General features: G+C 40.2%; 1 protein-coding gene across 1 annotated transcript; it reads right to left on the minus strand.

Annotated features, from left to right (window-relative positions):
- Positions 1-15104: 15104 nt before the first annotated feature.
- ADCYAP1 (adenylate cyclase activating polypeptide 1) lies at positions 15105-24962 on the minus strand. The gene is made up of 5 exons (XM_026670279.2): positions 24833-24962; positions 24314-24436; positions 19958-20092; positions 19215-19310; positions 15105-17277 (listed from the first exon to the last, which is right to left on the minus strand). Exons 2-5 carry the CDS (start codon positions 24427-24429, stop codon positions 17094-17096), a joined length of 531 nt encoding a protein of 176 aa, XP_026526064.1. The 5' UTR covers positions 24430-24436; positions 24833-24962; the 3' UTR covers positions 15105-17093.
- Between the last annotated feature and the right edge of the window lie 44727 nt (positions 24963-69689).

Genomic DNA, 69689 nt, shown 5'->3' on the forward strand with positions numbered 1-69689 from the left:
TACATAAGAATTGCTCCTTGGCAATGGATTGGGAAATGCACAGCAATTCTTTATTCCTTTGCGATAAATAGTGTTTATGGCGAGAGATACTGAGTAAAACATACCCAACTAATTTAAGCACTACCATATGCCAGAGAAAGAGAAAAGAGGGAACCAGAGAACTTTGCACAGAAAAATAATTTCTTCATTTCCAGACAGGAGCAACTAGTGACATTTGCTTTTCAAGTAGGTGTCATCCAGATGCCAGCACATGGTCATTCGAAATGGGAATTACAAGAGTTATATTGGAATCCAATATATCTGGAGGGTTTTGCATAAATGAGATTTTAAATAGATAAAGGAACTAATAGCAATATTTATTTACTGAACGTGAGAAACATTCCATACGTTCAACAGATATGACGCTACAAACGTTCTCCTCCATGCTGCATCAAGAGCCCAGGATGGGTTGACTCCTTCCTATGACGTCATTTAGCTGAGTCTGTACTAAGATATAAAAGCCAGCCCCCGGGAGAGACACCAGCTTTTGACTCAGCTCCTTTCAGTCAGTAGCTGTGTCTCTGAAAGCGTTTTTGTTAGATAGCACTCACCAGCGATCTTCGGTACTTTTTTCCTCTCTTCAAGCAGCTCCCAGGAGAGCAGGGCTCTCTCTCTCTCTCTCTCCTCTCTCCTGCAACATTGGAAGCAGCTTTACCAGAGCTCTGTGCAGGCAAGCTGGGCAGCGTCTGCAGACCTCCCCCATGCCTGCAGTTTGGAGTGATCGTAAACACGATCGGCAAACTGATAAGAGCTCAAGCCAGCTGATCATGTAGCTGGTTGCTGTGTTTTTCCCTTGATGACTTCGCTCGGGGCTCTGTATAGCCTAAGGAGCGATTCTTCAATCTTGGAGTCTGTTTTCCTGTAGTCAGCGGCCATCTTGAATTCAAGCCTTCCACCACGAGGTGAGTGGCCATTTTGTAAGCCCGGGGGCCATTTATACCCTAAGGGGCTTAATAGAAAAATTTCTAAACAGCTTCTTTCCAACGCAAGAGCCTTTATTCTACAAATGGAGCAAGATAAGGCTCAGGCAGAGCTTTCCCCCCCGCCCAGTGGAACAGTCTCTTAAGCCCAATAAGAGAAAAAGATGTAGGCAACACACCCAATCAGTCCAGAGGGAGGTGGCTGCTAAAATCAAAGCTAAGGCTCTAGCCCCTAAGAAGGCAACTCAGGCTGAATTGAGGGCAGAGAAGCGCAGACATGCAGCTCTAGAGAGGCAGTTCAACAGAACTATTCAACAGAGGAGAGTGCAACTACAGCATGTTTCAGGTGATACTCGTGGGCCCCAACCAAGCCCTCCCAGGGAGGAGAAGTTATCTATGAGCCTTTCCATCCTCCATCCTGGTCTCCTGAGGCTCTTGCTGTACAGTCAGATCCTCAGGATCTAAGCAGATCTGGGCCTTATTTCCAACAGGCTTCTGTGCCCTATGCTCCTCCCCCTCCCTCCAGGCCTCGAACCTCTCCTCAATCTAGGCCTGAAGCCACCTTCACTCCCACAGCAGTGGGCCTTCAGCCTTCTGCCTCTACCTTTGAGCATAGACCAAGGGATATCCAAGATGTAGTCTCATCAGCCATTAGGCAGGGATTGGCTGAAGGCTTCAAGCAAATTCTTCAACCTCTGTAAAGGGTTCAGGCCCTTCTCCCTTCTCAATCTATAAGTTCCTTGCCTGATTTACACAGGCCTCAGGGCCTCGGGGTCCATTCTTCTCTACCAGAATGGGAGGAGGTTGATGAGGAAGGAAGGCCTTCACCATCTGAACACAGTTACTCTTCTCATTCAGAGTGTGAAGAGGGTGAGATTTTTGACCAAAATCTTTCAGAGGAAGCGGATTCTCGCCCAGAGCAGTCATCCTCTGCATTGGTCTTCAAACCTACTCTCTTCAGACCATTACTCAGCAAGGCCTTGGTCACTGCCAAGCTGTCGCCAGAGGAAGTGGCTCCCGAGCCACAAGGAAATCCCTCTAGCCAAGGGGATTCGCTCTTCTCCAAGCCTGTAGTGCATGCAGAGGTTTTGCCTTCTCCCATTTTGTTCCTGGACATGGTCAAGGAACAGCGCGCTTCTCCTTTGGCAGGTCCTCACCCATCTTCTCTGGATAAGCATTTCTACAATGTCAGCGTAGCTCTGGACAATGCCCTGGCAGTGCCTTCTGTTGACATTCCGGTTCTGGCCTCGTTCTCATCTTCTGGCACTCCCACGGAGCCAGAAGATATCCTGAAACCGGATGATAAATGCTCCGAACAGACCCTCAAGCCCAATCACCAGGCCGCTGCTTGGGCTGTTCGGGCTTCAACAGCAGCATCCTTCTTCACCAGGGCATCCATACGGTGGCTGCGCCAACTCCAGAATAGATTGCCTGCTTCTGACCTTCGGTCTCACCAAGACCTTAATAAGATTATTGCAGCGGTGGAATTCATTGCGGATGCCACTCTCAATTCCGCCAAATTTGCATCCAAGGCCATGGCATCTTCTGTAGCAGCAAGAAGACTTTTATGGCTCCAAAATTGGCAGGCGGAGTCACGTCGAAAATGGAAGCTGCCTTCAGTTCCATTCACAGGCAATAAGCTTTTTGGCGATGCTCTGGAACCTTATCTTATCGAAACCAGAGATAAACGTAAAATTCTCTCTTCCTCTGGGAAGAAAGCCGACTATCGCCCTGCTCCTTATCACCCTCCTGCCTTCCGAGCGGAGACCTCATCTCGCTTCCCCCGGTCTCACAGACTGTACTCCCAACGCCAAGACCAACGGGCAGAAGCATCTGGCAGGCAACAACCTTCTACTGGTAAATGGTCCTTTCAGGGGGAGGGGGTAGTTCCTTCCATCGCTCTAAGTAATCCCTCGTTCTCCCCACCCTTCGGAGGTCACCTAGCCTTCTTTGCCTCCAAATGGGAGGAGTCAACGACGGACGCTTGGGTGCTCAGCACTATTAGGTCAGGGTTACAATTGGACTTCCTAACGCCACCCCCCCCAAAAAAAAACATTTGATCTGTCCTGTCTCTTGGGACATTAACAGGTGAGCCCTCATGAATCAGGCCATTCAGCACCTTCTTGAAATCAGGGCTATTCAACCTGTTCCCCCCTCTCAACAGGGACGTGGGCTTTATTCTCACCTTTTCATCGTTCCCAAAGCCTGAGGGGGGTGGCAAGCCATCCTTGATCTAAAATTTCTCAACCAATTTGTAAAATACAGGCGATTTAAAATGCAGACTCTGCATTCTATTTTAGAGGGAGGGCGACCTCCTCTCTTCCATTGATCTCACTGAGGCTTACCTCCACATCCCAATTTGGCCTCATCATCGCCAGTTTCTCCGTTATCAGAATACCCATTACCAGTATTGAGCACTTCCCTTCGGCCTCTCATCGGCTCCAAGGGTCTTCACAAAGGTTCTGGCAGCATTGATGGCATCTCTGTACTCTATTCCAGTGAGGATCCAATGCTACTTGGACGACATTTTGATTCTATCCTCTTCCATCCATGCGGCCCATCGGGATCTGCAAATTACCCTGTCATGTCTCCAGAGCCACGGATTTTCCATCAACACCAAAAAGAGCCAGCTCTCTCCCACAACCAAGTTGCTACACTTGGGAGCAGTCATCGAGACGATGTTGTGCCAGGTTTTCCTGTCCCCAGCTCGTGGCAAGAGCCTTGAAGACATCATCAGCCAGATCCAGCAACATCAACTTGTCCCCCTGTCGCTGCTGTCCAAACTTCTGGGGAAGATGGTCTCCTGTATTGACATCGTCCCATGGGCTCGGCTCCACTCCCGACCCCTCCAATGGTTCCTGCTTTCCTACCAACGAGCAGGAACCAGCCACTCCTCCATCAAGGTCCCACTCCCGCCACAAATCTGGAGATCTCTCAATTGGTGGCATTCCCCGTCAATCTGGAAGGGACTCCTGTTCAGAGACCCAGACAGGCTAGTGATAACCACCAATGCCAGCTTCCTGGGTTGGGGTTCCCATATGCAGGGCCAGATAGCTCAGGGCATTTGGTCCAGATCAGAGCAGACCCTTCCCATAAATTGGCTAGACCTCAGAGCCATTTTTCTGGCTCTCAAGCATTTCAGGCAATCAGTGACCGACTCTCATGTTCTAGTCCTTACGAACAACAAAGCCGCAAAGGCTCATGTCAACCAGCAAGGGGGGACAAGGTCCAAAGCCCTCATGAGAGAGGCTCTACGGTTGGGGTTATGACAACACCTGTTGTCGATCTCGGCGGACCACATCTCCGGGGTCGACAACTCCCAGGCCGACTGGCTCAGCAGGAGCCTAGTCGACCAGGCAGAATGGTCCATTCCTCCATCTCTATTCAGGGATCTTTCCCTCAGATTCGGAACACCGGAGGTGGATCTCTTCTCCACTCCTCAAAATGCCCAAGTCACCAGATTCTTCACCAGATTTCCTTGCCAGGGAGCGGAGGGGACCAATGCGGTGCAGATGGCCCAAGGGTCTCCTCTACACCTTTCCACCACTTCCCATCATTCTGGCAGTAATTCGGAAGATATTGGAGGAACGTGCGGAGCTCCTCCTCCTGGCACTCTATTGGCCAAGGAGGCCCTGGTTTGCGGACCTGGTCAACCTATCGGTGGCTTCTCCTTGGAGGATTCCAACCCATCTAATCTCCCTTCACCAGGGGGCCCTGCTCCACCCAGAGCCCCAGTGGTTCAAGCTGACCATGTGGCACTTGAGCGGCAGTAGCTAGAGGAGGCTGATCTTCCAGAAAGGGTCATCCTCACTATCCTGGCATCTCACAAACCTTCTACAAGGCGCATCTATGATGCCACCTGGAAAGCTTTTTCCCGATGGTGCCTCGGGGAGGGTCTTTCTCCTGCTTCAGCCCAGTTGGCAGAAGTTCTTAGCTTCCTTCAGCATGGGCTGGAGAAAGGTTTGGCCCCCAACACCTTACGCAGGCAGGTTGCGGCCCTCTCCTTGGTCCTTTCATGGGGTTCGCTTCCTTCCTTATCCCATCACACTTCAGTCAGGAGGTTTTTGAAAGGGGCTTCCAACCTGCACCCGCCGGTGGTTCACAGCTATCGTTCTTGGGACCTTCATATGGTCCTTAATGCCCTTACAAAGCCTCCCTTTGAACCCCTTAGAACAGTGTCTCTCCGTTTCCTGACTCTGAAGGTAGTGTTCCTTGTTCTCATCACTTCTGCCAGGAGGGTTTCTGAGCTTGCTGCGCTTTCCATCAGACAGGACCTTTGTTCCTTTCACGATGATAAGGTTGTTCTTCGTCTGGACCCCTCATTTATTCCGAAGGTTAACACCTGGTTTCACAGGTCCCAGGACATTGTTTTGCTTGACTTCTGTCCTCTCCCGCACCATGACTTAGAGCGGCAGTGGCACACGCTAGATGTAAGAAGGGCTCTTAGAATATACGTTAAGCGCACTTCCTCCTTCAGGAAGTCGGAAGCCATGCTTGTTTCCTTTTTCCCTTCTCACTTGGGGCACAAGGCCTCTTCTCCTACTATTAGCAGGTAGGTCAGGTCTTGCATTGAGCAGGCCTACAAAGCTGCGGTCCTTCTGGTTCCCCGAGGTCTGACGGCGCACTCTACCAGAAGCGCAGCCACTTCTGCTGCCTGGGCGACCCAAGCATCCTTGGAGATTTGTCGTGCGGCCACGTGGACATCCCCATCTCCTTTCATCAGACACTACCGTCTGGATGCCTTTGCCTTGGCGACTGCAGCCTTCGGCAGACGGGTGCTTCAACAAGTGGTTCCACAGTCGGTGTGATGAGCCGGACAAAAACCCACCTGTGGACATGCAAGCTTTGGTATGTTCCATCCTGGGCTCTCAATGCAGCATGGAGGAGAATGGGCGTTGGTAGAAGTTATCATGAACACCCTTTCTATCTATGCTGCAAGAGAGCCCAGCCCCTCCCTTGATTCATCCGGAGAGGGTAAGACATATTTCTGTATTTATTTTGGGCTTTCAGACACACCTTTCAGTCTGTCAAGTATCTTCGCCAAAGCTGGGGTCTCTCCCGGGGGCTGGCTTTTATATTTTAGTGCAGATTCAGCTAAATGACATCATAGGAAGGAGTCAACCCATCCTGGGCTCTCTCGCAGCATAGATAGAAAGGGTGTTCGCGGTAACTTCTACCAACGCCCATTCAAATTCTTCCTGACTTTTCAGACTTTACATCTGGCAGAACCTATCAGTCACCGTTATTTTATTTTATTTTGTATTTATTTTATTTTGTCAAGCGATTATAACAGGTATAAGTGTAAACATAGTTATGAATACATGAAATTGATACATATAAGAAAAAAAGAAGAAACAATGGGACAGGGATGGTAGGTACCTTGGTGTACTTATGCACGCCCCCTACAGATCTCTTAGGAAAGGGGTGAGGTCAATAGTAGACAGTCTAAGGTTAAAGTTTTTGGGGTTTGAGGAAGAAACCACAGAGTCAGGTAGAGAATTCCAGACATTGACCACTCTGTTGCTGAAGTTCTTATATTCTTTATATTAAGTTCTTATATTCAGAACACTTCCTCTATGCCAGGGATCCCCAACCTTTTTGACGCCGCGGCCCGGTACCGGCATCAGCTGGGCGCCGCAGCCCGGTACCGGCATCAACTGGGCGCCGCCATCTTTTGACGAAAAAGTGCTTCCGGTGACCTCACCGGAAGCACTTTTCGTCAAAAGATGGCGGCGCATGCGCTTCGGTGAGCTTTTGGGTAGAAATGGCTTTCTACCGGAAAAGCTCACGAGCTTATAAGCCCATCATTTTTGATGAAAAAGTGCTTCCGGTGAGCTTTCTACCCGGAAAAGCTCTCCGGAAGCACTTTTTACAAAAGATGGCGGCGCCAGCAACCAGCGGCCCGGTAAGAGTTGTTCCGCGGACCGGTATCGGTCCGCGGACCGGCGGTTGGGGACCCCTGCTCTATGCAGAAAAGAACAAAAGGAAGAGAAACTCTATTGGTAGCTCATGTGAAGATTTTTTTTACACTAGCCAATAATTCCAAATATTTTAATGAGAGCAATAACAAAATTATATTCTACTTCACAGAAATCCTCTAGAAATATACTGTTATTTTGGGGTGATGGGGGACTTAGAAGCATCAAGAAATGGTTTTTCTATTCAAGTTATGTTGACTTGAGTTGTTTCCAATTTTCAGAAATCCCTTGAATTTCATCTCTACATGTCTCCTACACTGGGGACACCCCCCCTTGAGTCCACTAAAAAGCAAATTAAATTTTACAAACCTGATGTTTATCCACATGTTTCTGCATTAGCAAAAGATGACAGTTCCAGATCTTACTACTGTATCAGCCATTTCTATCTAGAAATTTAGTTCAAAAGTTGCTTGAAGCACAACAGGCTTAATTTATATAATTGTGAAAAGTTTTTAAAAATCATTTTGGAAAGGTGAAATTTGGAAACAGGAGGCACAGATGCTTAACTTCCATTTCTAAACAACTCATCTCCCTGCTGGAAATCTAAGTATTTGCTCCAAATACTCTAGAAAAGCAAGTTAAATTAGACATCGGTGTTTGTCTTACGGTCATCACTAGGACTGTCTATAATTTGATGTTGCTGAATGGAAGCAAATTTTTAGAAGCAAAGAGTACATAATCCATCAGTTTAATAATTATCTCAATACAAATACCTGCACAAATTATTTTTTCAGGACATGTAACCTGCTTCTGATTTGTGCATTTGTTGGGTAGAAAGTCACTATGTAAAATTCATCTAGCACATAACCTCATTAATGGTTAAAAAATCATCCATCCCCACTGCAAGTTTCTCAATGTTTGTCTATAATGCTGGCATAACTTGTCTATTTAATTTCATCATACTGATCCAAGATCAGTACAAAGCTTTTATTGTTGATGAAGTGAGTTCTATGATGCATGCCAGCCAACATTAATTAAAGTTAATCTGCCAAAGAAACCCCCCATACAATCAGTAAGCCACGCTTGAGCAGAAATTGGCCACTATTGTTCACTTTGCTTTAATTATGAATTTATTTATTGTTTGTTAGATTTATATCTGAACTTTTCTCTTTTGAACCAAGGCAGCAACCATAGTGATACCTCCTTCAATGTTTTCATGTTGACCTAAGAAAAAAAAAATCACTGACCTAAAGTCAATTAGTGAACTTCCATGGCTGAGAATGGACTTGAATCTAGATCTCTCTAACCTAAGATTTTTTATCACTAGATCAGTGTTGGTGAACCTTTTTGGCACCAAGTGCCAAAAGGGGAGCACGTGTAGACACACGGGGGAACACCAGAAACCGGAAGAACAGCTCTCCAGCACACGCATGTGGGACTGTAAGAAACTGGAAGAACAGTTCCATGGCACACATGCACACGCTGGGAAGCTGATCTTCCAGTTTCCACTGTGCGCATGCGCACCAGCCACCTGAACTTCCGGTTTCTGGCGCGCATGCACACGTGAAGACCAGCTGGCCAACACGCATATGCGTACTGGAAACCGGAAGATCAGTTTCCCGGCAGGCGCACCGGGACCGGGGAGCTGCTCTTCCAGTTTCCAGCTCTCCCAAAGACCAGCTGGCCAGTGCGCATGTGCACACAGAACCCGGAAGAACAACAGGAGACAGCTGGCGTGCCATCAGATAGCTTTGCGTGCCACTTCCGGTATGCCATCACGGCACTAGATCATATTAGATCAATGCAACAAGAAATAAGCTTCTCTATACCTATTTATATGGTACATAGTGATGTTCAATGCATTTCAGGTGAGTATCCAGGACTTTCTGATGTTAACATATGTCAAGTTTCATGGTATGATCCTGTACAAGATGGTTCTTCAACTTCAGTATTCTATCTATAGTATGAGAGTCACAGGGACTTATATTGCCCTCTAGATCTATATGAAATGATCCGCTTTAGAAATCCAAGAGTCTTCTACTAAAAACTTAGCACTGTCTTCAGGGCTTTAAGGAAGGAAGGGGAGAAATTTCACTGCACAAGCAAAAACCTATTTGTACAATGAAGAAAAGATGCCATAAGATGCCATACTTTAATCAATAAATTGTGTTACATTTTTATAATTTCTCCCAAAGTCTTATGGCTCTTTCTGAGTTAGGAGTTGTAACCTGAGACACAGCACTTCTTTCTCTGAAGAGAAAAGGGTGTGTGTGTGAATTTGCTCCTTCCAGCATCCAAACAGGTTTTTTAAAGTTTACGTTGGAGAGAAAGAGAGAGAGAGAGAGAGAAAGAGAGAGAGAGAATGAGAATGAGAATGAGAATTCAGGTAATCTGATTAGCTATATCTCTGTTTTGGTGGCTCAGATTAGCATTGCATATTCACTCCTGGCTTCAACATTACTTTGCTTTATCGCAAAATTCAAATTTTACTTTTGGGAGTCCAAATTAATCTTGTTTTTACTGCCTCCTGGTATCAAAATCAAACAATGTCATTTTGCTGGGACTCCAGATGCTTCTTCTTCCAGGAATCAAGATTAATATCTTCCTACTATTCTGCCTGTCCTGTACAAATAGTCTACAAAAGCAGATAGATCAACTCCACAAAGCATCCACACAAAGTCTTTTTTATTGGTTCATCAGGCATCCTGTCAACTCACATTTATGACAAGGTTCTTCTTAATGTCCAATCCTTCGCATATCCAAATTGTGGTGTAGGAAGATAATAAAGTCTCAACCCCATGATGATTGAAGAAGCCGCATGGTACGGTGGCTTCAGCCAAGAGTGAGGGAGCCTCCCCGAACCCAACAAGGGTCAATTTATTGACCAATCAGGATTACAGATGTGACCACATGACATGGACTAAATTTCCCAGGATACCTTAACTACATTTACCATGATGCATTCCCTTAAGGGGACAGCTCACAAATCCTAACTAACTATCCCAAATCCCATTAACTCTAAACTGTCTGGACAGCACACTACTACAAATGTTAATTATCATTCTGAAAAGTATATTTAAGAATGTTAATTATTATGTTGTTTTCCTATTATTTTTTAAAGGTAATTTCATTTTCATTTGTATTTACTACTTGTTGAGTGCAATGTTGTAGAGCAGTTGTGTTAATGTATAGCAACAAAAATCAGGAGGAATCTGATAATATTTTTCCCAGCTAACATATTTTCATGAATGAACATTTATGTCTTTTAATAAAATTTGTTAATCAGAAAAGGTGCTATCTGATGTCTGATTTGTTTATCTCCTTTGAAAAATCTTTCATCTTTTTTCCACATAAAATAAAATGGTCATTTCACTATAATCCTCCTGATATTTATGGTACAAGAATATATAAAACTGAAATGTTTGACTTCGGAACATAGCAACTGAAAACCTAGGACCAATATGTCCATCAAACTTCATCTCAAGTTCTATGCAAAAAAAAAAAAAGAGCAGCTGATTTTTTTATCTGTTACTGGATCTTATCCCAGTACTGCCTTCTTATAATATAAGCATGTCATTCTTAAAATAGTGTGTTACAAAAATAATCTAGCAAACTGGGAATATTTTCCTAAATAGAAAACTACTTATGATAGCACATGTGAACCAAAGTTTTGTTCTTGATAGGACTTTTGTGTGTATATAAAGAGCCCAGTGCAATAGGGATAGAATATTGTGTGGATATTTTTAAAGGAGAACAAATAAAGATAGTTGATTAATATCCTTAAGATACCAATGTTTGTCTTTTTCAGCTGAAAGTACAGTTTATAGGTATTGTGGAATTTCCCTTAGGATGTAAATTGCTAATAATTTCAGATTGTAGGTATCCTCCCAGCTATAATTCCATAATCTTGTCTCCAAAATACTTCATTACACATACCCAGTGCCCTATTCTTTCCAAAATTAGAGATTAGTCCATACAATCAAAATTATGTACATACTTAAATTCATTGTTATGGGTTAACTGCTTTTTAACTGTAGAATAAGGAAGATGACCTTGATGGAAATATGCAGAAGCTATTACCTATGCAAAAAGGACTGATGCATTTTTTAAGTCCAGAACACAGTCAAATAACATTCAGGAGTGCTGAGACAGACACAGATCTAATTCACTGAATTGTAAGGAGTAGGTGGCACATAGCACATCAGTCTTGCAAGATTCTGTTATTATAGCCAACTTCAGTAAAAGTAATTGTACCTTTCCCATGGAGTTGATGGTTATGATCTGGTGCACCTTGCTGGGCTGACATTAATAATCCACTTTGGCTCCTGTTTAGTAACCCATGGGATTGAATGAATTTAATTCCTCAAGTCAATTAATCTAAAATTGACACTGGACTTTCTTCCAAGTATTCAGCATCATAGTGTCAATTCACCATCTCTATGCATAGGTTCAATAATGAATTTGCCTATAACAGGATAAGGTTGTGGTCCCGTTACCTATTTTTCTCTCCAAGCTTCTTAGTGTGCAGTTCTTGGGTGGCTTGATTACTCGTTGTCTTGAATATTTAATACAACAGTAGTCTTCTAAGGAGAAGAATGGCACAGCCGTCTATTCGCTTTTTAATAAAAAGTTGGAGGGACTTTAAGAGACTAGTTCAATACAGCTCTTAATCTACTTTAGGAATAGCAATCATAGCCATAATGGGGAACTGGAACGTTTCCAATTATACCTGAAACATTTAACTGAAATTTCCCTTTAGAATACTCTGCTATGAATTCTTATGCTGTCAAATCAACAGGCAGTCACATTTTCCTAAGGAAATCCTTTAACTTTTTGCACGCTGATGGCGCTGAAGAGTCACACTGAAAATTTGAGGAGATCCAGTGACAAACTAAAAGGCTTTACAGTATAGTCATTGTTTTGTGACGAGATAAAATAATCAGGTCTAATTTAAAAGTATTTAAAACATGTTAAATTGGTATGTCAGAGGCCACAGAATCAAGTGTATCCTTTTTATTACAAAAAGGATTGTGGTTCAGTGGTTTTTATTGAGCAAAGCTTGTTTAAAGCTATTATGTTCCATTATAGCAACCTTAATTGTGATTATTGTGAAGCAAGGATTGCGAGGCTAAAGAAGTCTGAAGAAGAAGGTGAAGTCTGGCTAAACACCTCAGGGATATCTCTGAAATGACTCCAGAAAGAAAAGAGCACGTTTTACTCTGGAAGCAACCCACTGATTTCCATTTGTTTTGCTCCAGAATAAGTATGAGCTCATTAGCATGTAATCCATAAAAAGGTCATGCTTAATTCCAGGAGAAGTGTAGGATATTGTTCCTCAGTGCAGTAGTAAGATCATTTAAAATTCTTAATTTAACCATTTAACAAGGTGACCATTCCCACTCTTCTCTTCTCTGCTGTTTGGACAGTGATGTACGTGACTTCATTCATGGGATAAACACCTCTACTGCCTTAGCTCCTGCATTCAACCCATGTTTCTATCTTGAAGGCATCAGTAATCTGGTTTATTCAGAATAAAATCCCCATGAAAGTTATTTTGTTTTAGTGAACTTACTTAGGATAAACTAATGCCTCAAACAGCTTTCTCAGACTTGGTAGGTCGATCTAACCGCAGTTTCCACAATTTTAAGCCAGATGATTCCAGCCTGTAAATGGTGAAAGCAATCATCCATCTTTTCTATCACTATTTAAATATAAATTAATATTTTTAAAAATGCATGATAAAATAATGGATTGATCAATAAATATTAATATGTATTTAGATAAATTTAAATTGGTTGGCTTTAAAAGCAGACAGGTGAACGTTTATGTCTTTTTTTCAAGATAGCTGCAATTAAATCTTTGGACATACTTTCATCTTTATTAGAAACCACAGTTTGGGGAGGAATTTTTAAATGATTTTTCTGATACCCACATACTGCAGTGGAACTAAAAGAGGGACAAGAAAAGCAGGCTTTTTCCATAACTGCAAAGGACTTGACATGTAAACTCAAAGGCAAGACTTTCTTAAATGGCTCTTTTGCACAGCCTCCCCCAAACAGTAGACAAAATTGCATTGTTTACAAAAATTTATTAATACAAACTTTACACACTTTAAAATAACATTGCTCAAAGTCCCAGCGGAGACCATGAGTGCTTATAATCGTATTTTTTTTTATTCTTGCCGCAGTGCTTTTGTGATACTCAAGCTGCTACACAGAAAAAGGAGAGGAAAAAAATAGATATATAGATATAGATATAAATATTTCCAAAAGACTGACATCTAACCTCAGTGATCACTGGATTTCCAAAAGGGGATCCACTGGATTTAAGGCTCTTGGCGGTAGCTATTTTACAAACAGGCGATCACTGGCCGGATAGAAAAACGTACCCCGGCGGACTGGCTGCAACCAATTTGCTCTCTGACCGCCGGGGCGAAGCTGATCGCCACAAGCAAGTCAAAGGCAGAGCCCGCGAGGTCGCCCTCTCCGCACCAAGCACGTGACGCGCGCGCGCACACAACAACACTTACACACAACCATACATTTTTTTAAAGGGCGAGGGGGGCGGGGGACAAGTTCTGCTCGCTGTTTTTTTTTCTTCAGCGAAGCGGCTCAAGAAATTCAACCCAAAAGGGAAAATGGGGTCGGAGGGGGGGTAGAAAAGAAAAAAAATGAAAGAAAGAAAGGCAAGCGGATATCTTGCAGCATTGTAGGGCCACTAAATAGCCATCTGTGATCTCGTGGCGATTTTAAAAGGCGAAGGGAAGGCACGGAAAGTTGCGTCCTACAGCACATGGCCTGAACGGCAGGCGAAACTCCCAGGGAAGTTGCGCTTCTCCACTCCGCCCCGCCCCACCGCTGTTCCGTCCTCGGGTCGAAGGCCCGCGGGCTGCAGACGGGCCCTTTGGAGCCCCAAGGAAAGCTGTCCAGGCTGAAATACTCCGGGCCCCGGCTAGGCAGAGGGCAATTCCTTACTCTAACGGGAAAGGGGGAGGGTTTCAAACGCAAGCCTAGACCGGGTTTAAACTCTGTCCTATTTTTCCAAGCCGTGGCACTTACTCCAGTCCCTTCCCAACGGGTGCCCCAGGAGGGTCGATCGCGTTGATGGGACAAGGATCAGGGCACAAAGTTCCCAAATTGTCAGCCCATGTCCCCCGCCGACTGAGTAAGGCAGCTGGCGATTCCTATGGGAGGGGTTATTGAGGTAAAATCAAACGGAGCGGTGATTTCAGACTACAGTTCTACTGATCGTTGAAGATCACCTTTGGAAGGAGAATATTTTTTAAAAAAAAATTACATGCATCTTAAAATAATTTGTTGTGGTCGCTCGTTTATGCCTTATAACTAGAAGGAAAACAGGGGAAGCCATTAACACTTTGTAAACAAGGAAGTGATCTCTTGGACTGGAGGAGCCTAAAAATATTAAGCTGTTTGAATTCATTGTCACTTGTAATATACAAATACTGAGGAAATCAGTGGCTGGATATACAGCCAGTCTTTATCAAGTGTGCAGAGTGGGGAATGGAGTATATCTTGCCACTAATTTCCCCCTTAACCACTCCTGTTTTGGAAATGAAATAGGAATAGGTCTAAATAGGATTTTTTTTTTCATTGAAATGGCAGAAATTCTCCTGAGAACGTCTGAAGGTTTTCCAGAGAGAAGGCTGTGTAAATCTATCATTTGAAACTACCAAAGGTCTCGTGACACCTTAAACACTAAGGAATGTTGTCGTTGGTGTTGAAGGTGCCACAACCTTTGTTTATGCTGAAGATCGTGCTGGTGTTTAAAAAACCAAGTGCCCTTGATTTCAGTGGAAACCAAATGATTGGTTTACTGCTCGTTTTCCTACCTAGTTATTTGGATGACTTCGGTTTATTCATATCTGTGAGAGGCATTGTGATCGGGCCCACCATAGTCTAGATAGGTGAATGAACAGGAGTTTAGCTTAGTCCCAATACTTTAAGCTTTTTGATTGCAGCACTTTTATTGGATTAAATCCAAATTCTGCCAACTGAATCGGGAGATACATATAGCTGTTCATTCTCCGGATGAGGGAAGGGGAGGAAATAAGTACCTTCTTAGTCCATTTCTAAACCATTCCAGTCCACCCCCACCCCTCACCCACCTCCCCATCACATTTTCAAATCCCCGTCCATACAGAAAGATGATTGATAAATATCAGAAACTGAAGCGCAGATGGACACTACACATTCTAGTATGACAAAAGTTGATTGTATGAAATAAATTTTACTAAGCGGTTAAAGCCATGATGTAGAAAAATACATTTTAAACCTCCAAACTCAATAAATCAACAAGGAACCAAAAGAATTAAAATATATATTTTTAAAAGAACCTTTTCTGTAATAGTGCGTTAAGTATTTAGTAGTAGATATAGAGATATATAGTCGCTACAACAAGGGGAGGGGGCCTGAAACGGTCTTACAATCAGAGCTCGGGTCATAACAAAACTCAAAAATGCCTGAGGCGTTCACAATATAATTTGTTCGTTGTTGTTTTCAAGCCAAAACAAACTGAAATGACCTGGATGGAAAACACAACATTGCGAGAGAGGCCAAGAGGGAAGGGATGCATAAAATCTACGGGCAACACCGAAGGCAGAAAACGTGGCTCCCCCTGGCCAGGCCCGGAGGGGCGATTCCAAAGAGAAAAGGCCGGCCAATAGAGCAAAATGCGAGGGCGCCTGGGCAGCACTGGAGAGGTGCACGGGATCCTTTGTAGCGCGGTGGCCCTAAATCTCTGGGGCGGGCTCGAAGATAATTTTGGGGTGTCCCCTCGGGTTATTTCATGCCTTACTAGAAAACGAGTCCAGCAAGGCGAAGGGCCCCGTCTGGACAGCACCATCTCCCTGATGAACTGGTTTTCTAGCGGCAGAGCATTTCTTTCTGCTCCTCCCAGCTCTAGTTGAAGTGGTGCCATCCGCTATATCGCGCCCACTGCGCGGAAGCGAGAGAACCAATTTATTTGACTTGGAGCCAGGATTGCATCAATCTAAACTCAAAAGGGCTGAGGAAGAGATACTTCTCCCGTTCCTTAAGGGGAGCTTTCTAACTCCTGTAGTTATTTCTAGAAACAGGAAGTATGAATAGGTGCGTATGTGCACACGCACTTAGAAACCAACCTACTCTTCGGGTTTGGAGGAAGGGCTTCCCCCACCGTATCCTTCCCTGAAAAATGCACATTGGTACATTTTCACTTACTCACTGAATGGGAGCAGCTACAGTACTGAGCCCTAAATCTTTAAGGGGGTCCGAAATGGGCTAGTTCTCTCATAGTTTCTCTCTCATAATAGCAGGAAGATCTGCTGAATGGGAGAAGGAGGGTCAAAAAAAAAACCCAAACTAGAGGGCAACAGGCTGGTTGATGCTGCATATTGTGCAGCCCAGAGTAAGCTCACTCTTCATGGGGGTGGGGGTGATTCTTAGGAAGTAAGGCAAAGCCTTCTCTAGCCTGAGATGGGAATAGGGGGTAATGGCCAAGGGCTTTTCGGGAAAGACTCCCAGGGGCCAGAAATGCTCTCTGTTCGAGAGCATCCTAAAACCCCGTGGGAAAGAGTATTTTTTGTGAATACATTTTCAAGTGGAAAACAGTTATTCTTTCAGCCCTGTCATAAATAAAAAATACTCTCCTTTATTTTCCATTACAAAAATAGCAATGATTGTCTCCCTCTTTCTATCTCTTCTATTTTATACAAAAACATAAGCTTAGAGGAATGCCCTCAGTTTTTTTGTGCAAAGCTAACCACTAAAGGACTATTAGTCTGGTCTGTTCACTACCCCAGAGTTTTACCCAAACCGCTACCTTTCCAAACAGTAAGGTAGGTGCCTGGGGATGATAGGAGTTGTAATCAAGCAGGGAATCTGGTTGGGGAAAGCTCTATCACTAATGCATTCTTATCCAAGACTTATTTATTATTTTATATCTATTTATTTAAAGGGTTGGTCCACAAAGTAGATCTGTGCGTTTCTCTAGTGCTTACTCTTAATTTAATTTTTTTTGTACAAAAGAAAAACAATATTATTATCAAAATAGTCATTTAATGGCTTTACTTCATACATAAATACATGTTTAGATAACATAGGAGAGTGGTGATTGATCAGTCAGTTTGGAAATGACTGGGGGAAGGGTGGTCCTCTCTCAGATTTTTTTTTTCCCCAGGGGGACTCTTGTGTACACAGGAGTGGTTGGGAGCTCATCGCTACAAATAAGCTACTCGCCGTCCTTTGTTTTTAACTCTTTGTTTATACCTTTTACCCAGAACTGCTGCCAAGTATTTCTTGACAGCCATTTGTTTTCGGTAGCGGCTGTAACTGTCTGTGAATATGCCATCCGAGTGCCTTTTGGAAAGGGGTTCTGAGTCATCCTCCAGGATGCTGGCCCCGCTGCAAGGCAAAGAAAGAAAAGCAAACCATGGTTGGTGCAACATTGGGATCAACAGACAGCACCAATAGAAGCAGAAGCGAAATCTCTGGGGAGGGCAAGGAAGAAGAAGAAGAAACGTGTATAGAATGGGAACATCCCACAGTCAGCTTTCAATGAAAATGGCAGTGACTAAGATCCCAACAGCTGGGTCCTGGAGAGGTATTTTTCACACCTGTGTGGATTGTTTAAGCAATTTCTTGAACTCTGTATCTTTTATTAACAAGATCCTTTTAACCTTTGATGAGCCTGCTTACTTTGCATTTTAGGTTGCAATGTGAGGATCAGCACTCCCTCTCTTTCTTCCAGGCCAAATGTCCAAACCTCCTCCCAGAAGCTTTGCCTGCCTTGATCACCCCCGTTCCCTTTTTTATTTCATTTTAATAACCTAAGGATTTTTTCCCCCAATCATTATTTGTCTTCACTCAAACATATCCCAAAGAATTTTTGGCTGGGTGGGAACTGGAGTGTTGTTTTTGTTCTTCTTTATGTGGTTGCTTGGTGAACGGCTAAAGCAACACGTAGACTGTGGGGTAGAAGCAAAAGGAATCAGTGGTAGAGGCTCTTCCTTGAGAAGGAGACAAAGGATTTTTCTCAAACATGCTGCGGAAGTTGATCACAATGCAAGCTGACAGTCGGGAGACCAGCTCGTCACATTCTGCATTATTCATGAATAAATTGTGTAATCCATTCCCCCCTTCATTAAAATGTTGCCTTCTGCTGATAGGTACAGTGACACATATGAGCGTGTTGGGCTCATATCGGCCTGGGAGAATTGATTTCAAGCCACTAAGACTGAGAGGTTCTATTCCCAAGTCCTTCTCTTGTCCTACCCATTTAATTTTCAAGCCACAACATTCTTGATAACTCTATACCTGGATCAATGGAAATGTGATCTTTTCTTCCTCTGAGACAGAGACCTTTAGCACTGATTCATCACAGAGCAGGTTGGGGCAGCAGGGGCAGCATCCATAAAGGACTGGAGTGTACAGCAACTGAGGCTGTTTTATCAGCTGAGCTTTTCGTGCAGTCAGTCTGAAGAGGTGGTGCCAGTGGTATCATATTAAACAGCATTTAGGAATAATAGTGGCACAATTCAGAGATGCAACTCAGAGAACTTAGTCCAACCGATTTTAATGACCCCTCCAAAACACACCAACAATAGATTGCATGCCAAGGATTATCAGATTGGTATCCCAAGTGTAACAATAAAAGGTAATGGCATCTGTGTGGGGGGAGGTGTGTTAAATATTGTTCTGAATTTTACATCCAGACTTTGTAGAGGATAAAAATAGCAAGGAGATTATTGGCCAAGGAAGCAATATTTTACGAAGGACCTGACTTTTGCATTCAAATCAATACTCCTGTCAAATTTGTCCAGAAAGAAATTCCACTGAGTCCAAATGAGGGAAATCTTATTTCCATAAAAAATACATTTTGGATTACAACCCTACAGCCCAAGCCTTATACATGGCACAATAGCATCTAGAATGAATTAAGCTATTGGACCACAGGCGAGCAAGGAAGCTGGCAACTCAAATCAAAAATTCATTTGTATGAATGAAGGAATGTGTGTAGTGCATAGATTAAGTACTCTGGTGCAAAATGCATTTTTTTCATTTCTTCCATCAAAGACATGGGACTGCAAGAGATTCAAAGCACATGCCCAGTGGAAAGAAAGTCCATTTTTCTTAAAGCACACATCTTCAGGAGGAAGAGAGAAGGAGAGAGAGAGAGAGAGACTGCTGAGCATCTAATAGTATGTTAGTGGTGTTTAATACATTTAGCAGTCCTGAGGGTGGGGTTGTCATTAAGCCTTGTTTCTTTAAAAGCTGATTGTTTTGCCCTCTAACACAAGCACAAGCAAACAAGAATCTGCAGACAAGAGATAGCATCTTACCCCACCCGCTTGGCCATCAGGGAATGCAGGTACTTCCTTGCAGATAACTGGCCCAGTACTTTTCTATAGGCTTTGTTAAGTATCCCACCTGTGTGCCTAAAAGGGAGAAGTGGAAAGAGCACAGATTAATAAGCAACAAGGGGTGCTGATTACCCCAATTCCCATAGACACCATGGACATCTTCTTTCCGCCCATCCAACCTCCATCCCTGCAAGCCGATAAGCCACCAAAGAGCAGGGAAAGACCCCTGGGAGGGCGCAGGCATCATCAGTCTGGCCCCTACTTCTCCTTGGGAAGGGAGACCAGGCCGCACCTATCTTGGCAGCCCGGCGTCTGGCTCTCAAGACCAGCTGCTTCACCACCACCCTTCCCCCCCCCCTCCGTCGACTTCAAAGGCTGGACGAAGTAAGCCGATGGCTGCAGACTCCCGATTCTCCTTTTTCCAAGGTGGAGGAGAAGCGGCGAGTCTGGTTTCGTCCGCCTTTACTGTGTCGAGCACCCCTTTCCCCTTGCTTGCTTGCTTGTTCTCCCGGGCTGCCTCTGGGGAAGGCCAGTTGATTCAGCTCTCTCTCTCTCTCTCCCCCCTCCTCCTCCTCCCCGCCTTCAAGACAAAGCTCGGAAGCGCAAGGGAAATCCGGCCGCCACACCCACAGATGCGGGCTGAGATGCGAGTGCCACCAGCAGCCCCGGACGACCGATCCTGGGCGCGCCATTCACAAGATACCAATGCAACACCGAATCACCTTTTTTCCGGCGGGTAATACAAAGTGTACATGTCGTCCAGCATGGAGGAAGGGTCGGCTATACTGAGGGGTTCGCTGTCAAAGGCATAGTCCGAAAGAGTGTTGCCCTCTTCGTCGTACATTTCATCTTCCAGCCTAATGAAGGAGAGAACAGACGCACAAGCGCCGCCTTAATTTTTTTTATTATTATTATGGGGGGGGGGGATGTAGCGGAGGGGCAATTTGGCAAGGGGGCGGATGAGAGTCGGCAAGCTCCCACCCGCCCCCTCTGACCGGTTAAGAGGGGCATTCCCGGGGAAAGAGAACGGCACCCCCAACCCCTATCACACACCTGCTGGCGGCTGCAGAAGCCCCGCTGCCTATCCTGACACAACCTCCGAGTGAGAGAAACGCCAGTTCCCTGCCCTAACTGGGCATTTGAAACCGGTTGCCCAGTTGACTCTGGGACGATTGCCCACCTTTTGGGAAGAAGGGCCTGGGTAAGAAAGAGGACTAGCCTGACTCCCTTAGCCTAGCGCTTTGTATCGCCCTTCCCCGCTCAGTCTGCCAAAAGACCCCCTTCTGCCCAGGGACAAAGGCGGATCTGAGAGACCAACGCACTTTTGGGGGTAGGGACTGGGTTTTTTTTTCCCCTCGGGTCCAAAGACACTCCGATGCCATTGACCCACGCTGCTTTGGCTTAATCTGCGGGTGTATTTTCTTAGCCCTCCAGGACAATGGAAACCCCAAAAGGAAGAAACGGGGAAGAGGGGGGAGCCTTGGGCGCCAACCCTGGAACTGAAAGGGCAACGGAGGAGACAGGGGCTCCGTCGGGTTGTCCTGGAGCACCGAAGCCTGCCGCGGAACAAAGACATGCGGGCAGCGAGGCTGCTCCCCGGCGGACTTGCACTTTCTGGGAAACCCGAAGGTCGCTCCCTTTCGCCCACCGGCCTCCCACGGCAACGCAACTCTCTCGGCCGCCTCTGCGCGTTTCTTGGCGAGGCGGACAGACACAGGATCCCAACACCGATATCATTGCCTGGGGGACACAAGTCAGCCGGCTTCGCTGCTCCCATTGTACAGCTTCTTCCCTTCCTACCTGAGTGCATCCACACATACCGCCTTCCCACACACAGAGGCCCCTTCCGTCCTCCTCCTCAGTTCGCCTCCTTGTAGCCTTCCCTTCCTCCCCCTACACACACACACACACACAGCCTCCGGTTCCCTGCTTTTAGGTCAATGTGAGTCTCCGGCAGTTATATTGTCGTCGGCGGAGCTCTGGCAGGGAGAGCGATCAATAATAGATGCCCCTCAAGTGTTTCGCAGCTGCTCATTCGGGCGTTTGAAAGCTGCCCTCTGAGCCAAGAAGGGAAGGGGTGTCTCTCACCCGGTTCAGGCCTCTGCTTTCCAACGCCCCCTCCCCACGCCACCTCCCCTCCCCCACTCCATCCCATACAGGTGGGATTCGGGCAGAGGGGAGAGGAGAAACGCGGATAACCGTCCCGAGAACCGGGTGGGTGTGGACAAAGCTGGTTCGTTTCAGGACAACCTCGGAGTCTGCGCAGCAACGCATTTTGCGCTGTTCGGCCGCTCTTTCTGCTATTGCCGAGAGTGCGCCGCAGTCCCCCTTTCCCATGGGAGGGAAAGCCTGTTTTTCTCCCCAGGATTGGTGGAGAGGGAGAAAAAAAAAACCCAACTCCCCCTTCCTCCCTTCTCTCCCCACGCAGAGGCACCTCCCAATTCGTCTGGACTAGAATCCAGCAATGCCTTGAACTTCTTAAAGCTTCTCTCAAGGGCTTCGCAGCGCTCTCCGTGTGGGGAGGAAGCAGAGCGTGGGGCGTTTTCCCCTCCAGAAGCAACGCTTAGGACGGCTTTCCTCGACAAAAGCTGGTTTCCCTCAAGTAGCTTTGGAGATTTTCCGAAATGTTCCAATTAGGTCCGCTTTCTGTCCCTTGCCAAGCCTTAATTTGATTCATTTGGGCTTTAGCTGGCAATTAATGTAGACTGCCCCTGAATAAGGAGGCGTTATTCAGTCAAATAGCGATTTCTTTTTATTTTGGACAAGAAATCTGTATAAATCTTGTTAGATCTCCTCTGGTCTCTATTTTTTCAGTCACATACTACCTTGGTTCTCTCTTAGGCTTGGAAGTCACCAAATCTTTGATATTAAGAAGTGCAAGGGGAGTGCACAATAATCGTCCTTAATTGACTTCCACTGTGGATTGTGAAATAAATCTTGTGGCACATAACAATAACTAGATTCCCATATTAAATCCTTCTGTACATCTTTGGGACCAGTCTGGCAAACCAGCCAGAGTTTGAAATTAATGGTATTAAATCTTCAAAGTAATGTGGGTTTTTTTTTTTTAATTCAATAGACTATTGTAAATTTATTTTAGATTTGGAATTTATTGCTAAACAATTACATTTACATTTTGGGCAGAAATTTTGGGAAGCAAAATTTCACCTTAGGGAGATAGAAGATATTATAAGAGAATCGTGTCCTTCTAAGGCATGTTGGTGTAAACCTTTTGGGGTTTTTCCTAGGAATTCCAGAAACAAATTACATTGGGAAAAAGAATAACTGGCATGCAAAAATAACTGGGAAGGAGGAGTCCAACAGTCTTCCGACATTTCCTTACAATGACAGGAAATGAGGTAAGAAATCAACTGTCTACTGAACTGAAAATCATTGGGGATCAGATAACTCCATTCTCAGAATCTGTGTTAGCCAATCTTTCAAATCTTAAAAGAAAGTCAGCAGACAGCATCAGCCAACCAATGCTGCCGTTTGGAAAAGATTTGGTCCTATATCATCTACTGCTTGACTTCAGTTTGCATTACACTTCAGTTAAGTTAAATTTCACAGAATTAAAAATGGTGCCTGCTACAAAATTAAGACACCAATGAATCTATCTCAGGTTCCTCAGTTTTATTACTAGTTACAGAAATGTTTTGCCACTGCTTTCTTCCAAGACAGGTTTCCAGTTTCCCGTGCTAACCTACAGCCCTGGGATGACCGGGATCAATCCTCTTTCAAATTAGCCAATATTTCAGTACGTATCTACTGAAATAAACAGGCATTAATCAAGTAAATCAGATGGTTTGACAATTTTCTGCAAAGCTAACATGTACAAAAGGAATCATTTCACTGTGTATTAGATATGATATCCAACCTTGATTCAGACTACCAGCAATGTAACAGATGATGCAGTGTTTTAACCGCAGCCAAATACCTTCCTCTAGTATCTTCTTTCATGCTTACCAGACAAGATAATAAGCTATGGGTAACCAAATTCCAGATCAGAAATAAATAGAGTTCTATGTGTGTAAGTATGTCCTGGAATCTACATAGATATTTACATAGTTTTATTGTAAGGCTGCTAAGTAACACACTGATCTAAGAGTAATATTTATTAAATATTTTAGCCTAACTTCTGGGAAATTATGTACGCACCCATACTTAGAAATAAATTCCATTGGTATAACTGGCACTTATTTCTGAGTAAGCATGGCCATCATCAATGCCTAGCATTAATAAGAATTTCTACATTTTTTTCTTCATGCTGGAGAATAAGCTCAAAGATATGTAAATAATACTTAGAAAGGCGTTTTATCCATTGTGATCCTAAACAGGCACCTAGAGAGGACTATTCTAGGATTATTTAGGACACTAACCTGAGAAGGGGAAGCCACTGACTTCGTGTTTCAGTCAGGGATTCCCAAGAGACTGTGATAGAACAGCCTAGTCCGAAGGAACTGCCCCCACCCCGCTTCCCCAAATCAAAATTATTGCTCTGGAGGAAGACCAGAGGGAGAATAAATCTTGCCAATTTGGGGCAAGATGTAAGGGAAGGAAGTTTCCACTGAGCAATTAATTAAGCAAAACGCACGCACACACATGCATAAGCACTCCAGCACGCACGCGCGTTTTCTTCTTCCCTCTCTCTCTCTCTCACACACACACACACACACAAACACGCCTATGTACACACCCAGGTCACAATACTGTAACCTCGCACGTTTTCCTGGCCGTTCCGTTCCCCTAGGCGCCTAAGAACTGCGGCCTGTCTTGAATCCAAGAGTCCCCGTGGACTTCCACCCCAGGCAGGACATACAAGTGGAGGAACCGGGCAATGGCCCCTCTGCCCGCCTCAGTTCTTCCAGCGTGTCTTAGCAGAAGTTGCCCTCCCCTTTTGCCAGATGTGGCGAAGTCGCCTTGGACAGGGGACTAACATTCGCGAGCCTTAACCTGGACAGGTCCGAGCGAGACGGCTGAATCGCGAAGGAGCAGACGAGCAAGGAGCGCCGGGCGGCGACGGCAGCCGAGGCTGGATTCTGGCTTAGGGGGCGGGGAAGGGAGAATAGGGCACTTACCTCAGCGCGGGGTACTGAAGTCCAGCGGCGGCGGCGGCAGCAGCAGGTGAGCAGTAGACGCTGCAGTGCATAATCAGCCCATAAAGCAGCAGGGCGAGAAACGCTTTGCTGCACATCGCCACTCTGGGAAGGAAAGAAGGAAGGAAGGAAGGAAGGAAGGAAGGAAGGAAGGAAGGAAGGAAGGAAGGAAGGAAGGAAGGAAGGAAGGAAGGAAGGAAGGAAGGAAGGAAAGAGGCTGTCACAGTTGGGCTCTTCTGGGGCCCCTGGTCCCCGCTAAGAAAGAGGCTCCGTAAGATTGGCCCATCAGGAGCAGAGAAAGCTGCCTTTGGGATTGCGCCTTTCCCCTCCCCCTTTCCCTCCCCCGTTCCTTCCCCCTTCCTTCCTGATTTACGAGCCATTCATCCTGCTTAGCTGTCCCCAACCTGGCGCCCTCCAGAGCTGTCTGCACTACAACTCCCTTACTCTTCGGCTGGCAGGATGACAAGGATCGTCCAGCGCACCTGATTTCGGGTAACTTACCATTCAACTCGAGAGAGTGAGAACGAGACTGAGTCTGGAGCCCAAAGGCTTTCCTCTGAAGTTTCGGCGGCTAGAGTTAATCCGCTTGAAGCATCGCTGCCTCTCTCTACTTCGCTGCCTTCCGTCCTCTGATGGGCAAAAGGGAAACCGCAGAAAGGGAGGGGGCGTGTGGGAAAGACAGCAGAGCGACTGGTTGTCTGCCTAACTTATAAGGGGAGTGGGGAGAGGAAATCCGCTCAAATTACAAAAACAAAAACAAAAAGTTTGCAGAAAGTAGAGCCTGCCAGGGAGTGTAGAGACACAGAGAGCAAGGGAAATAGAAGAAGAGCGAGCTCTTTAGGTGGGAAGAGCCCAGCCGATCAGAGTAGCAGCAGGTGAGAGCTAGCTGTGTTCTTCCGAGGTTTCAGAGCTTCTATCTTCGCCGTGCTGCTTCTGACGTTCGTTGATATTTTCACCGCTCTTCTTTTCTGTGTCTTCCAAGTTGAGGAGCCTTCCGCTGTTTGCCGCTGACATCCACCCGCCTTCTCAGCTATCAGGTCTTTTGCACACTTGGCTTTCTGATCGACAGCTCTCGGTTGCACACAGGAACCTCTCTGTCTCTGTCTGCCTCTGTCTCTGTCTCTGTCTCTCTCTCTCTCTCTCTCTCTCTCGTGTTGTCTTGCCGAGTGTCTAGCTTATTTTCCTTCGCTGTTGATGTGGCATTCGGATTTTTATCTGCCGATGACTTTTCATTTTTGTTGTTGCAGTCACGTAATAATCGGTATCAGAAAAGACGTCACCACTCCAATTCCCCAAGGGACATAACAACTCTATGTCCACGATGATGCCAACGGGAGTCATAAGCTTCTCATAAGTACTTGCTTTAAGTTACACTTCCTCCACCACCACCCCGACCCCTTCCGTAGCCTTTTCAAATTAAAGTTTCAGTGAAATGCCTTTTTCAAATTTTACTTTTCTTCTGAATTTCATTACTTTGAATTATATATTAAAATTTTTATTTATTTTTAGACTGTGTTTTTACTGCCTGTAAGCCACCTAGAGTCGCTGAGAACGAGAGGGCGGCCCTATAAATTTTCTAAATAAAATAAATATTTTTTAAAGAAATTCTCTTGCTCCCAAACTTCTTATTTCAAATAAAATTTCGAAAACATATCCTCCCAGCTTTTTTCCCCTTTTAAACTGAAGACCTGCCCCAATTCCTAAATACTGTATTCTTGATTACAGAATCAAAACATCTTGGAAACTGTTTGATGGTTCAGTTAAATACTGTAAAAAGGATTATTGCCCTTGTCATTACTATACTCAATACTATTAGTTTGCAGAAAACTGTTTGAAGCTGTAGATTCTTAGGAAATTTCTAATTAGGAATGGCAATGGACAGTTTCGAGCCAGAAGGTGCATTTATGAATACACAAGATAGGAGAACAATTTCTTCCCTGGTGGAACTGTCCAAGCACAGTGGTGCTGAACTGGCTTTGGCAAACAAACAAGTTCGTCGGGGAAAGAATGCCTTACCCGAGCTCCAATATTGGCAGGCAAAGCAAGGTAAAAAATTCATAACCTAGTCTGTTAAGTTCATAAACCCAGTCCGGCTTATTGAAGTTATATTTATTTCAAATTCTTCAAAGTGTTTTGAAAAAATATTTTTAAAAATATATTCCACATGACACTCCAGACTCAAAATAGATTTCATCCTTTTAGATGGGAGGAAAATTGCACCAGATTTTACGCTTCTTTTAAGACTCCATCATAACACATAATGTAATTATTTCTATGTTTGAAATAATAATGTCAAAAATATGGAAATATGAACAAGAAGAGAATTATTAGAATGATATGGATGCTAGTTTTCAAAAATCTATCCTATTTTCTACACAAAAGCAGTTTGGCAATTTGAATACTTTCCAGATCAGTACACAGATTTTTCTTAAATTGTCAAATCCAGGGAAATTGTTCAGGAAACCCTTCAAGACTTCATGATCTATTGCTTGGTCACCATCCCTCAACACCAACCATGAGCAAACATCTTTTTAAATATAATATTCAAATAATTTCTTATTGTTAATTTGCTTCCCTTTCAAGTATACGTCCAGATTTATTTTAAACTTTAGGAAAGTGGGGAAATGAAGTTTGATCGTTTTAAGATGATGAAAACCAAGAATGAAATTAGCCATCAGGCTTTTACTTTCTGATTCAATCGTTTGGTTTACAGGGGCAAATAGGAGCCTCTTGGACTTCAAACACAATTTTTTGTTTTCCAGTAGTGAAAGAAATATAACAATAGTAATAGTAATAACAGCAGAGATCAACCAAAACAATCCTCTAATTTGTGTTCAATATTTTTTTGTTTCAAAAGATTATAAACTTTTTTCTTAAGGGTTTACCGAGATGTTTATGCAAATCTGAAGTTTTTCTGATAAGAATCAGTGGAATTCTTGTACCATTGCTCTAGCTTTCTTCTCAAAGAACTGTATAGATTTTCAGAATCATGGAACATTTCACTTCCAAAAGTTCTCATAAGCTGCCTCTGCCACCTTGTGGGAAATTTAAAACCTGCATGGTTGAATACTGTGCTTCAAAATCTGTTATCCCCATCATCACCAAGGTCTTGAAGTTGCTTAAGTCCATGTCAATTCTGTTTGTGCTTTCTTACCAATCTTGTTCATAGTTAATAATAATTGCATCAGTTTTGTACTACTTTTGTACTGGATATCTGGAATAAAATTGTGGGATAAATCAGAAGTTCAAAAATCAAATACAGAGGGTTTTATTTTTCCTGAGCTTGCTCCAGTAAACTTTCCTGTTTGGACTATACAATTATTGTATTGTTCAAATGTATATTCATTTATATTGTTTATATTTTTATGATTGCCTATCAAATTTTCATAGGTTTTTTTTTTTACTTTTAACTTGAAAAGTTGAATTCCTGAGGTTTATGTCTTATTATTTTTGGTACAATTACCTGAGTATGATTTATAAAAAGTGAAAACTAATAAAATTACTAACATAAAATATTCACAAATATTTACTATAAAAAGACAAATTTAAAATCAAGATCAGTCTCTTATATAAAACAATACAATTGAAAATAACAATGATGAAAAAAAGATCACAATCCTAAATGTGCTCTTTTATGAGCAGGTCTCACTGAATACAGTACGAGTTACCATTTAGGAAACAAACATAAAGCTATAGGTATTCAAGTTATTTTTAAATAAGCTTTGCTTCATATGCATAGAAAAAGATTTTAAGCCTGGAAGAAAAAAGTCAAAACAGAATAAGGATTGCTTTTAAGAAGGCACAAATTTATATTTCATTAAAAAGACATAATCATTTGATACACATAATCACTCATAATCATATGTTTAATTGGGCACATATGTGGTGTCATTAGACATTCATGGTTGTTCAGAAATTTGAATGAAGATGTAGTTTGAAATCACTTCCATGTCTTTCTGATTGTAAACTATCAATTGAAGCAATATCTCTTCAGTGCAAATACTTTGTTTCATTTTTGTACATGCCTTTTAGAAAACTGAAAACAAAAAAGGGTTTAGACAGACATAAAGAATGAAGTAGAACCTTTATGATTTTTGTACTGCAGTATTCATATATGAAAAGAAGTAGTAAACCTGGCCCCTCAAACAGATTCCATGAGCCTCCGTTTAGTAAGACAAATCATAAAATGAAATGTGACATGTTAAAAGACACAGAAAAGCAATGCAGAATCATCTGGATGTATCTCAGTATCTTTCTCTCTTTCATACATATACACAGAGAGAGAGAGAGAGAGAGAGAGAGAAGGAGGGAGGGAGGGAGACAAAGCTCACAGTGCTGTCACTTAAATCTTACCCTATCAAAACATTTACTTTTACCTCAGTCTGCTGACTAATTCAATGGCCTCTTTTCTCAAGAAATCCTGCTACAAGCCTACTATTAGAAGTACATGTGGTCTGCATAGTGACCATTGCCACAATAAGAAAAAATATGTATTGTTTTTGTTTGCTTAATATAAACCAATTTTCAGAATAAACAGTGGAGCTCTCTTATGCTAACTCTTGGTCCACATGGAGGGCCCCCTATATTTTCCTGTAGGCATTCACCTGATATCTTGACTGAAGATGGAAAAAGCAGCAGAAATGAAAGTTTGATGAATACTAAAAAAAAAATAATCCCCAAAGGAATGCAGAGAGATCAATCTCATTCTTATTATTTTTCCCCACCATTTCTTAGAGTAAAGAAAGTTGTGGTCAGGGAATTCCCAATATAGCTAAATGTTTGCTGGGCTACAAAATCTTCACTTTGCTAGATAATCCATGTGAAATGGTTATTTCACAGGATTGCTATAAAAATGCTTCAGTCCTGCAACCTTCTTTTCTTCAAGATATATTAGAAGTCAGACCATCATCTGAACAATCATCATCACTTATTATGTTTGGAATACCAACATTTATTTATCTTTCCTATCCTTTGTAGGACTCTGAATCAAATTAGGAAGTACTAAAGAATGTCCTAGAAATTTCTTTTCACTCCAGTAAATCAGACTATCAATACCCTTTTTCTACTTCATCCTAAATGTATCACAATACTACTGCAGTTTTTGTTTTTTGTTCTGAATTTTTGAAGCACAAATTGTTTTTCCTCCTGTCTTAGCATCAGTTTATCATCCTAGCTTTGCTATAAAGCAAAAAGACATGATCTCCAAAGATTACATTCCTTTTTAAAACTGACTCCTCACAATTTTTCCTATTATTCTGCCAAGTTCAGATGGTCTCATATCTTTTTTATTTGCTTCCATATTAAAGCACCTCATTGAATCCAAATTTTGGTTCTATATATCATTGGTTGCCAACCAGTGGGCCAGGGACCACTGGTGGTTCGTGAGAAAATTTTGGTCATCCGCAGAGAAATGTCACCCCCAAAGGAAAGCAATTAATCCAGGCTGTGTGGGAACACAAGTTTGGGAGAGAGAAAGAAATACTTCTGCTGCTTCTGCTGCTTTCCTTGCATGAAGCCAAAAGTCTCTCTCTCCCGCCCCCCACCCCTGAGAATGGAGCTGGAAACGGTATCCTGCATCCCAAATAAAGAACTATCTATCGATAGGAAAACGGGGTGGGGAATTTTCCTGCAGACTTTTTGGGGGATTTTCTCAGGGTCTCTGCAGACAGAGACCCTGGGAAAATCTCCAAAAAAGTCTGCAGGAAAATCCCCCACCCCATTTTCCTACTGATAGATCATTCTTTATTTGGGATCACAGAATACCCTCTCTCTCTCTCTCTCTCTCTCTCTCTCTCTCTCTCTCTCTCTCTCCTCTCTCTCTCCCTCTCCCTCTCCCTCTCCCTCTCCCTCTCCCTCTCCCTCTCCCTCTGAGAACAGAATTGAAAAGCAGGTTAGGAATGTGGCTGCCTTGGAGGGTGTGTGGGTGTGTGAGGGACGTGTGTGTGTGTGAGAGAGAGAGAGAACATCACAGCCAGCCCTCCGAGGTTAGATTGATCTCTCTCTATCTTAATCTCTCTCCCCCTGAGAACGGAACTGAAACAAGCAGGTTAGGAATGTGGCTGCCTTGGAGGGTGTATGTGTGTGAGAGACAGGGAGGGAGGGAGGGAGGGAGGGAGAGAGGGAGAGGGACAGGGAGGGAGGGAGGGAAGGAGAGAGAGAGAAAGAAAGAGAGAGAGAGAGAGAACATCACAGAGGAGGAGCCTCTGTGGTGCAGTGGTTAGAGTGCAGTACTGCAAGCTACTTCTGCAGCCAACTGCCTACAATGTGGCAGTTCAAATCCCACCAGGCTCAAAGTTATCTCAGCCTTCCATCCTTCTGAGGTGGGTAAAATGAGGACCCAAATTGTTGGGGGCAATATGCTGGCTCTGTAAACTGCTTAGAGAGTGATGTAAAGCACTATAAAGTGGTATATAAGTGTAAGTGCTATTGCTATTGCTATCACAACCAGCCCTCCGAGGTTAGATCTCTCTCTCTCTCCCTCCCTCTCTCTCTCTCTCTCTCTCCCACCAACATCAGCAAACCACCATCAGTCAAAAATCATTTTAGTGGTCTGCGGGATTTAAAATTATGAGTTTGGTGGTCCCTGGGGTCCAAAAAGTTGGAGACCCCTGCTCTATATTACAGGATGGATCCTATTAAATCCATACTTCTTTTTGGTATCTTGAAGGTAGCAAATCCTATATTTGCCTTAGATTTGAATGCAATAATGATGCTGAAGCCAAGAATTTAGAAAGTTTGGAAACATAATCTTTAAGAAAGTGCAACCACTTAGACATCAGCAACTCGTTTGTATCCAGTTGTTTGAAATAAGATTCTTTACAATGACTGACATCTCCGTTTAGTCCTGTCATTATTGCTTCAAGTACTTATATAACAGAACTTTCTTTATATATAACATCTATTGAATGTTTATGAATAATGATAACAGTTAAGGCCTTTACTTTTTGCAAATCAAAATTAACATTTAGTGTTTAATTTAAATTTAATGTAAATAGTTTTCATTTTACTATGTGTGACCAAAATGGAACTGATAATTGTTGAATTTACAGTAAAATGTTCATTAAAGTATTTGTTCAACAACTTTTCCTTATTTTTAAACATCAAGAATCTGCATATCATGATGCCAGCAATGATAATACTGCCAGGAACTGAACCACTGAGCATTGGATTTATAATTAATTACTTTTTATGTAATTGTGAGGTTTCTGATGCACTTCCTTGAAAGATACTCTTATTTTTAAAGTCTAAACGTCTATAGGTTGATGAGCACTTAGTCAGAAAAACAAATGGCCCAAATTTTAATAATTAATCAAAAGGCCATTTCATCTCATCAGAGTATCTATTTGCAAAATTATATCCCTGAGAGTATTTTTGCTCTAAAATGCATTATGTATGTGAGCAGAATAGCCACTTCCTCTGCTTTTTCTTGTGGTATCTCTTAAGAAAATACTGAAGGGAAAATAGATCTTTGTTTTAAAGTGTGAATAGTTTTCAACTTTGCTTTTTTAAGGTGGAATTAATAAAAGCCTTGGCTTTTTCTAGGAGTTAGAACCTTCCTAACAGTCCAGATTTATTGTAGATATCAGTCCAAGGTTTGTAACCATAACAGCTGCTGTAACTGATTGTAGAATCAAATTTCCTCTAGATTTTCAATATAACTTTGATCAGATATCCTCTGAAGTGCTTCAAATTAGAAAATATTTTACATTAGAGACAAGGAATGGATGTGGCTTAACACCTACTCATGAAGAGGCAATATTGTAAAATTCTCATATTAGTTTTGTAAACCTACGATAGTATTTAAAAACACTTAATATATAATATAATACAAACTCTTTACAAAGATAACATGTTGCCTTGTTTTGACTTCAGATATATTTTTTATTATTTCAACTAAATTGGAAATTTGGTTGCGTTAAAAATGCATATGTGCTTTTCAAAAATTAAATATTTCCAGACAAAACAGGTGTTGATTTAGGTTACTTTTTCAGTAAAAGTGAACACAATTCCATTGCACCTTTCTCAATGACATTTTTCTGAACTATGGGGAAAGAATAAAACTCTGCATTTCTGAAAATTCTAGCTATTCAAATAATTAGCACAATAATTAATCATAGCTATAAAATTATTCAGAATATAAGAGTTTAAATCATGGCAGAATAATGAGAAAACATTATGTTCAAGCACTTAGTTCACAAAATTTCTTAGAGCAATGTAAAAAAGAATATTTTGTGACTTCCTGAATAAATGGCAAGGATACATTTAAGGTTTGAAAATGTCCACTACAGAATAACTATTAACTGTGAAGCTCTTGAATAAGGACTTTAGAAGTCCTTGTACAGATCAGGACAACTTTTAATTTGGGTCTAATCTGATGAAGAATTCAGTTTTGGTTTAACCATATAATATTTCACCATGACAGCTTTTATTGCGTAGAATTTTATTTATTTTTGCTTTATATCCAGTGTAAATCTGTGCCTCTCCACTCCATAAAGAAAAGGGTCATGAAAAAAGTCTCTATTTTACTAGACATTCATTATCTAGTAGTCTATTATCTAGTGCTATTTCTTCACAGTCAAGGGAGGAATCTGTTTTCCATGAAAAGAATGCTTGCTATGCTTTCCAACATATCACTCCTGCATGGTTCAGGCTTTCTTTCCTCATACATTCCCCATTTTGCCACTAGGCTATCATTTTTTTCATTTCATTTTTTCATTGAGTTTTCTTTTTCTAAGCATTGTCTACAACAGGGGTGTCCAACCTTGGCAACTTTAAGACTTGTGGACTTCAACTCCCAGAATTCCTCAGCCAGCAAAGCTGGCTGAGGAATTCTGGGAGTTGAAGTCCACAAGTCTTAAAGTTGCCAAGGTTGGACACCCCTGGTCTACAACATATTCCCCTTCTTCAATGTCTTTCATCCTCTACCCTCCAACCCTTTCGAAGGGCTTCACTAATGTAGGCTTAAAACACCCATATTATCACTCCATTCCAAAGAGTTTACATATGAAGATGGGTTTTGGTGATGTTATATCATGATTGATTCATTGATTCATTCATTCATTCTATGGAGCATCATTTCCACAGATAGACAGAAGTAGAATACATATAAACAAATACAGAGGCAGGGCAGGAATATAGAAATTAACTTTTTTTTTTGGAAAGAGAATAAAAGGAGGTTTGTGCATTAAGTGTCTTATCCATGTCAGATTTGACTTAGTGAGCTCAAGGGACACTCATAGCCAATTTTGAGGCACCTACAAACTTTTTAATTACGAAATAAACACAATGTATATCAGCATTAAATAATATCCCAAGCATTGTTGTTCTTATCCATTGTAAAGAGTGGAAATAGATAGGCCTGGTATCTTAAAAGCCTGTATGAAACCTGATTAGACAAATACAGTCTCCTAGCCACTAAAAAGCAGTTAACTGCAACTAGGCTACTTAGTGGATACCAGAGGGGAGGAAATTTATAAACAAAACAAAAAGAGACATTTCATTATACATTAAAAGCTATTAATATATTTTTGTATCTCAGTGCAATGATCTAAAAATATTAATACCACATTACTAATTCATAGAGTACAAACAAATGAAGATTATTTTTAATATGCCCTATGTCGTATTTTCTTTTTCTCGTTGCTATCATTCAACAGTGCTTGTCATTCCATTCACTGGAAAATGAATACAGCTGCAAAAATGAGATGTTAAAACATGATAACAGCATGTTCTAATAGGACAATAGATTATACTGTTATTTTAACAAATCGCACAATATGTAATCATAAATAATGTAAAAACCTGTTAAACATAAAACTGTTTAATTTTCTAGAATTTTGTTGTATAGAAATGTGTTGTTGAAGGACTGTCAAGTTCAATGCATGCAACATCTTCAGGATGAATAGGGTCGGTTTAGAGTTTGTACAGAAGCACACATTTACCTAAATACTTATAAATATTGCTCTAAATTCATTTGATTTATTATTCAAAACTCAAGAAAGCTCTATGGCTGATGACAAGAAAATTACTTTCTTTCTAATTGCTTTGTGAAAACCACTAAAAGGATCATTTCATACCACAATGCATTTTGAAGTTAGCTTGTCATCAAAAAGAAAGATGTTTGACAGGAAATGTTTTCAAAAGATTCAGATTTTCAAACTCTGCGAAAACCATTTCCTTGAGTTTATATATTATTGTCTAGCCATTATTACCATTCATTGTGAAGAGGAAAACACAATAATCATAACTCCTTGTTAATATATAAGCATTTTTTTCAGAAAATAAACACATTATAATTCTAAAACTTCAAAAGAAAAAACAACAAAGTCCAGTTACCTCCTGAAAAATCACTTTTGGGACAACCATGTCCTGAATGACTGAGAATCTCTACAGACTATATTTCTAAAAGTTAGAAACAGCCTTTAATATTTTATACAAAACAGTGCTGGATCTTCTAACAACATGAAATTCATGTTCATTATGGAAAGTTGACATACACTATATTAAAGAAAAGATGCAATCAATTAAGCTACATCAATGTAAATATATAAACTCCTGCAGACAAGATATACTATCTAAATCTAAAGATTAACAAAATACAATTGCTAGGTTCACTTAACAAATTGATCATATTATGACTTAGAATGGCTTGGTTCACACAACATGGTTTGGATTTTCATATCAAAGGAAATTTAACTTCAAGCCCATTTTAACTTTGTTAACAGACTGGGAAATTCAGAGTTTAAGTGTGATACTACATGGATCAAGTGAACTACTATTGATTATCTCTAATTTGCATGTATGATGTTTCCATATGGTTCCCTAAAATTTATTTATTTTTACATTTACTCATCTCTTTTTTAAATTACATTCTCTCAAGAATAGTGGATGCCAGATTCTTAAAGCTTCTGCTGCAAGTATGTCTCTCAACTTTTTGCATCTGCCTAAGTAGAATTTGGTAGAGTTTAAAACTTTGAAACCTTAAGTTTGTCTATGATTCCTTGGATGGCTTGTTTGTACATTCGGTAATTGTAAAACATCCAAGCTCTTTGGATGGAAAAGTCCTTTGTTTCAATAACACAGTACAAGTACCTAACTGAAAAATAACAGAACATTTTTCTTCTCTCAGGCAGAGAGAGCTTCTGGAATAAATTAGTTTGGTTCCCAAAAGCTGAAATTGTTATTCACCAAACAATGGTTCTTCCTCCCAACTCCCTTGCCCCACACCACTACGCCCCTGCAACCTATTCTTAGCTACAAAGACCATGAAAGTAATTGGTGGCCTTTTACATCTTTAATGCAGGACAGAGAAGACAGATGAGTTCAGTGAGGGTCAGTACCTTACGGGCAAGTTGTTAATTAAGAATCCACACAGCTGAATACAGGATGAGCATTCTGGCAAAGATCCTGATGAATGAGGGAGAATAGCAGGAAGAATCCTAACTTTGCAAACCTGATATTGCCTGGGCAAAAAGCACTGGCATCAGGTACTATAGTAAACAACTCCAAAGATTAAGCCTCCATTGAAAATAGGTAATTCCTTATTACTGTCTTAATACATTTGCCTAGCCTTTTCTCTCTTTTTTAACATTTTCCCAACATCTACATTCAAAGATAGATCCATTTAAGCTTAATCTAATGATGGAGTGGTGTAAAGGATTTCTTCTGAGTGAGATAGGCCTAATTACTGTACTTAGTACAGTTTAAAAAAAACCTCAAAATAAACTTGATGATTTAAGGATTATGATATTCTTCACATGAAAAGGTTCTGTAGAAATACAGCGCGTGACCCAATTACAGAATAATCAGATCTGTCCTTTCCTTGTAATATGCTGAAATGAAAAAGAATAATCCAAAAAGGGGTTGGGAAGAGTTCAGGTTTTATTAAAAAAAAAGTCTGACAAGACAGAATGATAATTTCACCCACTCTGCCAAAACATTTCAATCTTATCTAGCATTGTCTCTTAATGCAATATACCTTAAATCAGTCTTTTAAGAATCTGACCCTGAAGTCAAAAATATTTCTCAATCCGAGCCAGCATTTTAGTTCATGCTGTAGTTCAGTTCCATTTTAAAGGTCATTCCTTTTTCTGAATCTGTCGTCTGAATTATCCAAATAATGCCTGGTTATTAAAATATGGGTTTAGTTGGATGGTCTTTATTTATGCAATTTCCTTCCTCCAAGATCCAAGAATGATTAAATGCGATGATTCTCTAAAAACACATTAGAATAATATTCTATTGCCCGATGATTCTCTAAAAACACATTAGAATAATATTCTATTGCCCAAAACATTTAAACAGGGAAAGTATGTACTATCAGTAGTAGGGTTAATTTTTTTATTTCGTAATTTTTATTTGCTTTCTGTTGTTCAAAATGTGAATAAAATATTCAACTTGAAAATATGATAGATTTTATTAGAAAGGATCCAATTCCAAGAAAATTTTATTTACATGCAGAATGGTAAATGTTGGCCATAAACTATTAGTGTCATTGGATACTATTTTCAGAATTGTACAGAATGTTCCCCATGTGTATTCATGATAAAGGCTTAAAATCGTAAATTTTAATGATGTTGTTGTAAATTTCAACTTTTACAAGTTGAATTGATTTGGTATGACATTAATAATATTAAACTTGGAAACTATAAGAGTCAAGATGATTCTATGGAAACCCAAGAAACAATAATTCTATGGAAACTTAAGAAACAGAAGAAAATTTCATTTATCAGAAAAAAGTAATGTTCAGTAAAATATGTATTTGTTGTTATCTAACTGAAAATCATTGCTTTTCACAAAGAAAAAATATTTCTCCTTCTTGTAAAAGAGATAAATGAATGTTTCTAGTTTTAATAAATATTTTATTGTGCAATTTCAGACTTGGACAAAAGATGCCACAATTATAGGCATAACAGAATAACAGAGTTGGAAGAGATCTTGGAAGGTGTTATAAAAATAATTCATATTATAAATAAAATTAGTAAAATAAAGGATTGATTACAAATCTGCTTCATTCCCTTCACAATAGTTAAGTATCAAGGTTCCAATGCAACATATACCCAAGAGTAAGACCGGTTTATTTCAACACACCACGCTGATTTTTATTCACCAACAATTCATCTATCAGATCAAACATGTGGATAAAAAAAATTGAAAAGCAAACATACCCATAAAAATCCAGTAACCCTAAAATTCTACAGGACACTATTTCATACTTTTAAAAGGGTGTGCTATAAATAAAACCATAGAATTGGAAGGAGCCATGACCATCACATCTGCTAATGTGAAAACATCATATAACACACAATGATCCAGAACGGAATGGATACACTTATTTTCCAAACACCTCATTTCTTCCTCTTCTTGTTTTTCAAGTTGAATCCATATTTTCTGTAAGCACTGATCTCTGTTAGAGAAATCTTGCCCTGCTCAGCAATTTCCTCCCACTCTCTAATCAAAAACCATTTTTTTATTTAAATGCATTGGCCCTGTTCTAGCATTCAAGGATCACCATTACACATCCATCCAAATGTCAGTTTTGTTGGCATTAATTACCTGTGTGTAAAAAAATCCAGGAAGTACCAACACCTTTATATAGAAATTTGTACGAAGTGCTGCTCACAAAGAGCATACACACAACCACTCTAATTGTCATTTAATAAAATGAAGATGTTCCCTTTTTGCACTGGCACTTGCCTTAAGAATGACATTCTCTCCTTTATGTTTAAGAACTGTCAAAACAAATGGAAATATAGATAAAATGTTAATGTTATGTATACTTTCCAAACCTGTTCTATTCATCAAGAGAAGGCCTGCTGAAAATGCCTTCCCCCCGTGGGGGTTACAAGCAGGAGCGGGCTGCTGGGTGTTCATAGGAGTTTGGGAGAGCCCCTAGCTAAGATTCTGTGCAGTTCGGAGGACCCCCAAATCCCACTCCTGGCTGGCCCCACCCACCCCATCCCACCCCTCCAAGGAGTCCCCATGTGGTCCATTCTGGATGCAGGTAAGTGCAGGGTGCACACAGAGGCTCGGGGAGGGAGAAAAAGGAGCCTCCTGGGAGTTCAGGAAGGGCGGAAATGGGCACGTTTCCAGCTTCCAAAGAGCGTCTAGAGCCCAGGGAGGCCATTTTCACCCTCCCGGAGGCTCGACGAAAACCTCCAAAGATCAGGGAGGGCAACAACACCCCCCTGCCATGGTGCAGGAGGCCAATTAGGCCACGCCCACCATGGCCATGCCCACCAAGCAACCGGGCTCCAAGAGAACCCTTTGCTAAAAATTTTGAAGCTCACCCCTGGTCAAAAGAGGGGTGACTCTGATGGTGGGTGTCCTCTGAAATAATTCCCACACTGCAGCACATTCTTTCCAGCTGAACCTACAAACCTATTGTTCTGACCCAACCAGGTTCCCAAAGAGCAAACACAGACAAAGGCAGCAGCCCCCAACTTTTAAGGTTTAATAACAAATTCTGTTCCTTTACAGATAAAAAATTGCTTTCCACTAATTAGCCCTGACAAGAAAGAGCCTTGCCAAGTTGTTTGTCAATGCTGCCAGAAACCCAGAGATAAGAACTAATTTACAAGATTCTCCAAACACGAACTAAAATGTCCACAAGTTGAGCTTCAGAGCTTCTTTGCTGTCTGCAAAGCACACTTTTTCAAACCTGGCTTTTATCCTCTTGAGGGAGGGGCCATTACCTTGCAGCCTTAGGCCTGAGTCGCCTTGTTCTTTCCTCCAAGTAATCCTTTGTGCATGTGCACTTGGCACAGGCTCCTCAGGAACCTCCTCATCACTGCTGCCAGCCCCCATAATCTCTGAAGGCAGCAGTCCACTCCCTGATGGTTCTGGCCCCTCATCAGAGTCATCGCTCTCCTCAGCCATCTGTACCTGCTGCCAGCTAACCATAACACATATCTTGCCAATGAGTGAAAGTTAATTAATGTCAACTTAACTTTGTTTCTACTGTGAACACATGTATGGGTTTTATTCTTGCTTTTCTTTATAGATACTCTTTGGATTTTGTTATTAGTAGTAGTATGGTCTTGTTATTGTGACTGTTTTGTTTATGTTATATGTTATCTAGAGTCTTTTGGGATTGTAGGAGGAAAGATATACTATAAAATAAAATAAAAAATATTAAGTTAAATGTTGGCTTTCGATAACTGCCCTAATATTGGCCCCTGTAATGGACACCCCTATGGTCTTCTTAAATTTTCTATTGTGTAATCCAAATATTAAGTGGTCTAATATTACGTCCTTTCATACACATGTGTGAGCTCTTTCTGACAGATTAAAGCAACTTCCTTTCTATCAAAAAATATATTCTGCTGCTAAACTTTTCCAATTTAAAAATAACACTGAAAAATAGAAATGGGGCCAATTGCTTTGTTTTCTGTATACCAATACTTTATTTTTAAACAATTTAAGTTTTTTTTTAAAAAAAAAAGCTTTAAAACTGATTTGTAGGAGAAGCTATTAATCCCATGGGAAATAGCACTCGCACAATTTCTTTCCTACAGATACCTATGCAAATTATATTCCTCTTCTTGCAGGTAATACCACATTTAGGTAGGAAATAATATATATTCTATGATAAGATTTTGGTATCAGATGTGATATTAAATTTCTAAAAATAGCAATTGATCTGCAAGGGTCAAATTTCTTGAATCCTACTTGATCTTACTAGATATTCATCCCTCAGCTGTCTTTTCAAGGTGAAATGCCAATAATCTCAGAATATGCATAATATAATATTGCTGCCTTTCTGTGGAATGAAAGATCTGACATTTTTCCTTTTTTATATTTATAGGTAAGCTGTACTGATTGTAAAACTAGTGAAATATTTCTGGAGTTGCATTAAAACAGGAAGACTGAATACAGAGCTTTTGCAAACAAGAGGTAATATGAGTTATTCTGGCTCATGACGATCTCCGTATCCATTTCAGAAATTCAGTAACTAGGATATTTATTTTGGTAAATTTAAAAAAAGATGAAAGTTATAATTGAGACTAAATAATACACAGAATAAGCCAACAAAGGGTTGGATCCAGGCTAAATTATACTTACATTTAAATTTAATTTAACTATGCTCAATGAAATTAATGAGATTTAAAGTCTTCCTAACAAGCATTCAAATTATATTAGCAATTTAATTTGATTAAGAAGAGATCTAGATTAAGTCTAGGCATAATTTATAAATATTGATATAAAGTTGATACCTTTATCCAGCTTCAAAACTAATATAATTAAATGTTTGTTGGAAAACTGAGATGGTTATTGTGCAGACTGCTCACTGCTTTGATCCCTATAGCGTTTTATCATATGCTCTACAGATCATCTACAAAGATAAATGCTGGAACAATCCCTGTTTTGAATATTCTCTCTTTTCTAGATGAAAAGGGCCAGTTAGGTATACTTAACTCTCAAAATTATGAAGTTAGCAGTGATAGCTGCATTTGAAAGAATTTCCTATTGGATTATATTAAATTATTCCATGAATAAATAAATAGGCTCATATGGCAGTCATTACCAGTAGAACCGCTTTCTCTGTGGTTGTCTACCATTTAAGAGACAGACTCAAAAATATCACCTTATATCCCAGGATGTGACTAAGAATGGATGAATAGCCCTTGGCAAGGAACGGAATACATTGCAACATCCTTCCGAACCTGGGAAGAATCTATTGGAACTCTTTTTATGTGTGAAGACCGACTCAAGATATCGGTTCCAAATGTAATCATTGTTCAGTAGACAACGGATAGTTACTACAGTACAAAAATTGCATAGAGATATCTGTGTACAAGAAACAGGAAATACTCATTAAAAAAAACCCTACAGATTTAGAACTGTGCACTAGAATTATAGCCATTATTGAAAGTATATGTGGAAACCTGCAGAGGAAAGGAGGCCTCTAAATCAGGGGTATCCAACCAGTGGTGGGATTCAAATAATTTAACAACTGGTTCTCTGCCGTAATGATTTCTTGCAACAACCAGTTCACCAAACTGCTCAGAAAATTAACAACCGGTTCTTCCAAACTGGTGAGAACTGGCTGAATCCCACCACTGTCTCCAACCTTGGCAACTTTAAGACTTGTGGACTTCAACTCCCAAAATTCTTCAGCCAGCAAAGATGGGAGTTGAAGTCCACAAGTCTTAAAGTTGTCAAGGTTGGAGACCCATGCACCAAAGTTCTCATCAATTTGGGAAAGAGAGTCTTTGTTTTTTCCCTAGGTACTCAAAAGAAAGTCCAGTTTCTACTTCAAGCACTATTACCAGCCCCCTGGAATACACTATCCCATCAATACTGCCAGATTCTGAGACCATTCCCTCCAGGATTGAGTACAGATACTTCTCGACTTATAACCATTCATGGAGTGACCATTCCAAGTTACAATAGCACTGAAAAGTGACTTATGACTGTTTTTCCACACTTACAACTTGCAGCAGCTTCCCCATTGTCATGTGATCAAAATTTGGACGTTTGCAACTTCTCATATCTATTTTATTGCCTTGGAACTTTTTGAATTGGGGACCCCGACAATAGTCAAAATCCCACATTCGTGCAGTCCAGCTGTAAAATGTAATGTGAAAACTTATCGTGATTCATTTGGACCATTTTAAATATGGAAATAGCTTTTAGAATTGGAGAGCACAATAAAATAATCCAAGGTTACCACTAGCAGCTGATGCACGCTGTGATAATGATCAATTTTTTTTGGCATCCTGGTGACCTACAGATAGGAGTTTTTTATTTGTATTTTCATTTTACTTGTTGCAATAACAGGGTTCTATTATTCCCTTTTGAACAGAATGCAAAATGCCTGCATTTCCCTATATTAAAAGGAGCAGTTCTACTAAACAGCTGCATTGAGATGCCTTTACTATTGATTAAGCATGAGATATTGCTTTTAGTGTTGTGGTGCACATTTTTGCTGCAATAATTAGAGTCAGACAATAGGATCAAACAGCTATGTCTTCAATGAAACAATCTGCTCCCTTTTGTCAGCAAAATCGTTGCAGTTATCTCATTTATTTCCAGACTGTGGGAACAACATCCAGATATAAAAGGTAATAAATGCCTACGAAATGTTTTCCATTTGCATCAGTATTTCATAAGCAACTATGACTAGAGCCCAGAAAGTTTGAAATGATCATTTTGACCACAAGATGGCATCTGGAAACGAAGCTACTGACTAGAAAGTACTTTTAAAGAAGCCTTTTAAATAAGGTTATATGTTTTTGCCTGAGTCACGATAACCTAAGAATGTCTAAATTCTAGTGGAATTTCATTTCTTTGGACTGATTATTATTACATCTACTTAAATACCTCATATATTGTTCCAGAGAAAAGTTAATTAAAAGCATTGTCATCCATATCACGCAGATAATGCTAAGCAACTTCCCCCCTCACTATCCACCTTTATTGGGGATGCTCAGGAGCAGTGGTCGCCAACCGGTGGGCCACGGCCCACTGGTGGTCCATGAGAAAATTTTGGTGGTCCACAGAGAAATGTCACTGCCAGAGCACCTCCCCCAAAGCAATTAATCTAGGCTACGCAGGAACACAAGGCTGCGCCGCCCACATGGCCCGCAGGAACCCTCCCTGCCCATTTACTCCTTACCTGGCAAAGTTGCGTGCTAAGTTGCTATTTTTTCTTTTTTTTCCTGACCATCAGCTGTTCTACTGTGCCAGGAGATTTAGATTAGCTAGAAAGCAGGAAATCATTGGATTTCTTGCTTTCTAGATAATCTTTAGATTTTCGGCTCTGCTTTTAAGCAGAGCCGAACCTTCCTTAGGACTGAAGCTTCTATTATTCAGTGCAGACTCAGGTAGCTGATGGCAGAAAGATAGATCTCTGAGTGAATCTGTGATTCTGTGAGCAACTCAATCGGTCTGCCTGCTTTGCCTGATTTTGGGTAAAAGTTGCTCTTTTTTATAAAAAAAATATCAATATTTACATAAATATTTATAATATTTACCTACAAGCCATGCCCAGCCAGTCACATGACCATCTAGCCACACCCACAAATTAGGCCATGGCCACAGAACCGGTTGTTAAGAAATTTGAATCCCACCTCTGCCTCTGTGTGTTTGTGTGTGAGAGAGAGAGAGAGAGAGAGAAAGAGAGAGAGAGAGTTAGATCAGATCTCTCTCTCTCTCTCTCTCTCCTCTCTCTCTCTCTCTCTCTCTCTCTCTCTCTCTCTCTCTCTCTCTCTCTCTCTCTCTCTCTCTCTCTCTCTCTCTTCCAGCAACGTCAGCAAGCCACCATCAGTCAAAATTCATATTAGTAGTCCCGGGATTTAAAATTATGAGTTTGGTGGTCCCTGAGGTCCAAAAGGTTGGCGACCCCTGCTCAGGAGAACTATATATTAACAGGAGAGAGGGTGTTGCACATTCTCCTGGCCTGATATAAAGGAATTAACTGTGAAAGTGGGATAAAAGTCAGTAATGAAGGGTCTTCGGCACTCTCTAAGTTTGCTTGTTTTCTTGCAGACATTTCATTATCTTTAACTAGATAACATCATCAGGACTAGGTGATCTCTAACATATCACTAGCGCTGATGATGTTACCTAGTTTGGGTAATGAAACATCTGCAAGAAAACAAGCACGCTCAGAGATCACCAAAGACCCCTCATTTCAACCTAAATCACAAATATTCTCCTTTAAAAGTCAGTAAGCTAGAGAAGAGAGACTGTAGTTAGTTTAAATGCCTCATAAGCAACGGTCTTCTGCTTTCTCTGGAATCACTACTTGCAAAAAGGCTTGTCCCTACATTGTTGCCCCACTTCTACCTATGATACTGCAATAAAGCAGTGGAATATTTTAGAAGTCATGATAGCAGAGAGCTCTGGAAATTACTCATTGCCATAATTAGCCCACATACTTTCCTGTGAATCATAGGTAGGTAGAAATAGTCCCCCTCAACAGTTACGAAAGTATGATTCCCGTCATCCCTCTGAATGGGGTGATGAGAATTTCAGTTCAGCAATAACTGGAAGATTTAATGTTCACCAATCCTATTTTCAGCAGGCAGCAGATTGTCAAACAACAGTTTGTGTTACACACACACACCAAGTTTTATCAAGGGGCATCTTGGTAGGGAAGGGTGGGACGTCAAAACATACAAAGCTGGTAGGCATCATGTTGCAATTGCCATCTTGCAGATTTTCACTCACACACATATCAGGGATACTTCTAGTCTTACCATTACTCTGAGAAGCTATGATGTTAAACATGAACATTTTTTCTTTCTTTCAACAGCTGGGGGTATCATTTTCTGATAGTATCTCTACAGGCCTGAACATAGGCCTGAATAATCATTTAAAAATCACCTCTACTTCACACTGCTAAAAGAAAAAGGAACAGAATTGTTTGCTGATTAATGCTTATATATGCATGCTAATTGATTTTTGTCCCTCTTCCTCTACTGATCCCAATTTGTAACTGATATTTTTAAGTACACCCATACCCGCACACACAAGTACACCTACATCTGCAGATACTTCCTTTATTGGTAAATTGGTCTTTGAGGGAACAATCTGTATTCTTTTGTCTAAAAATTGAGCAAAATGTGTAAGTTTATCAGCAATTTGTAATGCTCTTGTTAAAAGATGCAAAACTATCACTGAGTTGTTTGTCTAAGTTTTAATCGAGGGATCTGTTCTTTCTATAAGTTCAGTTGCTTGCCTGGTCTTCCTGTGTTAATTCTAGGTGGCCATGGGCAAATTGAACATGATAGATATAGAACAAGTATAAGCAGATATGCATAGGTTTGAAAGGAAGTGCTAATTTAAAATGGCCAATTTCCTCTGACACTTGGAATTTACCAACCGCTATTCTGTATCAAAGCTTCTAAACCTAGTTTCACCCTGACAGTATTAACTTTATCATCATTCTGTTAGTAAAACTAGTGTATAAGATACATTTTTAAAATAGAACATCAACTAAAAATAGTCCAGAGTGAGATGACAAGGGTTGAATTTTCAATATTCTGCATGAACGAAGGCAAATATACATGTCTCAGGATAATGTTGTAAGATCCAAAACCCATATTGTTCTATCCCATAGTATAACAGCAAGGTGATTTACATCCTCGTCCATGGAATATTTTACTCTGAAATTAATTTTTATAATGATCAATTTCAAAATTATGGATTCAAAAATGTTTCTTTTTCTAAAGTTTAGTAAATAACTCTGCAGTTCTTGTCTGCTGTGATATTTTTAGATTTTTAGATATTTTTGATAATATCTGGGAACTGATAGCCTTATCTGATTTCTCCCTCCCTTTTGCTGTAATAGGTGAAGACAGCAGTGTTGTTACCTGCTGGTAAGCTCTACTGAAGACTGGAACAAAAAGTACATCTGACCAGAGTTGTAAATTGCAGGCAGATTGTAAAGATTGATGGCAGACTGACTTTTTGTGTGAAAGCAGCTATGCATCCCAATCACAATGTTGGACAGACCATGACAGGCTTCATTCAGACATACCTGTCCCATTCACTTTGTCTGTCTGTCTGTCTGTCTGTCTGTCTGTCTGTCTGTCTGTCTCTTTCTCTCTCTCTCTCTCATCATTAATTGGTTCCAGAAATTTTTCTCATAAGGAATAATGTAGTGAGTCACAAGACAGTTGAAATGGTATAGGGTCTTGAAATGGTATAGGGAGTTGGACTAGAAGACCTTCTGGGTCTATTCTGATTGATTGATTGTTCTAGATGAGGTAGCGGAAAGCATAAATAGAGAAAGGCCCTGTGATAATATCAATGTGGCAAAGTTGGTGGGTTTTTAAAAAAATCTAATATGGTGTAATGTTTTACAAATAAAATGTATGCAAACAGGTCTGTGAAGGAAGGCAGGAGAAGGGCAGATGAATAAGCTAAGACTTACCAAAGCACACAGCAGTCTAGTACAGGGATAATTCTGGAGAACTGGATTTCTGAGACAGGTCATTCTAGTAGAATGGATGATCTTTGTTAAAACAGAAAAGAGTTTTTTAAAGAAAGGATCAGAATCTACTGGAAGATGAGATAATCTGGACGTCCCATGCACTTATCATAACGAATGAATCATAACAAATCATTGCCACTGTTTTTGCTGGTTTCTCTAGGAGCAACTTTAGAACATGCACAATCAGGCCTGTGGTCTTCAGTGATGGGCTGATAGCATATGTGACAGCTGTATTTCATCATTCTATTAAAAAGGTTATTCTATTATTTTGTCCTATGATCTAGGACAAAATCCTAGATCCTCTTGGGATCCTCTTGGGTTTTAGCCTGGACACATGACCCTGGCTCATTAACAGTATTTATTGAGCTTTTTAACCATCCACATTTCCTGAAAGAAAGAGCTGGACAAAGAAACATGCTGGTTTCAGCAGTTTGTGTAAAAGCATTTTGAATCTTGATGATGATAATTGAAAGGTGTATGTAGGATATACTTTCTTAATGAATTCCAGCGATAGTATGGAATTTGCCATTCCTCGATTTGATCAACAATTTGACAGTCTAGTGTTTTGAATTGGATCTATATAATGCAAAGGGCAGTATGTTTTCAGATTTTTCTGTAATACATCCTGCCAGCTCTTCATTTTTTTAAAATTCTTTTTTGTTAACATAATGAGGTATGGGAGGAAGAGCTGCAACCAAGATAAAAGAAATCTGAATCCAAGCCAGAGGGTGGGATTCTACTGGTTTGGACTGGTTCAATAGAATTGGTTGTTACGATTCTGCACAGTTCAGAGAACCGGCAAATTGTGCCACTGGCTGGCCCCTCCCCGCCAGCCCCTTCCCTCCCTGATCAGTCACTCCTTATCTCGCATGCATGCCATCCAACTTGCCTGCATTGCGCCTTTGCCTAATTTTTTGGTAAGTTGCTATTTTTGCTTTTTGGTAAATTGCTATTTTCCGCCTGACGATCAGCTGCTCCAACTATCAGTGGGGCCATGCAATTTAGATTAGCTAGAAAGCAGGAAATTGTCGGATTTCTTGCTTTCTACCTAATCTAAATCGCTGTGGTACTGCTTTGCCTTCACCCAGGAGGCTTCCCTTAGGCCCAGTCAGGGGTGGTATTCAGGGGGTTGTGGGGGGGGGGGGAAGAAGTGGCCTTGAGAGTAGAGCTGAACCTTCTTTAGAACTGAAGCTTCTATTTTTCACTGCAGATTCAGGCAGCAGATTGCAGAAAGGTAGATCTGTGAGTGAATCTGTGATTCTGCAAGCAACTCAATCTGCCTGCCTGCTTTGCCTGATTTTGGGTAAAAGTTGCTCTTTTTTAAATAAAAAATTCAATATTTATATAAATATTTACAATATTCACATACAAGCCACATCCAGCCAGTCACGTGACCACCAAGCCACGTCCAGTCAGCAAGCCACGCCCACCAAGCCACACCCACAAATTAGGACATGCCCACAGAACTGGTTGTTAAGAAATTTGAATCCCACCCCTGGCTGAAATCCATTTCTGAATCTGCCTGATGATATGACATCCCATTGTTGATGAAATAGGATTATAAGGCTGGAATAGGAACATGAAATAGGATTATAAGATGTGAAAGATGACTTAAGGAGAATGGTTATAGGGGATGGTTGGGCTGGGAGAATGTAAACTTTTTTTCTGATGGTAAATCAGCACTCTTGTTGAGCGACAAGGGGCCCATTTCCCAGGCTTCAATCATTGCAAACAAAAGGACATACATTCAATTTCACAGGTACTACAGTTGTTGGCTGAGCAGGTACAAAAATAGCCAGGGAAATTATTGAAGCCTGGGAAGTGGGCCTCCTGTCAGTCAACAGGAGTGCTGATTTACCACAAGCTTATCGGGTACTTAGGAGCAGGAGGATTAGCATCAGAAGGAAACAACAGCCAACAACTTAGTAACCAGCCATCAGCGCCCCAATCAACAATTAAAAAGCCACACACATCCAGGCACCACATAAGTACTACACATAAGCATACATTCTGTGAGAGAGAAGTTCCCTGAAGATGGGCTTCAGCAGAAGTCAGAAAGCTTGGAAAACTACACCTCTGGTTCTGATGACCAACCTAGATTGGATTCTGCAACAGTAAAGTTCATTGCAGAAACCACAGGACTATTCTAGACACAGACGCTCAAGCAGTATTCTAGTAAACATTTGATAATAAAATAAAATCATCCTTGCCAAAGAGAAATGATGAGACTTTGGTAAGACAAAAAAAGAGAAATGAAGAGAGACTTTGGTGGTCTCATCATTTCTCTTTGGCAAGGATGATTTTATTTTATTATCAAATGTTTACTAGAATACTGCTTGAGATAATTGTCATCTGGACAGTCATTGCCTTCCAGACAACGTATGATTCATATTATGTTTTAGTTTTTGTCAAAGATCTTATTCCTTCCCTAGTGCCAATACATCAGGTTTAATGATGAATTCAAAGAACTGACAAATGAGAACCAGGTACTAAATTGGGGGGGGGGGGGGAATTGTATATCGTAACAAATGTGAATGCCTAGCATATTCAAGCATTACAGCTTATGATTGTTTTACTTTAGTAAAACAACTCCCCCACATCAGTGGTGGGATTCAAATATTATTGCCACCGGTTCGGTGGGCGTGACTTGGTGGGCGCGCTTTGCCTGCATGCATACACTTTGCGTGCGCCAAACGCTCAGTTTGCGCAGGTGCAGAGGCATTCTAACTCGCATCCTGCAAGCCTGCATGATCCTGGTCACTTTAGCAGCTGCCGCGCGGCACTATTCTGTGCCGCACAAAGCAGCTGCGCTTCAAATTCAGCAGATCAAAGTGAGTATGGGAGCTCGGGTGGGCAGGTGGGCCCAACAGCAGAGTGGTGGAGAGAACCGGTTCAGTCTCCACTACTCATCAGTCCTACTGGCTCACCAGAACCAGGCCGAACCGGTCAAATACTGCCACTGCCCCCCATTTAGTACATGGTTCTCATTTGTCAGTTCTTTGGATTCATCGTTAAACCTGATGTATTGGCACTAGAGAAAGAATAAGTATCTTTTACAAAAACTAAAACATAATATGAATCATACATTGTGAAACATATATGTCAAACACCTGCACAAAGTCCCTGCTTTAAATTCATCTTTAAAGTAGTCCTTGACTTACAACAAGTTGTTTAATAACCTTTCAAACTTACCATGGCACCATAACCTCCTTGTTTGCTTTACAACCTATAAAGTACTTTTAGTGCCATAAAAGGTCACACACACACACACACCTGCAATTCCATGACGGCATTTCGGGCACCTAACAATTGGCTCACATTTGCAACCTATTGTAGCATCCCACAGCCTGCAATTTGTATGGATTATGTCCGTTTTCATTTTTTTTTAAATGCCCATGTGGAAAAATGGATTTATATGACCAAAATGGATTGTATGACAATTCACTTAACAACCACTGTAAACAATAGTCAAAAATAATCAGGTCCAGTCACATGGTCCTTTGATTTAACCACAACAACTTATGACTGAAATTCTGGTCCCAACTATGGTGGAACATTGCTTAGCTCATCTAGCAATTTCATGTAGATGTTAAACAGGAGTGAAACAGTATCAAACTCTAGAAGAACACAGAGTAGGGACAAGGCAGACTCCCCCTTCCCAATCAACACTAAATCAAAGAGACTCTGGAGGAAGGACAAAAACTGAGTGGCACAGTGCCACCGACCTCCAACCCCTGGAACTTGTCCAGAAGGATGGATATCAAGGTCGATGGCATTGGATTTCTTTCTTCATTTGTCTTTTTAGATATTACATTACTAGGATTTATGATAAATAGAGTTAGATATTGTTTTGTCTAATTCTACATGCTATTCTTTTTCAACAAATCACTAAGTAACCAATATGATCACCTCATGGCAAAGTATTTCAAAGAAGGTGTCTAAAGCTGGCATAGTAATTTAGTATTTTCAAGGTGGCATTGTCAAATCAATCATTATGAACAGGTAGAAGACCATATACTCATGTTCAAAATGCACAATTATTTGTATATCATTATAACCTGGAAAAAAGCCAAAATAAACTGTTCTTTAAAATTATCTAAACTTTCCAATCTCTACTATAAGGCAACCACCTGGACTGCAAGAAACAACATATGATTCAAACAATATTCATAGTTTTATTCAAAGACTGGGTGGACAATATTTGGAAGCTGAGGACTATCATTTGCTTTGGGGGGTTTGTTTTCTTTTTTTTAGTGGCAGGATAAAGTCGCAATGGAAAAGTAGAAGTTGCCACTTCATCTTTTTTGAAAGGAAAATCTATTTTAGGTTTCCTTTAATCCTTCTCTATGTTCAAAGGAAAGGAAAAATACCAAAACAACTTTGTTAAGATTTTAAAGCAATGGCTTAGTGCAATCCATAAATCAATTCAACGTCTAAATAGAATAGAATAGAATAGAATAGAATAGAATAGAATAGAATAGAATAGAATAGAATAGAATAGAATATTCTTTATTGACCAAGTGTGATTGGACACAAGGAATTTGCCTCCAGTGCATAAGCTCTTGGTGTACATAGAAACAACAAAGTGATAAATCACTTTATTTTCTTTATTTTCTTTTTTTTTAACAAATTTTATTGATTTTTAATGACATACAAAACATAAAACATAAGAACATAAAACCTCTTTTCTAAAAGTTATTTGTAAATTTTAAACAAATAAAACATTTTATACATCATTAACACATCTCCTTATAAACACATAGATATCCTTTCAAATTCCTCATTATTTCTCCCTATACTTTTATTCAATTATATTTCTTTTCTATATTTATCTGTTTTATATGTTTTTATTCACTATACTTATTTTCCCTTTCTGGCTTGCTTTATTCTCTTCTATCTTTTATTCTCCATTGTCCTTTTCTAACATTCCTCCAAGGTTTTATTAGCTCAATCAAACATAAACACACAAAAACACAAAATGTAGAAACATAAAAAAACCTCTTTTCTGAAAGTTGCTTAGTCCCGGGTTAAAACTCTTCGTACAGACACAAATTCAAATTCATATTCATTTTATATACCATTTCATATCTTATTAGCATTTTCAATTTTCTATATAGCTTCTCCTCTCTTTTAAATTTTCTTAATTTTATTTTATTTATCTCATCTCAATTAGAATCATAATATTTATTATTCTTTATCTGTTCTATTTCCAGCTATCCATTTATCTTTCTTCTTTAAAGAAAACTTCTCCTGTACACTAATTGGAGTATAATGCCTTTATCTCTTTCCCCTACATATATAATATAATACTTAATATAGAATACATAGCTTACATTGGGATTCTGTTTGGTACATTCTAAAATTATACAATATTATCAATACCAATACAAATCTATTCATTAATATTAATATTCATTTATATCTTAAACACTTAGCACATTACTTTTCAGTTAAATCACATACTTTTATGGGAGCACCTACTTTCCAAAGTTATTCCCACCCCCCACATCACATATTTTAAATCATTATTTCATTAAAATGTTCCCCCTTCTCCTACTTCAAATCTCTCATTTAACAAAAAATTTCACTAGGATAACATAATCATTAATATTAACAATCATTTATATCTTAAACATTTTACCCATTTCAGTTAAAGCCATTTCATGCCTTTATGGGAACACTTATGCTTTCCATAATTATTCCCCATAATGTTATAATTCCATAATGTTTCTTTGCATCTTGCTCCCCACCATTGAGGCTTCTCATCCCTTCCTTTCTCCCTTGCTTATTCTTCTCCTTGTCCTCTTTACCCCCTTGTCTCTCCACCTCCCTTTTATTCTGCTTTCCTCCTTTCTGTTGTTTTCTAACATAGTATCCCCTTTTCACCTTATTCTTCTCTTTTTTGGTTGTTTTTCCAAGTCTTAAAGTCTTCTTTTCCTTTTTCTCTTTCTCCTTTCCTTCCCCAACCAAAGTCACTTGTTCATCAAAAATGGCTTCTTCTTTATCCCAGTCATCCTGTTGCGCATTCAACTTTACATAAGTACAAACCGCCATTTCTAAAAATTGAAAAAGAGTGCCAAGAGAGTCCTTCCCTTCTTGCTTTTCTTTTTCATATTTTTGGTATACAAGTTTCAATCCATCCACAAGTGATGCCATTGTAGAGAGAAAAAGTTTTTCCAAACAACCACCCAAGTGCTTTTAATCAGAAATAATTCTCAGACGTTCCAAAATCACCAAACAATCCAAACAAGCTGTTTCTTTTAAATACTTTCTCCTTCTTCACTTTCTCTTTCTGGGGTTAAAGTTTAATCACAAAGTTCCATTTAAGATATATCTTTTGGAAGTCTTATTAATGTTTAATAACTCTTTAGAAATCTAGGCAATCTTCTCCTTATTTTCAAATTCTGCTCCAATTTTTTTTTCCTCTCCCTTCCCACTCACAGCAAAAAAGATTCTTTTTTTAAAAAATGTTCAGAAATCCTTATCCCTTCAGCATTTAATTACCTCCAATGCAGGTTTTCTGATTTCTCTTATGGTTCTATCCACTGTCACGTTAGGAAGGAGAGTGAAAAGAAAAAAAAAACTTTCCCTTTTAGAGTTCCATTCGCCGCTTGTAACTCTCTCTGGAAACAATGTATTTTTAGCAACTTTCAAAATTCCAGGGTACTTTCTCTTGCTTTGTCCCGGTCAAAAACAACTTTCACAGCTCTTCCGACTTTCTTCCTCCTGCACAATCTTGTCCGGCTGCAGGTTTCTTCGTGGTGGCCATTACTGACCGCCGCTCCTCCACCTTGGGAAAAGGGGGTTTTGCCGGCTGGGGAGGGGGTCTGCGACACCCCCAAACCCCTATATGGATCCCCCCTGTCTTCAGCTGCCTCTACGGGGCAGCTATATCCCCCAAATCCAAGCGGATGGGGGGAACCTTGGCAGCGAGCGCAGCAGGGATCATGCAGTATCACGAATCCCTGCCGCTGCCGAAGCCTTGCAAACCGGAAGTCCCGCCAAATCACTTTATTTTCATGAGAACTAGGACGGGTCAAGTCTGAGATGCTCTCTCAAATTGGCTGCATAAAGAACTCTGACAAATTGAAAGACAAAAAAGGCAAGTATAAAAAGCAGAAAGAGGGGCAAATAACTAAGACAGAATATCAGCAAATAGCTCAGCCTGTAAAGGTGAAGTGAGGCAGTGGTGGGATTCATATTTTTTTTTACTACCGGTTCTGTGGGCATGGCTTGGTGGGCGTGGCAGGGGAAGGATACTGTAAAATCTCCAGTCAGAGGTGGTATTTGCTGGTTCCCCAAACTACTCAAAATTTCCGCTACCGGTTCTCCAGAACTGGCCAGAACCTGCTGAATACCACCTCTGAAGTGAGGAAAGCTAAGGCTCACAATGAACAAAGGGTTGCGGCAAAAGTAAAAAATAACAAAAGAAGCTTCTTCCAACATATTAAAAACAAGAAAAAAGTCAAGGAAATAATTGGTACATTGCTGGAAGAAAGTGGTAAGAAGGTGACAAGCAACAGGGAGAAAGCAGAACTACTTAACTCATTTTTTGCATCTGTCTTTACACAAAGGGAAAAAACAGTCCAACCTATCAAAAACAGCACCACAAAAAACAGAATAGGAACACAAGTTAAAATAGGGAAGTAAATGGTAAGTGAACACCTGTCTACCCTAGACAAGTTCAAATCACCAGGACTGAATGGATTACACCTCAAGGTTCTGAACGAACTGGCAGATGAGATCTCAGGACCACTGAACCAGGGGTGGGATTCTACCAGTTCGCACCTATTCGCTAGAACCGGTTGTTAACATTCTAAGCAGTTCAGAGAACCGGTTGTTAGAAGAAATTACTGGCCTAATCCTGTAAGGAAGGCAGGAAGGAAACATTCTGGTGTTGCTTACAGAAACTGCCTCTCTGTTAACTCTTATTACATTCTTGGCATGACTAGACTTCCTGTCTCAGGAACTTCTCTGGAGTTTTTGTCCACTCCTTTGCTGGTACTTTGCTTGTGTGGAGTGACCATTCAAAGTTACAATGGCACTGAAAAAAGTGACTTATGACCATTTTTCACACTTATGTGCAGCATCCCCACAGTCATGAGGCCAGGCGCAGAGATGCGTGCCTTGATGTGAGTGATATTGAGTTGGCCACATCCAGCCAATAACATGACCACCAAGGCATGTCCACCCAGTCACATGACCACCAAGCCACTCCCACCACCTAAGCCATGCCCACAGAACCAGTTGTTAAAAAATTTGAATCCCACCCCTGCACTGAACTATATCTTTCAAAGATCTTGAAGCAATGGGCAACTGCCAGAGGACTGGAAAAGAGCTGATGTAGTTTCCATCTTCAAAAAAGGGAAAAAATAGATCCAGGAAACTACAGACCTATCAGCCTGACCTCAATACCAGGGAAGATTCTGGAAAAGATAATCAAGCAACAAATCAGCAAACAGCTAGAAACAAAGTAATAACCAAAAGTCAACATGGATTTGTTAAAAAAGATCATGCCAGATTAATCTTATTGCGTTCTTTGACAAAGTGACAAAATTAGTTGACCAGAGGAATGCTGTCAATATAATTTACTTGGACTTTAGTAAGGCATTTGATAAAGTATACCTTAACCTGTTACTAGATAAAGCAGAAAAATGTGGGCTAGACAGCATCACCACCAGATGGATACATAACTGGCTGACTAACTGCACTCAACGTGTAGTCCTTAATGGAACTGCATCTACATGGAGGGAAGTATGCAGTGAACTACCTCAAGAGCAACAAAGGTGATTAGGGGACTGGAGGCTAAAACATATGAAGAACGGTTGCAGGAACTGGGTGTGTCTAGTCTAATGAAAAGAAGGACGAGGAGAGACATGATAGCAGTGTTCCAAAATCTCAGGGGCTGCCACAAAGAAGAGGGAGTCAAGCTATTCTCCAAAGCACCTGAGGGGAGGACAAGAAGCAATGGGTGGAAACTAATCAAGGAGAGAAGCAACTTAGAACTAAGGAGAAATTTCTTGACAGTTAGAACAATTAATCAGTGGAACAATTTGCCTCCAGAAGTTGTGAATGCCCCAACACTGGAAGTTTTTAAAAAGATGTTGAATAACCATTTGTCTAAAGTGGTGTCAGGTTTCCTGCCTAAGTAGGGGGTTGGACTAGAAGACTTCCAAGGTCCCTTCCAACTCTGTTATTCTATTCTATACTACACTTTTGCCCAAATGTTTCATTTATCTGACTGTTGTCTTGGTTGTGGCTCTTCCTCCTAGTTATTCTCCTCTGTCCCTTAACATCATCTGCCAAAGACAGCAGAAGCAGATGAGGGAGACCAGCCTTACCAGGCAATCTATTGACCTTGTAGCTAATACATTCACTTTTTTTTCTTTTTCTTTTTTTGTGCAGGAACTTCTACTTGGACCCAGACCTAGTCATATTTTTTCCTCCTTGTAAATCATGCAACAGACATAGCAAAGACACTTTCTCTCCTGCCTTCATTAGGATTCAGACAGTGGTGGGATTCAAAAATTTTTACTACTGGTTCTGTGGGCATGGCTTGGTGGGTGTGGCTTGGTGGATGTGGCAGGGGAAGGATACTGTAAAATCTCCATTTCCACCACACTCCTGGGGGAAGGTTACTGCCAAATCCATCCCACTAACCCACTTTCCAGCTCCATTCTCCTGTGCAGGGCAACAAAAGAAGACCCAGCCAATCAGCTGGGACATGGAAGGCAGAGAATAGATGGGGGAGGGGCCAGTCAGAGGTGGTATTTGCCAGTTCTCCAAACTACTCAAAATTTCCGCTACCGGTTCTGCAGAACTGGTCAGAACCTGCTGAATACCATCTCTGATTCAGACCCATTCTTTCTGCTGTTCAAATTTCAATCTTTCTGGCCACCCCAAGAATTTTAATTCCCTCCCTCAAATTTGCTTGTGATCCTTCATAGATTGTTCTCCAAAATGGGGAATCCGATCAGCTGGGACTCAGGAGGCAGCAAATAGATGGGGGTGGGGCCAACCAGAGGTATTTACCGGTTCTCCGAACTATTCAAAATTTCCGCTACCGGTTCTGCAGAACCTGTCAGAACTGGCTGAATACCACCTCTGCCCTATAGTCCCTATTCTGGTGCAAGTGAAGCAGAGCAATTTGGATTTATTAGGATCAGTTTCTGTCTTCCTTTGCAAGCAGGCACCCCATCACAGAATACCACTAGTGTCCCTGAGATCTGAAGGGCATCAGTGCAGGGGAATGACAGGACAAAATATTCTATATTCAAGTTTGAAGATTCCATCTGTCCTGCTTTTACTGGCCCTAGGTTGCATTTCTTGATCTGAGTGTAGAGGTTCATTAGCTTGTTCTAAGGAAGAGGATATGCCCAACAGAGGCCTGATTTTTGTCTGTCTCTGTACCTGGTCCATGAAATGTTTCTGAAGATGTCTGTATCATTATTTATGATTGCATGAAAGATGCAACTCATTCAGGAAATAATATGTATGTAGAAATGAATCCCAGTAAGCTAGTGAATTTATGACTTTAGACTTCCATGCACTTCCATTTGGACTGTTATTGCATTTTCTTGCATTTACTGACATTCCTACACATGCACGGATGTAATAATAAAACTATTTCAGTTATTTCTGCAAAAATAGTCATGTCCTTCTAGAAGTATTTGTTGATAGCTCTGTCTTTCCAAGCATCGCAGGGGGTCTTATATATATATATTTGGGATTTGTTCCATACTAGCAGGCTTGTAGGCCTGCATTCCTATTGGTCCGGAAAAGCCGGGCCGTGATTGGACAAAACTAAGCGTTCTGATTGGTTCTTATTCGGCTGCCGCGATTGGGTAAAACCAAGCGCGGCAAGCTCAAATGCATGTCATAGGCTGCCTAGCCGCAGCCAGCTCTATAAAAGGAGCTGCCTCGGCTGGGAGTCTTGTCTCAGTATCTGGTTTCCTAATAAAGAGCTGTTGTCACTAGTTCGAGTCTCGTCTCTCCTTGGGACCCACCGCCCAGACTTAACAGGATTCATACCCAAATATATCTTTTTGTTACAGCATACCTTTAATGCTGCTTACAAAAAACACCATAAAACTGATATGTTATACCAATGAAGTTAAGAAAGTTGAAAACATTCTTAAAGATCCATCTCATCCTGGGCACCCTTTTATTGAACTATTACCATCTAGCACAGTGGTTGCCAACCAGTGGGCCTGGGATGACTGGTGGTCCGTGAGAAAATTTTGGTGGTTCGCAGAGAAATGTCACCCCCAAAGCACCCCCTAAAGCAATTAATCCAGGCTGCAGGGGAACACAAGGCTGTGCCGCCCACATGGCCTATGGGAACACAAGACTTGTGATGCTTGCATTGTGAACAACATGAGGTAGTGAGGGGAGGGGGAAAGGGCGGTGGGGGGAACTTGCCCCACTTGCCCCACGTGCCTCGCATGGCCACTGGGCTGCTTCTTTCCACTTCTTTCTTCTGCTTTTGGCTGCACACAAAGAAAGCAGCAAAAATCTTTCTTTCTCTCTCCCAAACTCCACCAGAAATCAGTCTTTGGGACCCTGCAAGCAGCAAAGACTCATTTCTGGTGGAGTTTGGGGGAGAGAAAGAAAGACTTCTGCTGCTTCTACTGTTTTCCTTGCATGAGGCCAAAAGTCTCTCTCTCTCCCCTTCCCCCCTGAGAACAGAGTTGGAGACAGTATCCTGAAATCCCAAATAAAGAATGATTGATCAGTAGGAAAATGGGGTGGGGAATTTTCTTGCAGACTTTTTTTGGGGATTTTCCCAGGATCTCTGGTCCATGGGATTTAAAATTATGAGTTTGGTGGTCCTTGAGGTCCAAAAAGTTGGTGACCCCTAATCTAGCAGACAGTACAGGATAATAAAAACAAGGACAAATAGGCTGAAAAACAGCTTCTATCCCAGAGCAGTAACTATATTGAACTCTACTGTATAGTGCAGGGGTGGGCAAACTTTTTGGCTCGGGGGCCTCATTGACTTTTAAAATTTGACAGACGGGCCGCCACCTGGTGTCGAAATGCCTGTCATTACAAGTCAAAATCAAATGAATGCAATCATTCAATCATTCACATCAAACCTTAATTCTGTACCAATCTTTGGCGGGCCAGATTAAAAAGACCAATGGGCCAGATGTGGCCCGCGGGCCGTAGTTTGCCCACCCCTGGTATAGTGCAATATTAATGCAATATCAGGGGTTTTCAATTCAATTGTATAGAATGTGAATGATGTGTGCCTGTGTTTTATTTTTATAGTTATAATGTACACTGAAAATGGCATTTAATTTTTTTGTACAAGGTGCAATGACAATAAAATAAACTAAAACTTTAAAAAATGTACCGTTGGGAGAAATCTAATTATTAGTTTCTATACAAATAAAACACCTTGTGAATAAAATTATTATTATTATTATTATTATTATTATTATTATTATTATTATTATTAGTAGTAGTAGTAGTAGTAGTAGTAGTAGTAGTAGTAGTTGTATTAATAGTTCTGTATAAAAGCAGATTGTTCTTTCCTGAGAAATAGAGCAGTCAGAAAAAGATTGTGAGGTCCAGCCCATTAGATACTGCTGGTGTCTAGGAATATGCCTCTGTGTGGGCAAATCACTGAACTGCAGGTGGCAGCTTTCATCCCAAATCTTCTAGAACAGAGGTGGGGAACTATGGCCCTTTTATGACTTGTGGGCTTCGATTCCTAGAATTCCCAAGCCAGCTGGGAGTTGAAGTCCACAAGTCAAAAAAGGGTCATAGTTCCCCACCTCTGCTCTAGATTAGAATATAATTATTAAATATTATAGGTGTATAATATTACATTATATCACAGATGATTACATGCTGTTCCTTCTTTTATTCTGACCATCATAAAGTAATCAGATTAATATATTATTAAGGCTTACAGCTCCTAAGAAACTGTAATGTTTCCAAGCAAGAGAAAAGTGCTCAAGACCAATCATATTTACTTTTAACTAATTTATTATAAGTTTATATTGAATTAAAAACAGACAGCATTTAATTTTGGCCAATCTACTTTTTGGAAATAGAGCACACCAGTTAGCACACCACCCAGGTGGTAAAATCAGCCCTTAGTGTGTCAAAGTTGTACACACCTTCCAAACAATGTTGACAGTTCACTGCATCATGCCCAGGTTATGGGCTTCTAACATCATCCCAAAGGTTAGTTATTGCTACAAAAATAAAATATTGCTTCATATAGAGATAGGCAATGAGAAGCCTTTCTGCAACCCTTGGAGCCTACTCAAGACTACTATTGCTGAAAGTTAATACACAGTTTACCCCCTCCCCCAGTTTTACTGTAAGCCCTGAAATGGGCTTAACCTAGTTTTGAAAGCAAAGTGTTCTGCTCCCCAATTCTGCCTCACACACACACACACACACACACACACACACACCAAAAAAAAATGCAAAGAGGAAAACATGATGCAACCCATGCTTATGCTTAATAGCATTGCCCCAACACTGTCACCCTTGGTCCACTGAATCATGTTAAGTATTATTTGCAGCCATCAAAATTCTGCCCGTGCCTGCCCTTGAAGTTTTCAGATTTGAGGCAGGGAGAGGAAGTTGAGATCAAAGTATGTGTACCACTTTTTATTTGACTCTTGACAAATGTGAAACAAATGTTAAGCCACTTGTTTCTGTTTAGCTTAATGGCCATCTGGCAGGCGAAGGGCCTCTACTTGTCTTCTGACCATATGTTGTCTGGCTTTCATGCTTCATGATACTAATTTAGGTTTGTTGTTTTTAATGGAGGGAAATTATTCTTTTAACTTTCTATTTTAGGATAATTCTATTTTTTTTCCTTATAATTTTTTAATCCCACTAAAGCTACAAGTTTTATAAAAAGCATTTTAATACTGCAATTTTAAGCAGAAAGAGACGCGTACAAAGATGAGATTCCTCTATGAATGATTTTAATTTCCATTTCCATTCAACAGATGGTGCTATGTCATTGCTGTTTTAAAGGCCCTCTTTTTATTTTATTTTTAGTGGGATTAAAAAATGTTAGATTATCTTATCTGGATCTTTATTTAAAAAAAAAACCTGTTGAACAAATAACAAATTTATATTTTTATCATTTGTAAAAATGTGTTTCTCCTTTTTTTAATGTAATGTTCTAAACAGCAGATGAATTAATTCTTCTGATCTATGCCTCTCTCAGAAATTACAAGAAATGGCCCTGTTGTATTGCAACCAAATGAACCACAATAAATCCTAGCTTAAAATCAAAAATTTGCAGTTACAAAAATTTCTAAATATGTATTTTTGTTTATTGTGCTATGAAAAACCAGTAAGAATGGCAGAAAATGTTATTTTAGAAATGCCAATTTTATTAATGGCAATTTTTTTCATTTAAATAATATATATCTTGCTAAAACCATAAAACATTGTTTGAAAATTAATCTGACAGACTGATACAGTGTAATCCCAGTGAGAAGACCTGAAAGATTTTTAGCAGTATTATCTTTTTTTCTAACAATTGGTTAGAACAATTAGTTATTTTGCCTAAAAGAATGATCAGAACTTTAGAATGATTCCTCCGGCTTTTTTTACAGAATTATTGTACATCATACACACAGTTATGAAGTTGGCAGACATAAACCTCTTCCCAAGGTGTTTTCCTACCCATACAGATGAAAAAGAAGGCACTCTGACCAATTTTAGATTATGGACAGAATATCAGATATTATTAAAAACCTTGGAATTTGTCACATGGAAACAGCATTTGTAATTTTCTTAAAATCATTTGAGGGATGCAGGGCTTCAAGGTAGCTGAATCAATTGTGTATATGTGAAACGAACAGATGTCAGTTTTCTAAGCTAAGGTTAGACAGTGGTTTGCTCTAACGCAGAACTGACTTTCTATTTTATGATATTGTTGTGTTCTGCTTCACATTTGTAAATACAGTAATGAACAGAGAAGTGGGTAACATGGATTATATTATATGGATTATTTATTTACTGCAAATACTTCAATAATGCATCTCTGAGATCCTTCATTCATTACATAAGGGTTTTTTAAGATAGGCTTTATGGAAACCCAAAGTTCCACAAGAAATTGAATGGGTTCTGCAAGAGAGAGGAAAAATTATATCTGCATGAGATAAAGGGGAAAAAACATATCTTCAGGTGACTAAAAAATAATAATAATCCCCAAGCATATTTATCCATCTACTTCCATATCAACTCTGCTCTACAAAGGCTTCCATTCAGAGGTGGTATTCAGCAAGTTCTGATCAGTTCTGGAGAACCGGTATCAGAAATTTTGAGTAGTTCGGAGAACTGGCAAATACCACCCGTGACTGGAGATTTTATGGTATCTTTCCCTTGCCACAACCCACCAAGCCACGCCTACAGAACCAGTAGTAAAAAATGTGAATCCCACCACTGCTTCCATTGCCATTTTTCTACGCTACAGTGCAAAGGTTGACATTTGTCAGCTAATATGCAGAAGCCCAAACAACTTTTGATCCAGGCTCCTGGATTTTTTTATGAAATTTGCAGCCTGAGAAAGTTTGACAGCAATAATAATGTTTCTCTACGACAGGGCCGGGGGCTGGATCCAGCATGCAGGATTTAGATTTAGCCTGCAGGGCCACCCTGGAAACAGTGAAGGACTGGCCCACAGTGCCTCTGCCAGTGAAAACGGGCTCCCAACTCCATTTTCAGCTGCAACAGTCTCCTGAAACCCTCTCCCAGTGAAAACGGAGCTCAGGGCCACCCTCCAGAGCTCCATTTTCATTGGTAGAGGGTCACAGGAGGCCATTGTAGCTGAAAATAGAGCTTGGGAGCCCATTTTTGCTGGTCGAGGCACTGTGGGCCTTCACTGTTTCCAAGGTGGCCCTGCAGGCTAAATCTAAGCACCCTGCAGGCCGGATCCAGTCCCCGGCCCTGTTGTAGAGAAACATTATTATTCCTGTCAAACTTTCTTAGGCCACCACAGGCGCCGACATGAGTGATGTTAAGCTGGCCACACCCAGTCTGACCATGCCCATCTCAGAGATCAAACACAAGCCTGATGTGGCCCTCTTGAAATCGAGTTTGACACCGCTGCTCTACAACAATTCAAAAAATGTCAATATTATCAAATTGATCAAACAGACTATAAGTATTATTAACATAAATTCAATATAGTCATTTTATAAAACCAGAACATTGTATCACTGTTTTAGATTACATTTGACAGTTGCTATTGGGCAGGGGTGGGGGGTGGGTTGGCCATAAATAAAACATACTTACTTTTAGGAGGTTACAGTGTACATGGCAACACCAGGAAAAATAGAGAAAGAGTGCTGAATATAAGTTAACATATTTAAATATATTTCTTTACAGGTAAGTATTAGGACTGAAATGATAAACTAACATTTTGGGAAATGTGGCATTCGTTTGTGCCACAAAAACTTGGATGAACAAGTTGCCTACGGTTCTGATTATGGGAAGGACAAAATTTAGTTGGGACAGAAAAAACAAGCTCGCAAAATAAGGCTTATTAATAAAAGATAATGTAGCATAAGGTTGAACTGTGGAGATTTTGGTGCTGTCTGAGATACCTAGTTGAGTATTGAAATCTCTGCAGGAAAACAACCAAACTCAGATTGTTTATTGCTGTGTTTGTTTGATATAGCTATTCCTGAGAGAATGCAACTTTAATGGCAATTTAGGACTGAATGGATGAAAATGTGGAGAAAGATCTGGAACAAGGATCATGACAGCAGCATAATGTTTCTTCAAAATGAAAAGGTGAAGATAACCATTTATCAAATAAAATCACCACAAATTGAAAATAGAAATTGTGTGTATGTAGAAAAGGCCCATAAGACATCAAACCCAATTTTCTTGCTGGGATAAAATTAATATCAGATATTGAACTAAAAGCCTCTCAGAGAAGTAGAAAAATGTGGTATGTTTCTTAAAAGTCACAAAAAGTCAGTTATTCTCAGTAAAGCTGTTTATGAAAATCCTAATGAAAATCTCAATTTGTTGTAGTAACTTGGACTCATACAGTGACAGATGGTCACAAGAGCAACCTATAAAAGCTGACTTTGGCTTCTAATAAAGCTGTAATCAGTAGCTGATTATTAGAATGTGTAAAACAATATCAAAAAGAGTCCAAAACATCCACCCACTCTTTTTAATCCTGCAATCCAGACGGTTTGAGATTGCAGACAATGATATTTACATCTAAAAGGTGAACTAATATGCACATCATGTAACTGATTTCACCTATTTCCTATTTCCAAATTAAAATGTTTAGACCAGTTTATTACAATTTACATACATTAATTCTATCTCTCTCCGACTATAGGGATTCCTCTAATGAGAGAGTACTTCTGACCTTATTTCTTTCCTTTCTGTTCCTTTGTACTGTTTCCTTCTCCATCAGGTAACCCAGCCATTTCTTGTTCTTCCACCATCAACATTCAGCATAATCAAGAAACAAATATGAAAATAGCTGTGGCAGATGAAACCACTTTATCTTAATACATACATGCATAGCATTTCCAAAAATCAACTAGGACATGAAGCCTATTTGTATATAAATGTGTGCTACTGATACTAACTGCTGCAAGTGTTTTCCATAAAAAAGGCATTAGACCGGAATCTGATTTGCACTAATACGAAAGAAAAACTTTTATTAAGCATGTGGGGTGTTTTGCTCATTATTGGGGTTAGGGTTAGGTTTATTTCTTCCTTCTTCTGGTAGACCAAACAATGACTTCATCCCAGTCTTTGGACTGTCCCAGTCTTTGGATATCATTAGAGACAGCGGCTTTTCTGCTATTCTGTTTGCTTCCCATGCATTTAGTCCTTATATACAGAGGACCAGAATTAAAATAATAACAATCTAACTACAAGTGGTTAAAGAAAGCTCTCTGTACCCTAATCTCTTTGACAAGCTAGACTTTTCCTTAGCTGCCTTTGTCTAACCAGAAGCAGGTTAGACATAAGCATTTATCCATGTGGAAGAGAGTGCAATGAAAATATGGCAAGGTACAATCAGGAATTAACCCTTAATTAAGAACACTACAATAAACAATGTAGGGAAAGAATGCAAAGCACAATTCTTGGATTTTTTCCCCTCAGCCCTCAGTAATAACTCTGATCTGGGTCACATAACGAGAAAGGAATGTGAGTCTTAGAATGGAGGAGTTAGCAGTATTCCTAGCTGCTGTACAACTTCTTCTCCTATGTGGATGCACTAGAGTAGAATGTGTCAAATTTTTCAACTTTCAATTTCCAAACATTAGGGTTGCTCCAAAGTTGTGATATGCCTTGGGGATTGTAAAGATACTTCGGTTACTTTAATATAATCTATATGTGCTTGGTAAGTAACTACATAAATATCATAACTTTTTAACATTTCGCTGAGAGAAAAGAGAGTAATTAAAACCCCTTGAAATAAAAAAAAATAGTTCTCTAGTTTAGCTGAAATGGTGCACTTCAAAATTCAGAACAATATTTAATTTAGATAAATTGTAATTGGATATAGTGATACTTTAATGTAAGCTGTCCACTTCAAGGCAAGATGGGCAGCAAATAAACTTAATAAATAAATCAAATACTTCTAAAGCTGCAATACCTAGATTATGTGTAAGGCTGTGGTAGCAGTAACATCAAGTGATGGTGGAGAAATTAATGTGAAGGCAGTGAAACCCAAACCTGTAAGAAAGCACAGTGTAAATTTGTAACAAACCATAGAGATAGTACAGCAGTCATGACAGAAACAACAGATTGTCTAAATATTTTTGCAGAGATATGCTATTGAGATATGTCTTTTCGCTTATTGGTCCCTAAAGTTGGATGTTGATCTAAAAGCAGCATGCATCACAAGTTACTCTGCTTTAAAACCTAGAAAATTCAAATCCCAAGTATTTTGAACATATGGAAAACCTGGAGAAGCCCGGATTGTCTCAGTAGTTGCATTCCTACTCAATGAGGGCTGAGCATCTATGAACACTGCTCTTGTTCTCATTCTTGTTTCCAACTACACAGTGCAGATGTTTAATCATCATAACGCTAATAATATTTTGAAGGCTATGGGCAGGTCAAACATGCAGTCAGACATGGAAACTTTCTGGTTTTAGGTACACCACAACATGCTATTCCTGTTTAAGTCGAATCTAGCCAAGCAATAGTCACCTGGAACTATGAATAATCCCATCAAACTACTGAAGGATCAAAAGTCAAAAACACCCTAATTTTATAGTGCATCTCTTAAAATTAATTTTAAAACACATATTTTCATACATGAATTTGTTACTTCTGAGAATGAGGTTAACTTCAAAAAGAAAGACTCCATGTTTACAACTGGTACAGAAATATAGATTTTAACATTTAAGAAGTATCTTCTTTTACCCTCATTCTTCATTTATCATTTTTTGCAAAACTACAAAATTCTTTTTATTACTGCATATTTTGGGTAAATTAAAATGTAAGAAAAGCCCTGTGTTTTCAGAAACACACTTTTTTGTATACTATAAAGATGTTTATTTGAAACTTTTTAGTATATATGTTTGAAGCACAGCATTCATATCCATGCTTATATTAGCAACTCTGAATTTGGATAAAAAAAGACATTTTGACACTATAGTTCATATGGTAAGGGATTCCAAGGAATTCAGTCCTTCAGAAGACTAAGTTTCTCAACAACTTTAATGACAACATTTAGCTTAACAAATTCAGCAGAAATTATTTTAAATGCCTATTTGAACACTTTTTTTAAAAGCAAGAAGTGATAGGGAATCAAATCTATCCCAAGAGGCAAATGGATTTCTCAAACCTCCATGACCCAAATAACCTCATGAACCAAAGTATGGGAAAAGAAATTTCAACTTGCTTCCATTGTTTTTCTTTAATGTTAAGAGCAATTGTTTACATAGTAAAATTTTGAAGCTTAGCAATAACATGAAAGGTATTCATCTCACTATAGTTATCTTTTTCATAATTTATATTCAACATATTTTTTTTAGTTAAAAAAAATAGAAAAGCTCTACTATTTTTAGCACATTTGACTATAAATCACTGAAACATGTGAAGTGCAATTTCAAATATTTAATTTCTATTATTTAAACTGTTTGGAAACAAATGTGTTCCAGATGGATAACATATACAGTGCAATACAATTCCTAACAGAACTGCAAGACAATCGTATTACTGCCCCTGAAAGACAAGAAACAACCTAAACAAAGGAATAGTTATTTTAAGTAACCATAAGCAACACTCTTGTGCCAACAAACAGAGATGGGATATCAAGAGATAAAGATTAGCAAACAGAAATACATTTGCTTTATATAATGTAATCCGTCTTATTGCTATAACTATTTATGAAACAAATGTGAAAGACAAAGGTACAGAATTAATAACCAAGGGTGCACAAATGCTTTTCAATCATGTATATATTATGGTTAAAAATAGTTTGAGATTTTTTTTATCATTTAAAAAACGCTGCCTTAGAAGAGCACACATAAACTTTATTTACTTAAGGAGCAAATATTCTGAAACAGATGCTGCCAGGGATTAAAGAAAGCATGTTAATTCTTTTTCCCCCCAATCAAGTTAACAGAAGAATTGTTATAAAATATATTAGACATAACTGTGATATTAACTTTCATTTCAAATAATAACAAAGGAGTTCTAAAGAATAATCTGCAAAGACACATCTGGAATAAATCCAGTAAAAATCAACAAGACATAAATAAGCATATGATGCCACAAAACTGATCTTAAATAGTCCTGACACAATGCGTGCTGCTGTCATATGATGATGCATCACAGGGTCTTTTTTTTTCTGCGCCCAATTGGATTGACCCAGACACAAGAGAGACAAAAAAATCACTTGACCCAGACAGGTGGATTGTTGTTGTTTTGTATCTCCTATATAAGGACTGAGGAGATATTATATTTTCAAGAAGAAAAAAAATCAGAATTGAATATGGAATTGAAGTTCATGCATCTTAAAAGTTGCTGAGGTTCAGAAACACCTTACTTTTATTTTTCTTTTGTTGGGTCATATTCAATTTTCAGCTTTTGTTAATCTTTGCACAACACCTACAGTGGGTAATTTCTATGAGATGGGTAAATATATAAATGCTACATAAATGAAAGGGGGGGGGGAAATCAATATTAATAGCTATTATGGCTTTTCAGAAATAGATAATAAAATCAACTCTATTCCTTAAACTCAGAAGAATAAGTTTCTTTCCGGTTTTGTATAATTATTCTCTTTGCTGTGACCCAGATTCAATAGAGCCAAAGCTCTTTTCATCAGACATCAAATTCCATGTTTTAAGAAAGTAATTCAAACACCCGCATCTTGAATTGGATCCAGAAACAACCCAGTAAGCAATGCAGCTCACACAACAGAGGTGCAACATATGCACTACCAGAGACAAATGTATCTTCTCTCTTTAATGCGTTTTGAACCAGCTGAAGTTTCTGAATACTGTTCAAGGGCAGCCTTATATTGAGCACATTGCCAGCAGTCCTACTGGAACGTGGCCAGGGCAAGAGTGGCCATCAGTTGGTTTCCTTGATCCAGGAAAGGTGTAACTGGCACATAGTATGAGATTATGCAAAGTTCCTCCTAGCCAGGGGTGGGATACGACAGAGTTAACTCCGGTTCGGGATTTATGAGCTTCCCTGTCCCGCTATGAGCTGCCTGTTAATCGTCATTAGCACACTGCTTGCCAAGAAGCAGCCTTTGAAACAGCCCTCTTTTCCTGCTTTTTAAACTGCAGCTGTGCCTCGTTCAGCAGCTAAAGTTGAAAAATCAGGAAATAAAGATCAGATAACAGCCCGGGTGGGCAGGTGGGCAAAAACATCAGCAGACATAGAACTGGTTCTATGTCTGCTGCTCTTCAGAGCTACCGGTTCTACAGAGGTGTACAGAACCGGTAAAAACACACCCCTGCTCCTAGCCATAATTGCCACCTGCTCCTTGAGCAGGAATTGTGAGTCCATGACAACCTCCAGATTGTTTGGGCAGTGCAACACCAGTATCTCAAAGCCCAAAGCTGTTCAATCTTGCCAGGGTTCAGTAGAAACCTGTTGTTCTCCATCCAGACTCTTACAGTCCCCAACATTGGGATAGGATGTACACTGCATCACTTAATTTGCCAGGTGACATGTCCCTGGTGGAGACTGACTCTGAGGGAGAGGAGGAATAGCCAACAGGAAATGGAAGGGTCGCTCCAGAGGTTGTGGAGGAGGCTAGGGAAGGGCAGAGGCCAGCTGAGCAGGCAGAGGAGGACCCAGGCCTATCCCCTATCCATCCTAGGGCACGCAGGGAGGAGAGGATAAGGGAGAGACGTGGTCTACTCGGGAGGAGAGGGCCTTGATCCTCTTCATGGGATGCAGGTGTGAGAACTGCATAAGAGTTTGGACCTGCATGCTAGCAAACGCTTGAAACAAAAGAGTGTTTTATTCCTGAATGAGGTTTATCTTGGTTGGCGTTCTTCCAACGGATTATACCTGGTTATATTCTTGAAGTTTTTAATTAATTATCCTGGTCTGTCGTGCAACTTTCTGCAGTGCAGTTTGTTTTTGGTTTTTTTATTGCTTCATTATCTGCTCTTTGAATTTGGACTGTATTTCTTTCGATTGGAATGTTATTTTGGAAAGAGTTTAATCTCCAACTGTGAACAATTGAATAGTGAAGCCAAGTTGAAGGCATTAAAGAACATTTATTTACGTTTTGTTTTTTGTTAAATTTGTGGTACATTCAGGATCATCACATCAGGGATACTGGTGATACACACACTGATGATACCTCAAACCTTGGTGACGTATAAGGTCACCCAGCAGTTCATGCAGATGTTGAACAGGAGAGGGTACATCCATGGCCCCTGCAGCACCCCACATAGGAGAGAGCCAAGGGCAATATCTATCCTCCCCGATCACGACTAAAACTGACCCCAGAGAAAATAGGTGAACCAGCCCAACATGGTGACACCCACCCTCAATCCTTTGTCAGTCCAGAACGATACCATGGTTGATGGTATTTAGAGATCAAGTAAGGCAAAGATGGATGCAGGACCACCATCCTGCCATTCAAGAAATGATACCAAAGCAAGATCATACATACAAAAGCAAGATCAATGCCATAAGAGCCACGGTGGCACAGTGGTTAGAATGCAGTACTGCAGGTTACTTCTGTTGACTGCCAGCTGACTGCAATTCGGCAGATCGAACCTCACCAGGCTCAAGGTTGACTCAGCCTTTCATCCTTTTAAGGTAGGTAAAATGAGAACTCAGTTTGCTGGGGGCAATATGCTGACTCTGTAAACCATGCTTAGAGAAGGCTGTAAAAACACTGTGAAGCAGTATATAAGTGTAAGTGCTATTGCTATTTCTGTTCCATACCCAGATCTGAAA

This window comes from Notechis scutatus, chromosome 3, assembly GCF_049901735.1.
Source record: "Notechis scutatus isolate UNSWTSFEM ecotype Mainland chromosome 3, rNotScu1.2, whole genome shotgun sequence".
NCBI classification, from domain to species: domain Eukaryota; kingdom Metazoa; phylum Chordata; class Lepidosauria; order Squamata; family Elapidae; genus Notechis; species Notechis scutatus.

Bases quoted from the DNA above. Each gene is read 5' to 3' on its own strand.
- ADCYAP1 (XM_026670279.2), bottom strand. From the start codon at position 24,429: ATGTGCAGCAAAGCGTTTCTCGCCCTGCTGCTTTATGGGCTGATTATG. The intron at 20,093-24,313 runs GTAAGTGCCCTA...CTCCTTCATTAG, and splicing joins CTTCAGTACCCCGCGCTGAG to GCTGGAAGATGAAATGTACG. The intron at 19,311-19,957 runs GTGATTCGGTGT...TCTCCCTTTTAG, and splicing joins TATTACCCGCCGGAAAAAAG to GCACACAGGTGGGATACTTA.